The sequence below is a fragment of the Fringilla coelebs genome, assembly GCF_963513975.1.
Source record: "Fringilla coelebs genome assembly, chromosome: 12".
Taxonomy (NCBI): Eukaryota; Metazoa; Chordata; class Aves; order Passeriformes; family Fringillidae; genus Fringilla; species Fringilla coelebs.
The window spans coordinates 12291794-12354835 of record NC_140038.1 but is presented as its reverse complement, the minus strand read 5'-3'; the positions used below and the strand labels follow the sequence as shown (position 1 = coordinate 12354835).

Below are 63042 nucleotides of genomic sequence, written 5' to 3'. Positions count from 1 at the left end.
AGCAAAGGAAGTTGTTCAACATCCCTTTTTTCACTGGAGGTTTTCCAGCACTGGTTCCGCGGTCCGCCCCCTGCACCTTCCCGGGGCCTGCTGAAGAGCCAGCACAGGGAAGAGGAAGGGGTGAAGATAAGAAAGATTGTTGTAGGAAGAAGGGAATGTGTCTGTGACTGAAACGGCGGAGGTGTGAAGGAAAGGGAGACTCAAGAGTGTGAGACTTGAGCTCCACTTCAGCATCAGTAAATCAAAGCCTTAAGTGGGTAGGTCACTTAGTTTGAGTTGCTCACAAACTAAGTGTTTATTAGTTATTACTACTGAGGAAGGAGATTCCCACACGCATGGTTTTCCCCTCTCTGTGCATTTAAGAACAAAGGCATATAGAACATCGCCAGAGAACATTCCCCACTACCTCATGGCAAATTGTCAAGAAGCTGTTCTGTTGCTGTAAAAACTGAGTAATGTTTACATACCTGTACATAAGTAGTGTTACAATCAGTGCTGATATTTTGATGGTAACAGGCTTTTTATTTCACTTTGTGGCAATCTGCAATTCATCATTATATCAGCAACAGAAGAGGCTTGTGCATCTTGTAGAATTGCTGACTTGCAAAAGTGTGTCTAACAATTTCATGTGCTTAAACAGTTAAACAGATAATGGCACACTAGGACACAGCTAATAATTAATATTCTATGCAGAACTGGTATTTAAAAAACAGGCTAGTGCGTTGTCCATCTGTGTGTTTCTATTCTGGTGCTGTTGTCAGAGTAACCGTGACACTGTACGCCAACTACTATCTCTTCTTCTGAGTCTAACAAGATCTGGATGACAAATGAATACTGATTTACTTCAATAAATCTGCCAATTCTGTAATGAGCTATGGGTATGTACATTACACTGTATTTTGGGCATGGAAGAAGTGTTTAATTTGAATTACAAGTGTGTAGCTGCTCCCAGGATCAGATTCCATGGCAGCATGTTCTGTCCTGCCACGTACTAATCCTTCTCCTCGTGTTCCCCAGGAAAACACAGCAGTTTTTATTCTGTCTGCTGATGGAAATAAAAACGGGCCAAGGAGAAAGGAATACAATTTCCTCTGAATAAAAGGAAATGCTTTGTCAAAAGTGTATGCTTCGTTTGATGTCCCCTGCCTTGATGGTTGTTTAAAGATACTGGGAAAACTTTTTTTACACTAAACACGTATTCTGCAGTCCAGTGGGACTATGTGGGTTAGAAATACCTGCACTGAAAAGCTGTGGAGGGGGCAGGGGGTTAAGATATCAGCTTAGGGTATTTTAGAGAGGTTTAGGATATCAGTGAGAACTTCTTAGGTAATCTTTATCTTTACTGGCAACTTCAGTAGTCCCCAGGCTTTAGCATTAGCTGTAATATGTAACCAAAACTAAAAACATTATCTATTTTCAAATTTCAACACTGAGAAAACTAGATTTTGTTCATATATGTGATATCCAATGCCAGGCAGAAGAAATGAAGAATGACTTCCAAGCCTAAAGGATCCTTCTTTCTTTTTCTCCAGTTTTAAACCTCAAGCTCCTTATTTGCAATGAACAACATAAGCCTATGCATAAACAGAGTAAGATACTAAAGATCTGTACCAAGAATTGTATCCTTTCTTTACCACCATAATTCTTCCCATCAGAGAGAAGAGCAACACCACTCTCAGAAAAATCCCTTTCCCAACCAAAACATCAGCACAGAATAAAATCTGTAACTCAATTAAGGCATTCCTGAAAGTGTTAAGAAATGGAGATGATTAATGTAGGCATTGAGGATATTAGCTAGAAAGTAGAAACAAATTTAACAATTAGCACAGTAAATAAACTGCTTGAACAGTACTATGCATATATTGAAATCTTCTTCATGGGAATAATGAAATTATCCTTTCCTTCCCTCTGCAGTTTTCCACCACTTACACACACTTCTAAACACTAATAATTTCATTCACAGGGAAAGAAATCCAAAGAACCATTGTTTCCAGGGCTGTTCTTCTAATTCTAACATTGCATTAAGTGCTAATTTCTGTTTTTTCATAATGATCGGCCTTTTGGCTTTTCAGTAAACTTATCCCAACCAACCTGCTTTTTTCTATTCCTTTCCCTGTATTTCCTTCTGCAATTAAATTTGGTCTTCTAATAACTTTGAATTATTGTCTAATTCTGTTACTTTTGCATAAAATGCCATAAACATAAGATAGTTCCTTCCTAGGCAGGCAGATGTGGAAGTGTGGCTATCAGCATTCACTGTTTTAGAGAAACATTGCATAATTTTTAGAGGATTGAGATTGGAAAAGCAACTGGACTCTGCTTATCAAACAGTTATGTCACACAAGTATCAGGACAGAGGAGATTTGGGGTTCATTGATCAATACACAAGCTTCAAATGGATGAAGGAATTTTTAACATGTATTAATTTCCAAGAACTGAGAAAGAACACTGAGCCAAATGCTGCACATATTTCTAAGAAATTTAGTAGGTAGTAGAATAGTAGGACAGAATAAAGCATGTGATGAGGAAAAGGAAATAGCTTAACCAAAAAATATTTTACTCCATCCTATAAATTATTTCAGTGGCTCATATTTTCACAGCTTTTTGGCTGGAGTCTGGAACAAAACAGCAAAATAACACAGTGAAACCTCTTGATTAAATGGCTTCAGGAAACGTTGTTGCTGTAGCCTGCTGTCTCTGTGAGACAGGCACACATGGCAGCGATAGGGACATGTGAAACAGCCCCGTGGGACCTGTGTCTCCTGGCAAAAGACTGATCCAAAACATACAAAGGACAGCATTTAAGAATTATTTATTAATACAAACATGTTTAGCAACTTTTTCCCATGTACCAACAGCCTTATCTGAACACCAGTAAATATTAATTTCTGCAAGAAAGAGATACCCAAGTTCACTGAATATTATGCAGCAGAGAGAATAACTAATTGAAATGTATTTTCAAGGTAATGTTTCAACTAGATCAAAAAAATGCGAGCCTTACTCATACACCATTATGTAGCAAGGCCCCATTAGCATGCATTAATGAAGCACTGTAAACCTTACTTTTGAATTACATTGTTAAGCTTGAGTTACACCCTCAAAGGCATTGAGTCAGGTTTTAATATTCCCTGGTGGCAGAGACTGCAAGGATAAATGTGGGTAACTGCATTTAAAAGGGTATTTCTTTCACCATTAATCTGCAGCTTCAGCTCATGTTGAGTCCTGACTTTCAAACTTGTATATATTTGATCAAATTTTTAAAAATAGATTTCTGACTAGAATAAATACCATTGTTTTGTCAGATCCATGAATCCTTAATAACACACAGCTCCCTAATTACTGGTTATTAGGGCAGTCTTCATTCACCTTTAGACTCATGTAAGTTATGTAAAATGTACACCTATTTCTTAAGCACCAGCAAGATCAGATGCATGTAAATATGCTATTATATATGAAATAAAAAGAATCCTGTAGCCACTTTTTCTAGCTCTTTGATGAAGAAATATTAAATTAATTAGTCATCCATTTGTACGGGCCAATGTCAGCTTTAAAAGCACATTCAATCCTCTTTCAGTGATTTAAATGTAGATTTTAAGTCCATTTTTTAAATTTTCAGTAAGCCAGAGCAATCATACTAATTTCAGTTTAAAAGAATGGCTTATTTCCTTACACATTACTTAAGATGATCTAAATATATACATATATATTAAAACAAATATATTAAAACAGTAAAAGACATGATTCAACTTTTTTTTTGGCCTCTGAATTAGGATGGGCCCTTATAATAATAACCTTAGTTTTGTTCAGTTTGGATTCATATGCAAATATTAGAGGAAACTTAACATTTGTTAGAATATTTTTCCCATTTATATTGTTTTAATAGCAACAAAAAACTTTAAAGGTTCACTGAATAAAGTAGTTTCAACACAGTTTTATGGCCTTGATTTCATGAATAATTCATTGCAGAGGTCTCAACAGACACCTCAAAGCTGTGGTTCTTGTCCAGCCATTACTACTGTCTTACATTAAAACTAGGTTAGAGAACTTCCATTTAAACTAAGGTTTTGGGTATCACTTTAGGATATTGGTCATGTTAATGGGATGCACATAAGCAGGATGTATGGAACAAGTGCCAGCCACAAGGCGTTCAGTAGCCACAGTGCAATGCTTGATAAGCTGGGTTTAGGCAGTGCAGAGGCCAAAGCAGACTGTGCCATGGGTGCCCTGTACCTCAGCCTCCCTGAAAGGGCACAACTTTTAGTTCTGAGCTTGTCCATCTCTGAGATGCCAGGTGAAGACAGGAGCTGTGGTTCAGTATCAAGCACCTGAAGTTGGGAGATTTTTTGGCACAAGAACACATACCAGTAACATCCCTGCCTACTCAAAGGGCTTTCACTATTTTGTTTCATCTTTCCATTCTCTACACAACAGCAGGAGAAAAAGTATTAATGGAAATCTGGTATAGCCATGGTGACCTTCTGGCATCTCAGTCTGCAGTCCATCAAACTGTCACCCAAACTTCCTCAGGCACAAGGAATTCTTCATGACCTTTCACTCCAACCTGACCGTATCCTCCAATACCTGGAATCTGAATATCAGCTGGATCTAGGTAATTTCCCTGAAGTTTTGGCACTACAGTGGACCAAAGGCAGATACCCTTTTACTACTGCTATTTTGTATTAATGTTATTTTTATTTGGCTATTGTTCCAGTGGGTGCAGCAAGCCTTGGCATTTAGAGCATCTGTAACCTCACATACAGCAGAAAAAAAAGAGAAAAATCCCTCTTGTCTTTCAAACATAAATGTGACATCAGTCTGCAAATGCTGAAACCAGAGCTACCTTTGTGGGTGGCTCTGTACTTTCAGAAAAAAACTTTGTAAGCCACTGCAGGAAGAGGATACTACCATTCATTAAAGTTATATTGGCAATCTGTGTCTCAAAGTCCCAGCTTAGTCATGCATTTAAGTGCCTAATTTCCTCCATATACCAATTATGCACATATTATGGGTATTTTCCAACTGATATCTGTGCATTGCAGATAAGAAACGTCAACATGAGCTTGTTCTGCTCCTTCCTCATTAATGTGCACCACATTGCCTCTCTGTGGCTAAATCTCCCCCACTTCCATACCTCATTTTTTCTGACCAGCCTGTTAGCTCTTCAACACCTTCCCTGCAGTAGGAAGAGTTAAGCAATAACAAGGGGATTTTATGCTTTCACATAGCAAAGAAAAATTGGCTGAGAGTGAAAAAAGAGCTGTGTGTGATGAAAGGTTTAATTCCACAGTTTAATGCTCTGTTGAGGAAACTGTCCAACAGACCAGTTGTTATAGAGGACCTATTCTGTCCAGGATGAGAAACCTTTTACATATACAGTGTAACCACATAAATATTAAGAGGAAAATTACTGGTCTAAGTACCTTGGGCCTTCTGTGTCAGACAAATCTCTGTGTAGGAAAGAAGGATAGTTTATCTGTAGAAGTCCAGGCACCAAGCACTTACAGCATCTCTTTAGGGACTCAGGACTCCACCTTTATAGGTAAGCCGCTAAAATTTTGAATTTCAAGCATTAACCTTACAGAAGCCTTACAGAAACCCACTCACCAGAGAATATCTTAGCCTCACTGTAAAACAGCACTGTTTTCTTCCTATAGTTCCACAGCAATTATGAAAGGCAGACAAGATTGTTCTTATCTTCAATCGTTGGCTTTTCAAGGCAGTGTCACAGTACTGACAGCAAAGGAAATCCAAACATGGTCAGGAGCAGCCATTTAATCATCTTTCACTGACAGATTGGAGTTTCTTTTTCCAGTGATACTATATTTAGTAACATATAATGAATTTCATGAACATGGATTTTAACACTGCTGAATTGTGTTTATTCTTACTGGCATAGTTAGACTAATGGTATTTATTAATCTCTCATCATTTTTTGTCTCTACAGAGTGGAAGCTATAACAGCCCTGGTAGTCCAATATGGCAAGAGCATACAAAGGAATAGTGCCACGTGTGTGGGTTGCAAGTTATCATATCACAGGCAACTTGGAGCATAGCATTGACACCCTGTAATTGTATAAAGCTGCTCTGCAGGAGATAAAAAAGACATACTAGGCTGTGAAAAAGACAAATACCTTTTCTATACTGACCACAGGTGTATGCAATATTATGGAACAGTCAGTAAAGCCTAGCAGGAATATCAAGGGATAAGACAGCAAGAATTGAAAATACCTCCCCCAAATTCTTTTTCCCACGGAAGCAAACAATTCTAAGACTCTGCCAGTTGATAAAAACCAGTTGATCCTGCTCTGCTTGCAAGTTATTTTACTTCTGACTAAAAAAAGAAACCATAAAATGGCATCATGTCAGAGCTGCAGTGTTTCTTGATTGTCTTGATGTAAGGTCTTCACAGCCTACAGTGTAGATTAAAAGTTTGATCAATTGGTATTATTTCTGTATTTTATTTCAGTCAAGCTCAAAAATCCACCAAACTCCACAATGGAGTAAGAGCTTGCACAGAACAGAGAAGATAATGTAAAATTGTGCTCTCTAGTGGAGAAATTTCATTCTGTGCAATAAAAATTCAAGCCATGCTGACCCATCCACTTAACCAACAGGTTTTCAGTGCAGAGAAAGTATCAAGATTTTCCACAATATGAAAAGAGTGCAAGTGCCCAGTTCAACATATTTATTATAACTCGTAAGATAGGTTCATACTGAGTTACATGACAGATTACAGGTACATAAGGTTTCTAAATATAGAACAAAAAATACCTGAGCCCTAAGACATGTGTTATGTTTGTTAGATTTTTAAAAGTAATGACACTTTTAATGTAATTGCAAAACATGATGTTGCACTTTATTATGGTCCTAAATAATACTATATAGTCTGATGAAAATAGGTTACTTTCACACCAGATAGTGCTACTTGGTTTACATGATCAAAACTAGGATTTTTCTCTAAATAAGTGTTTAATAACAAATTTTCTATTAATTTATTTTTAGATAGAAAAACTGAAATATTCACCAATTCCATTATTTCTAGTTATACCACTAAATTTAAATCTACTGAATGGATCTTCAAGAAGCCCTAACTCCTGTTCAATGTGTTTTCTTACAGTGTTAACAAAACACAGCCCATTTTCTTCATGACAAGTGCCCTATCACCACTTTTTCTGGGCAGGTATAGATGACTGAACGCATGAACTCTGTATAATAGTAGATGAATTAGAATCTAATCTTTCAAACAACTTGGCCACTTTCTGCTTCCTCAACACTATACAGGAATTAGATTCTTTAAACTCTGTATCTTAACTAGGCTGTTAGAATATATCTCAAGTTAGAAGACAGAAATGTAAAAGACTTGGAAAAGCTAAATGTACAGTTAACTATGCTAATTTTAAAATATATTAAAATTTGGTATGCATTCTAATTCATGAATAAGGATCTAGCAAGACATGGATATTAGATTTCTCTTATGCGGTTACAGAATGTTATGATCAGCTGTTACAGAAAGCAATACTCCCTCTTCCTTTTTGGACCTAAAAGATAAAATATGGGGGAGGGGAAAAGCTGTTTCTTTAAATATATACAGAAACAAAGAGCTACCGTTCATGTTTTAACTTCCCTAGTATATACTCAGAAAAGGCAGCCTAACAATTCAACAAAGCCAGAAGCCTAGATTTAAGAAGTATCACAGCTACAAACAGAATCATACAAGTTAAAATATTTGCCAGCTATAAATTTTTTTAAATGGAAAAAAGTTTGTAACTGATCTTCTGCCGAGAGCAAGGGCAGAGTTTGCTGACTTCCAGCATAACTTGTGCTGATATGGCAGCAATTTAAACACTTATAATTAGTTAATCCCATGAGAGCAAGCAGATTTCCTGTTTCTACAATGATAGTCATACAGAATTTTGAGCTGGGGAACAATTGTCAGTGATTGGGTAAGAAAAATCCATTTCTGCTTCAGCAGTTTTGTCATGTCACTTAATAGAAAGATGAATAAGAACTAAGTAATAAACTGTAGTTTGAGTATGTCTAAATATTTATGGATATTTATTTAAATATTTATGAAGTGCTGGAACTCTGCAAAATCCTGTTTCCATTTAACACTGTCCTGCAACTTTTCACAATTTTCTTTAAATGTGTGTCCTTCACATGGCCGTATCACTTACACCACATGCAAGAAAAGATTAATTTCATGTAAAACAGACAGTCTTGAAATTAGGAGCCAGAGAGACAAACAAGATATCCCTTGAGTCCTGTGTGGTTACTATTACAGAGGCAACAAAGAGAGGGATCTTAAACGTGTTTAGTTTAAAATTCAATGGCAGTCAAGAACAACTAACACACAGTTGAGAGTATATTGTAGCACCACTGGAAGTTAACTGGGAGGTACAATTAGCTGTGTTGCAGTAATAGCTGCCAGTCACAGCAGTGTGTGTGCATGGATGGGAGGCAGCCCAGTCACTGAGGGACACATCTCTTGCTCTAAGTCTCATTTGAGAGTCTGAATGTTTGCAAAAGCTCCATTTTTAGATACAAAAGTGTTATCTCGGGGAGGCAGAAGTTTCGCTGTGTTTTGCAGACTCAGCTAACTATCCTACATTAGTAGAGTTCATTCACTATCAAAAGGCATTAAGAAATACCAAAGATTTATGCATTAGGTTGTAAAGCATCTAAAAAACAGGTCCAAAGTTATCTGACAGCTACAAGGTCATACTCAGCAACTCAGTTTAGCCCATGTAAGTGAAATCATGCGATACCTTCCAATTAAATATCCTCTGTGTTTCCTGAGAGGAAAAAAAGATGCCAAAATCCCAGACAATTCATACTGACTTCCAATCCCACCTTATATGACAGCTTTGATAAGCTTTTGGGACGAAGCTAGGAAGTCATCCACAAATTACAGTTGTTACTACAACACTACCATTACAGACCATTGTAAGGAAAATTTACAATAACTCCTTCAGATGATATTGTGCAAAGAACACCAAAGCTTGTACTGACCTATTTTTAATTCAGGAACTCTCCCTATTCCATGATAATAAGGTTTTAGAGAATATGAAAGCACAGTCCAGGGTGTTCTCATAAGACAGAGCAGATTTCAGCCTTCTTTCAGTTTCCTATATTTCAACAGTTGCAGAAGTGCCATTCGTGTAGCCACCTTTAGACTTCATGTGGTCCTGAATTGACACAGCCTAGGGAAAAAAAAAGCTTATTAGAAGACACATCTTATAAATTCTGGTTGCCAGAGCAATTATTAAAGGCATCAATTTGAAAGGGCAGGTGGGCCATATGTTTGCAGTGCTGAGTCCCAACAGCAGGGAGAAATAATGACTAAAGCCAGGACTGTTAAAGACTATTTTAAGTCAGTGTTTGAGATGCAATTTGCTATATAAAATCCACTTTTTCTTACATCACTCACCCTCCACAGCTCTGACTTCAAGGTGATTTGGTTCTAGAATCAAGTGCATCCATAGAATCTGCATCCAAAAGGTTCTTATAGTGTGTAAAGATACTGAGGAAATGAGATTTCCTTCTCAGTGTATCTCCCACAATATCTCATATTTACAAACCAAAAGACAGTTCTGTTCTGATGCTACTGTATTGATAAAAAATAAAACCCTCAAGATTTTTCTCTCTTATTTACCTAGTATTTTATTAGCTACCTGCCCTGAAGGTCACTGAGGGGAGATGTGTGCTTCTCCCCTCCCAGAGGTACACACTTACTGAGGAATAGTCACTGCTCATCTCTCTGGCCCCGACGTGCGCGGTGTGCACAAAGTTCATGGGCTCTCCTATCATATTCCGGTCCAGTCTCCGGCGCCTCTTCTATGAGAAAATAAGATATCTTTGGTCTCTATTCAGAAAACATCAGAAGCTTTCAGCCAGGAACAAGTAGCCAAGATAAAAATAGATAGCCAGGGCTGACCCCAAATGACACCTCATGGTAAGGGGGCTGAAGTTTCAGACTGTTCACAGGAGGACACTATGAAAGTCACTTTTATTCATGCTAATTGAATTCTAGCAAAAGCTTTCTTTACTGCTGGAAAGTCAAGGCCTGAGAACTGCAAACAGTTACACTGTCTAAGTTTCTGGCAGAGAACACGCAGTTCAAACATAGCTTAACAGGACTGGTTTTAGCTTTTGCATTACTTTGCCCAAACTAATCAAAACAACAGTAAGGAAAGTGTTTCCCACGTAACTGGAAGACAAAATTTCAAATTCAATAAAGGGTGGCAGTTGTGCATCTACCTACCGGTGGGGGCTGTTCACCATTGCACCAATTAAAACAAACCAGGAACTCAGTCATTATATTTCTTAGTAGGTAAAAAGGTCTTGTTAAGTGTAATTCTCTGGGAGCTCGAGCAGTAAAAGGACAAGTGCAGTTCCTAGAGTGAGCTTAGAAAGGAAATGCTTGTGCAGGTTCACTTGTAGAGATCACAGAATGCATCTGATAAGTATACCTGCAAAGAGATTAATATTTAAATTTATATTAAAATATATCAAAGTTTTGTAACAGTTATGGAGCAATAGGCAATTCCTAAGACTAAACCAAGACTGTTGTATTCTTAAAAATTCCTGTAGAAGAGAGGAACATCAATTTAAAATTACTACGTTCACGTCAGAAATCAGGGTTAAGAACTCTGCATATTTACTCACACAGAGTATTGGAAGTTAGATATGTGATTAAATCAGTGCTAGAATTAAGTCAAGTCTTGTTTAACAGTCTGTGATCTGGTTGTAAACAAAGCTAACCATTACTTACGAATTCTTTTTATAAGTAATTTAAGTTATGAAATTTTATTGTTCTGTAAGAAACCAGCCTTGAACAGATTGACCTGCTAACATTTGCAAACTGAGGCTTTACATATGATATGGTTACTCTACTTAGATAGGTAAAAGCTCAAAGCAAAGAGGCTTCTACAATTCCAAATAGCCCTTAAAAGAGAAAAGAAGAGTCTGGCATACCGGCAAGAAAACTATGCATCAGAGCCCAGAGCTTCTCAGAATGTGTAAAAATATTAACACAGCAATCCTGAACTGGAGACACAACCAGGAAACTCACTGACTCTAAGTACCGTGAGGCCAGGAGACAGCCCAACTTTTAGTAGTTACAGACTTTTTTTTTTTTTAAATGTATCTTTGTTCAAAGCAAGCCTTGGGTTACAGACTAGCCTTTGCTGTCAAATTTTTGAAAAATTTTTTAAAACAATATCACAACATGTTCATTTAAAGAAAGTGTTGTCATTTTTTGAAGCTTACAGCTTAACAGAAGTTAAACAGTATAGTTTCATCAATTCAGTCTTTCTGAACCCCCACTAAAGCTTTCCCAGCAAACCAGCATAAGCTTCATAGGCATTTCCTCCTTCATAGGCATTTCTTATGTAGTCCCACAATTATGTAATTGCCACATCTATTTCTTTCACTTTTGTGGTTTTCTAACATTTCATCACATCTCACTTCAAGCAGATTTTTTAAATTTCTGCAATTTATCTTTCAAAGCATGCTATGTGTGCCCCTTTGTTTTACATAGTCTATATGATACATTTCTGCAGAATGTCTTTTATTATTCCAGTTTGTCCTAGGTGGTTTTAATACAATTCATTATCTCCCTCAATTATCATTTTTCACCTCATATCCTCACGATGGTCTTTATCACCACCGGGAGGGACAGCGGTCCACACAACCATAAAGACAAGCAGAAGTCAAAGCTTTTGCCAGCACTTCACATTAATTGGGGATTTTGGGGGTTTGTTGCATGTTAATGAGACCACATCAAAGCTAAGGTTTTCTTAAGTGTGTCACCGCACAGAGATGACCTCTTGGGAAAGCAGACTGACTGACAGAACCCCATGGCCATCCCAAAGCAGCAGCTAAACGCCTACCGTCCTCCTGCCGTACCCCCGTGTGTCCATCTCCCTCCGTGCGGCTCCGTGCGTACCTCGGTGCTGCCTGCTGCTCCCGGAGTCCTGACAGGATGGTGTGTCCTCATTCAAGCGCTGGCACACACCCAGCTCCCGTCTTGGCAGCTTCAGCACATTTACAGTTCATATTCCTGGGTTATAATTAGTCCTGTTGGCTAAGCAAGAACGCTCCGCTGCGCTCCCATGCCCTGCGGCGGCTCCTCCGCTCCGGGAGGTGCTGCACAAGTCTCTTGTGCACTTCACGCGTCCCTACAGGTGTCAGAAACGCAGAGAGGAGACCAAAAATAGAGCCCTGCTTTGGCGTCAGATTTGTGCAGCCGTGCAGTTTTCTCAGCACTCCCCATGCAGCCTGTGGCTCACTTCCACCCTGCGGCAGCTCTGCAGGTGTCCTGCTGGCACACGGCGTGCTGAACGCCTTCCTGTTGTCTTTTACATCAGAACGCTTCTTTTCCTCTGCATGACTCAGAGAATCATCCCCCAGGACAGGAACGTTTGTGCCAGGGCATGGGACACCACCTTGCTCCCAGAGACTCAAGGTTTCCACACTAACTAGAAGAATTTTAAAAACATCTTAATGTTTTCATTAGGCTCACCCAAGACAAGTAAAAGCCAACAAGAATCCCCGAAGCAAGGAGAAAACAACATTTTGTCACAGTTGGCACACAGACCAGAACGGGACAATATCCTGTTGTTCTTTCTCTCTGTTTTTCACCATGGCAGCAGTATCATCCAGGCGAGGAGACAAAGGGCCTGGGAATGGCTAGCACGCGCAGACACGGCCCTGGATGTGCTGGCAGGATGCACAGCCCTGCTGGAGCCCGGGGCCTTAAAGTGCCCCAGAGCTTTGGGAATGCTGAGATAAAACTCCCTGAGTGTAACAATCTATTTCTCCTACCACCACTGTGTATTAAGAAGTATTCAAAGTCTTCTTGTGTTTTACTTGTAAAATATCAACGGAAAATATTGGCCTGAATCAAACCAAGAGAACCAAAAACCTGGATCTTTGCATAGAACAAGGGAGACACATGGCAGTGTTGATAAATAACATCACTAAACATATTTATTCTTCCCAACTGGCCTTTAGACTCAAGGTCAGATCATGCAAAATCCTTTCCTCGAGCTGTTAGTGCAGGACAGTGAGGGTACAGTTAGTGAATATTGTCACAGTCTGCCATCCCCCTGCCCCAACCCAGTGTTAAACTGGGATTACTGCTGGGCCCACTCACTGTCATCTTCATTCCAGCTCTGTCAGTACTGAGTTCATGCAAAGAGCAATGCATTTCAGCCTAAGTGCCTTTCTGAAAACCACCATGCTTCTAGTTTGTTTGTTATCCCTCCTTTGCTGACTTGACATCAACATCATGTTAAAATCCTCAAACTGTTGTATGTTTACATATTTGACTGTCAAGGTTTGGGAAAAGACAGCAAAACTTGTATTAGTTTTGAGTTTCACACTTGGTGAGTGCATCTTGCTTGGTAAAAAGGTGAAGAGTACAAAACAATTATTAAGACTTCGGAAGAACCTTGGAGCTAAAATAGCTAAAATCTGCTGTAGAGTGAGCTTAGCTGCTTGCAAGCAGCACCCTGACTTTACCAGTATATGTACAGATTACAGGGATGCATTCCTCAAACCATATAATAATAATGCTACTATGTATAATAAGTGTATATATTGGTCTACCATCCTGGGGTTTTGCAGAAAACTGAGAATAAGGTTTTACCTCAGCCCTTCAATAATCTAGGTGTGTAGGACTTTTAACCTAAGAAATTGGGGTGTTCTCTATGCGGACATCCTTCTTTCCAAAGCTAAGTAGACATATATTTAAAAAATAATGATTCAAAACGAAACCAACCAACCAAAAATAAAAAAAAAACACCAAAAAATCTCCTCACACATAAAACCCCCCCAAACCACAAAGGCAGTCCCTCTGTTTAGAAGTGAAAATGGGCAAAATTACCTTAATCTTGAAAATAAAAAACTTATTTGCAACTGTCTGTTCTCCTTAAAATAAGAAGAAAAGCCAAGAGACCAAAGTATGTGTTCTGTTTGGAAGTTAAAACCACTGCAAGAGAAATCAACTAAGGATTGCTTGCAATCTTACCAGAAAAAACAGTAAAAATAAGGAAAAACAAGGAAATAGTTGGCAACACACCCACTGCCAATAATGTAAACATGTTGAACGGATTAAGTGGCTTGTAAATTATGAATTTTACTGTTACTAAATAAAAGCTATGATCATAAATTTCCCTTCTTCACAGAAGGGGAAAAAAGGCTTAACGAGAAAAGGTAGAGTTCCTCAGGCATAGCAGAGGAGCAAACATGATGGCCAAGGAAAAGCAGGAATTGCGCTCATTTAGAGAGGGCTACAGAAGAGAATCCCTTGGCGTCGGTTTCGCGGTCGGTGTTCCCCGTGCCCCCGAGGCCCCGGCCCGGCCCGAGGACACGCCGTGACCTTGACCGCAGCGATGCTCGCGGGGCTGCGGCGCCGCGCCCGGGACACCGCCAGGGGGCGCCTCGCGCGCCTCCCACGCTCGCGGCCTTCCCGTCCCGCCGCTCCCTCAGGAGCCTCGCGCGCCCTCACGGGGAGCCACGGCCGGTCTCGGCCCCAGCGCAGCTCCTCACTGCAGAACGGGGCCGGTGTCCGGAGCGGGGCCCAGCCGAGCCGCCGGCAGGCCCGAGCGCCGGCACTGCCGCAACTCCGCCCTCGCGGGAAGGGAGTGCGCGGCCCTGCTCGGGAGCCAGCAGGGGGCGCCACGCACCCGCCGTTCCCGCCTCCGCCCTTCCCCGGAGCGGAGGCCGTCGAGCGCCCCCTAGCGGTCGCGCTGTAACACGGCCGGACGTGAGTGAGCGCGCCCCAGCCAATCGCCGCGAGCCGTTCGCGTCACGCCGCTTCCTATTGGCTGCGCGGCGGAGGCGGCCGCCCAATGGGCGCGGCGGAGCGCGAGGGGAAGGCGCGCGCGCGCGGGCACCGCCCCCCTTTGCGGAGCGCGCGGCGCGGCGCGGACCGGCCCTGCTGCTGCTCTGAGCGACCATGGCGCTGCCCAGCAGTTGACGTTTGGCTTCTCCCCTCTCCACCTTCTCCTCTTTCTCCGGCCCCTTCCTTCCCTCTGCCCGGGTCCCGGCTCAGGCACCTAGACGGCCGGTACCGGAGACACCGGGTCCCCCCCGCCCCTCAGAAACAGGCAGTAGGAGTCGGGCCGGGCGGCCGCCGGACGCGCCATGAACATCATCATCGGCATCGGCGGGTGAGTGCCGGGACCGGGCGGGGACGGCGGCTCGGGCTGCGGGACGGGCACGGGTCTCTCGTCCCGGCCCCTCCCGGTGCCGCAGTGGGGGTGGGGGGGGGTGGACGCGGCCCCACGTGGCGTTTCCCGACGGCCGCGCTCTCGCCGCAGGGTCACCAACGGCGGCAAGACCACGCTGACCCGCCGGCTGATGCGGGCCCTGCCCAACTGCAGCGTGGTGCACCAGGATGACTTCTTCAAGGTGAGCGGGCCCGCCGGCCCCTGCAGGCCGCGGGAGGGCGCGGGGTGACCCCCGCGGGCTTCCGCCCGCGCTGCTGGCGCGCTGCCCGCCCTGCGCCGCCCTGCCCGCGGCCGCTGCGCTGCCTGGCGGGGCCGTGCGGCGGCCGGATAAGGGTGCGCTATAGCGGGTCCCCACGACTTCCCGTGGAGCGCCGTGCTCGTGTCCGTGGGAAGATAGGGGAGCAGGCGGCTTTATCGTACTGCGCGTTTTATCTGCATGTAAAGGAACCTGGTGGAGGGTTAAGATTCCCCTTTGTAGCTTCAGGGTTTGGATCTTGAATCTTGCTTTGAAACGGGTATTGAGCTTCTCAGTAGTTGTCCTGACCAAGCAGGTTTGTTTTTTTCTTGTTACTGTTTCAGCCCCAAGATGAAATAGAAGTTGAAGATGGGTTTAAACAGTATGATGGTAAGCCTTTGTTAGTGTTTTCAAAGCATAACTGAAAATCTTAGAGTATATTGATTCTTTATGTGCACTGTTTTGTACTGACTGTATCACTAGATGATACTTAATTACTGCTTAATGATAGTTGTCTGTTTTGTCTTAGTGATTAGTGCATTAGATATGGAAGCTATGATGAGTACCATAAATGCTTGGATAAAAAACCCAGTCAAGTTTGAACGTTCTCATGGGATCAACAACACAATGGATGCCCAGATCTTGGAAGATAAGGAGGGAGGAGATGACACAATCCACATTCTTATTGTTGAAGGCTTCCTACTTTACACCTACAGGTAATCAATTGTGCCTTCATACATTTGGATTTTTACATTATTTTATGTAATGGGCAAACCTCCAAGGGAATAAAAATACTTGTTCTAAACCAAGAGTTAGTAGCTGGCATTGACTACTGCCACGTTTAGATGTCACAAGTCTAAAGGTGGTTCTAAGTACAGGAAATGGATGTAGTTTTACTTTTCTGGGTTTTGCTACTAATTGGTCGAGGTGTAACCAAGCAGATGTCTCTTTCAGGCCACTGATTGATGTGTTCCACCATCGGTACTTTCTTTCCATTCCATATGAAGAGTGTAAAAGGAGAAGAAGGTAAGTTTGCCTGAGTTCTTTGCTAGCCCAATAATATCTAACTCATTCAAGTAATTTTTTCAAAGACTTTAAAAGACTTTAGCATTAGCCATTCAAGACTTTGTTTCTCTGAAGCTTTTAGATGAGAAGGGATAAAGGCAGATGTAGCTGCTGAGTTAGAATACTGTAGCTTCCTTCACCAAGCTGTTGTGTCGTGTATGTAATGCTCAGTTTCTGCACACACCTTTCACTAGGCTTTCTCCCATGCTGGTTTTCCACTTACACAGTTCCCAGGTCTCAACTATCTGAGCTTTTACATTTGGCTGTGTTGTTGCACACACAGACTGTTCTTACTGCAAATAAAAACTTGAATTACATTTTGAGAGGAATAAGCAGACAGCTAACTTACCCAAAGTTCTGCTGAAGCTTTTTAAGAGCTTATTCACCAATATTTAGATCAGTATGTCTTGGGAACTCTTTTTGCATTTTAATCACTTTTGACCTGCACATCAAATTTCAGTTTATTTGCATAAGTTGATGCTTGCAGCTCTTGCTAACTACTAACTTCTGATAAGCTTAGAAACCAAACTGGAGTCAATGGGCTTAGGCTAATGTGTAGAGAGAAGCCCAATGAAGGATCTGTCATTTCCCGGAATTGTTATTAGAGTACTTGTGAGTAACAATGCCTTAATTTACAGTTCAAGGAATTACACTGTACCGGATCCACCTGGATTGTTTGATGGCCACGTTTGGCCTATGTACATAAAGCACAGGAAGATAATGGAAGAACTTGGAGTTGATGTGGGTAAGTCTTTAATGACAAAAGCACTTCATGAGATTGCTTTTCAAACCTGTGCAATACATACTGGTTAGATGCATGAGAGGTGAAGCAGGTGGAAGGAGTATATTTCTCGTGATACCAGCTAGGTGCATGCTTTCTAAGTGAGGATCTGGAAAGCTTACAGAGACATTGTTATAGTTCTCTTTTACTTTCTTTAAGTGCATTTGAATGGGACAAAATCCAAGGAGGAGCTCTTTAATGATGTGTATGGACAGATCCAGAACAAGATTGAAGAACTGCTTAACACCCAGGTATATGTCCAGGTTATGTTGCAATTCAAAGGCAAACTTTTTAAAACCTGTCTTGGAAAAGTATGAAGCTGTAACTCAAAATATGTTCACAACTATTTTTCTGTTTAGAAATAAGCTGCTGCTGATTCTTGTGAGTGAAGATAATTCCTGTTTGCTCCACGCTGTCTACCTGACTGCCTCTAAAGTTCCAGCTTCTGTGAAGACTCAACTCCCAAATTCAATTTTGTTCAACCTTTCCCTTGAAAACTGAGTTCTATATGCCATAATTAAAAAGCACTTCCCCCTTGTCTGTGATCCTAAATTGTGCTTCAGTCTAGTCTGCACTCTCAGGTGACTCTTTTCATGATGTTCTTAGTGTCACAGGTTCAAACATTACAGTGGAACTGATGCCAAGTGGCTACATTATCCTATCTATATACACACACTGCTTTGACTTTGCTTTCAAAACTCTGCATGTATTCCTCTAAGAATTAGGCAGCAGGTATGCTTAGAGATTAGAATTGATGTTCTTCAAAAATGAGAGAACTGGAGACTTTCAGGCCATTCTGCTAGCATTGAATAACTGTTAAATCCAGTGCATGCACTGATTTTGGATGCAGACAAATCAGTTTAGGTTCAAGAAGAAAATTTTACATACACAATAGCTTTGAAAGTATTTATTCTAGCAATTCCTGTAGTAATCAGTAGGGTAAGGCAAGGTCAGATTCCTGTGCAAATACAGAAGTAGTTTAAAGCTTCAGTTTGCATAAAAGAGCACGGAAAGAGTGCTAAAAAGGCTTTAATCCATAGTAGGAAGAAAAGTGAATTGATGACCAAAACTTGATTTAAAAAAACATTTAAATGTCTGCCAGGTATTCCAAGAGGGAAGATATGTACTGATCCAGTGTGAAACCAGTCCACTTCTTTGGAAGGTTTTAACCAAAGCTGAGAACCAGCAGTTACTTCAACCTCAGATGCATTAGCTTCCTGACAGGAGCTGGTCCTCCCCAGTATCCCCTGGAAACAGAAAAAGTTCTTTGACTATCAAAACTATCAAAGTAGGGCTTGGGGAAAGGTTTTTTTTTTTTTCTTAAAAGATACTGTACTGTGAGGAGATGAGCATTAGAATGTTGCTCTGATCACAACTAAGGATGTACTTTGCTTCTATTCTAGCAAGGAAGTGAACCAGAACAGGTATCTCTATATGTGACTGTTTTTCTTCAATACTTACTTAAGTAGTGCATTCCAATAGAGCATTGGCATCATATCAGCTTTCATGTGGTACATGGTTCTTCTCTCCTTACTCTGGTCAATGGGAAAGGTCTCCAAAGGCTGAGCATTGTAGTCAAACTCTGCCAGAATCACCTTGTTGTAGCCTGTCACCAGTGGGCAGGATGTGTATCCATCATACTGCAATGAAATATACCCACTTCTCGTTATTCTGACCAAAGCCTAAAGGCTGAGGTTTTACAAGCCATGGTTAACATTCACATTTCAAAATAACTTTATAGGAGGTTTCTGCATTTCCAGTGTAAATATCAGTGAAACTGGAAGGCTGCTAAGCCCGTTCTGGTTTATTAACTGTAATACTAAGCCACTCTTGAAAATGTCAATCTGCTTAACATTGCTTAAATTAGGCCTAACCTAGAACAACAGGGCATAATGTCATTACTGGCTGGTCATTGTAACCAGTGGAACTGGTGACCAGCAGATCTGGATGAGAGCTGGTGTTTGCTTCAACAAGCCAACAGGAACTTTAGTGAGAATTTCCAGAGAACTGCAGGATATTCAGGTTAGGGCCCCCAAGGAAGCCATGTGTAAAATAAAAATAAAGGCTCAAGGACAAATTTAAACATAATTTAGGTTTAACAGCTGTAGTACAGAAGCTTCAGTTTAACTCCTTAAAAGATCATGTTCTACACAGGAGAAGCAAGTTGGCAAGAGTTTTTCTGGAGCAGGTATTACCTTAACAGTGTAAGTAAATCATTTGCACTGATGAAAACCCTGACAAGTCAGCCTCTAACCTTCTCTCAGCTCAGAAGTCAGGGCATCAAAGAGGTAATACTTTCAATGGTGCAGTTCCGTTACTACTCTGACATGCAGCAATTAACCACTTAGTACCAGAACTGCAGAGGCAAAGCCTTTCCTGCCTTCTGGTTCACACGCTCTGCTGCTTGCAAGACTTCCTGCATAAGAAGGGAGAAAACATTCAAGAGAATTTTTCCCTAAGACAAGAAATGTAAGTACCTTTTTCACTGGCAACTTTTTCTTCATTACCAGAGAAATGGTTTTATCAAGGACTCCAGACTGTGCAGCTAAATAAGAAAGAAATAGAAATGTACAGACTGTTTCAGCCAACAATTATTGTCATTACTAAAGCAAACAGTAGTATCCAGGCATTTTGTTGGACAATTCAGCTGCAATTGAACTTACATGTAAAGTTTACTGACTCGGATTAAAAGAAAAAGGACTAATGCTTTGGCTTCGTTGTTTTGAACATGCTAAAGCCTAATGAAGCTTGAGCTGATATTTTTAGCCTATGCCCACTCTCCTGTGATAAATTATACTTGCTCAGTCTTATCAAACACTGACTTCTGGCACACTGAAGTTGTGTTTCATTTTGAGTGCTGTAACTGCAGACTCATTTACTGAAGTTAAGTACCCCACCCTTTCATTACATCAATAACGTACTGTATAGCTATTTTTTTCTACTCTTATTCGCCTTTTATCAGTTGTGAGACCACACTTAAAAGTGTTTTCATTGTGGAACCTGTGGCTACAAAGCCAGAACATGTAATTTTTTTGATAGTGACTTATCAGTTAGGTGACACATGCATGAGAAGCCAAGATAAAGCAGAAAGGTTCATTACTGAATGATGATGTAATACAAGAACACTTCATTGATTACGTGACATTCTATGAACACAAAAAATAGACTTAGTTAATCTGTGAGGCATCTGGAACAACAGAATTTTTGGGTTAATGGCATCAACATGGTCTGTAGCTAGCTAGTTGGCCCAGGAGACTCTGGTCTTTTGGAAAGCTCAAAATTGAAGTCATGACCTCAGGAGTAGCAAACTAAAGAGAAAGCTTACTGTGACTCCACTCTTGTCATTTGCACACACAAACAGACATGCAACTTTACCTACAGCTGCAGCAGTTTTTGATGTCGGAAGGTTGGTGCAGTCTCCAATACCAAAGACATTAGGATACTTTTTATGTTGTAGAGTCTCCTTATCTACATCCACCCAGCCACTTGCGTCTGAGACAGGACTGTTAATGAGTACAGCAGGTGGCCCCATTGGGGGTGTGACATGAAGCATTTCATACTGAACAGAAAGAAAAAGCACTTAATGGTTAGTTAATCAGAACAAACTCTTATCTGTTGGTATAAGGCAATAAGCACAGTGGAGAGAGGGTTTCTTGGGTTTGAGTCTGGTTTGGTTTTTTAAACACAAGTATATAGAATGAAAATCTGCTCTCAAATTTCAAGTGCATCCTTTAATTAACATGAACCTTATTAAACAACTCCATTTGGAAGCAATTTGCCTTCCTCCATACACACCTGAGACATTCCCATGCCATACAGGACTCCAGGCATTATTTATGAGACATGTTTTCTTCTCTTTACCTTGGTTTCAAAATTTTTAATATTCTGCTGAAGTTAGAGATAGTACTCTCAAGGGGAACAGCAATGCACAACGAAGGAGACTGTGTTATAACAATGTAAAAGTTATTTTGCAGTACACAAGGAAAATAAATAGAACCAAATGAGGGGTCTGAAAACTCCTGACCTGATAAACTTTAGTCACTCCAGGTTTGTCCAAGTTTTCAAACACAGCTTCTTGCTTGTCTGCTCGAACTTCTATGAGGTTGTGCTTGTAGTTAACAACGAGGTCTCTGTCCTCTATTATTTCAAGCAATGCATCAGCATATTTCTTAACAGCAAAAATCACACCAAGTGAGGTGTTGAACATGATGTTTGCTTTGGAACGTTTTCCTGTCTGCAGGAGGAGATCCAATTAGCCTTTTCTATTAAGAAACTGTGACAAGAAGAGACAAAAGAATTGTGCTGCACTACTAAAGAGCTGATAGAACTATTCATGCAGTTCAATTATTAATGAATGTTTAATTAATATTTCACAGCATGTTAGAAGGTAGACCCTTTCAGCATGAGGTACTGAAGACACCTCACACAAAGAACTCGTGAGAAGAGGTGGCTGCAAAGCACTGAGGACCTGCTGTATGCAGGTTAAATTCTTGAAGCAGTTTAGTGTTAAAAAGCTTTTGGAAATCTTCACTTCTGGGCATAACTCAAGGTACTCACCCAGCAGGTAGCTCGTGAAACTTAAAACACATATGAAGCCTGATGCTTCCACCTGTAGTTGTCTTTTGCTTCCACTAAGCTTGCTTTAACAGCCTGGCTAAGACTCCTCCTGATGCTGAGACATTGCACCCCAAGGAGCAAGCATAGCCACTTTTCAGACTAGCAGACAAATGGCAACAGGTATTAAGTACTTAAAATAACAAGAATGATGCAGTTCCAGCCAGCGTTATTTTGGTGCACCATGTACAGTAATAAATTAGGCTGAGAACAGTTGTATCTGTAGCTCACCAGAAGCATGACAAGCCATTATTTCAGTAGGAAATTCTGAACTGAATTTCTGAATTCTACAATATATGCAAATATTTACATACAATCCATTTACCTTATACATTAAAATGAAAAAGCAACTCAGTCACTTTAATAATCCTGGGTCACAGCACTCTCCTGTCTTTTTATTTGTTTTAAAGATAATATGAAACCATTAAAACAAGCCTTCCTTCCAGCTGTGAGAAAAAGCACTGGCAGAGAAGGTAAGAGACTTACTTTTCTCAAGTATGCATCCGACAAATACATAATCTTCTGAGGAGCCCCTGCACACTTCACTGGAGTATTTGGAAAAGTGAAGATAGCATTTCCTTCTTTAAAATCTTGTAAAGCTCTCCATGTTTTCTGTACTGTCTGGGCTGAATAATTGGAACCTATTTTAGGGTGATTGAAACCTTCAGGCAAGCCTTTGATCTAGGAAAAGAGAAATTAAGGTTTCAAGTACTCATGGCAAAAGTTTTGTCATCACTGACAAGTATTAAATATAGACTGAGAAATAACTACATAAGAAGTTTCTATCAATAAGATAGCCCATACTTACTTGCTACTTGGTATTTTTAAAAATAGGCCTAGCAATAAAACAGTTATTTCCTTTAGAATTTAGTGTATGATTTCGTAGATGTAAATTTGTAAATTTCACATTTAGTGAAATTACTTAGGTGTGCAACATCTGAGCATGTCTTCAGTGCAGACACAGTCCCAAGTTTTTGTAGACTGAAATTCAGAGTAAGACTATATAAACATGATCACAAGTAAAAATCATATTAAAAAAAAAGCATTATGAAAATTTATAAGGTGAATGAAACTTTTCTGTAGTCAGTTGCAGATACCTGTATTTGACTTAGCTCATTTTGTTTTAACTAATCTTAATCCAGTAATTATTTCCCTATTACTCCCCCTATGTCCTGAGCATCTGCTTGTGAGAAAGGAAGTGGTACCCATTTCAAAATAATGGATTGTAGAAATTCTGTGACAATATGGAGTCATGTTACATGCACTGCCATGTGTTTGGGACGTTCCAGTCTGCACCAGAATACACTGTTGGTGAAGAGAAACCATCTCCCTTTTTCAAGTGTCCACTTTTGTTTCAAAGTTACTAAGAGTTTTCATTACAGAGTGTGACTGACTGTGTTGCATGGCTTCTACTAGTGAACACTGAATTTACTTTTATCAGCTTGTACTGAAGCAATAGATAAGAAGACTGAGAGGAGGGTCAATTAACAGGCTGCAACTCCTCATTCCACTGACCTACACACCAGAGCTTATTTGTGATTGTAGCTAACTGAGACCAGCTCTTGCTTGACATATATCTTGAAAGCTTTTCAAACAGATACTTAAATATATTGTCAGGTACTACATCATATTCAGGTCAGGGTAAAACCACAAGAGTCAAATTGCTCAGACATCTTGCTTTTTTGTTTTCCTCCTCCTACATATCACTGTGGTCATTCTTGCACCAACATTTTCCTCAGAGTGCTGCCGTATGAAGTGTACAGGAAACGTTTGTTTCACAAGGGAAGGGCCCCAGGGCCTATTTAAACACAAGCCTGGTAATTCAGCTGGCTCCTTTAGAAGTGCATCCTTTAAGAAAGCTGATGGTAGCTCAAATTAATTCTGCAGGTCAGATTTTACTGACTGCTCTGTGTTCCTCATTCCATTAACTAACGTTAGAGATGCCTCCGACTCCAGTCAGCACATCTTACTATCTCATTATTACAGCTGCCTTTAAGTTCTGGATTTAACTTGCTGCCCCATCTACTGATATTGCCACAGAAATACAACAAAGTTGTCATAAAAGGCTTTCCCAAGGGTAATTTGGGTTGTTATACAGAGATCTCTGGAAGAAGTAAAGTCATTAGTCTGTCTTCTGCTCTCTAATTCATAGTGTTCGATACCTTGCAGTATAAACAGTTCTGAAAAGCCATTTACTTTTATGAATGTACATCATGCTATTAAAATTAGTAAATATATAATTACTGTAAAACAAATACCTTTTCATACTGCAGACTAATTCCAAGAGCAATTATCAGATACTTGTAAAATACCTGTTGTGTAAGAAACAAAAAGTATTTTAGACAAAGAAACCAAAGCATTACCTCAAAGTAAATTTCAGTTACCTGCCAGCAACAGTCACAACGAAATAGATATAGGGAGCATCAGTAACATAAGTTAAGCTCTAAGAATTCTAGTTAAAATGCTAACTGCATTATGAGTTACACACCCAGCCTCTGTTATACACAGACCCAGGTAACTGGAGCAAAATAGTCTCTCTTTTCTGTTCAGTTCACCATAAACAGGGCCAAGGCTTATAATAACAGTATTTAAAGTTGACGTTATTCTAACCTAGTTATCTACCACAATTTTTATTAGAAAAAAAATTTAAGATCAAGTACATAAGACTAATTAGAATTTCCCAGCCTCCTAGATGCTGGAGGCCTTGCTCAATAGGCAGTTCTAAGGGAATCTGCAGGAAGAGGACAAACTCAGGACATAAAATAAAAAACTTTTTTTTCTTTTTTTTTTTTCATTATTACCCTGGTATCATTCTCCAGCCAGACAAGGTTCTTATCTGGATCGAATGCTGTAACTTGAGATTTGATCCACTCAACACCTGAAGGGATTACACTTCCCGTTGGACGTGCAGAAGCTGCCAGCCGCTTTGCACCAGCACCAACCAGGGTCCACAGGGGCTGATAGTAATGAGTCTGAAATAAAAGTTCAAATGGACATTTCAAAACTGTTTAAAGGCACTTATAGGCACATCACTCCAAATGGGAGCAATGTACTCTAAACATTGTATTATTCTTAACAAAAGAAGCTGTATAAACAACCAAGATTTTTCCATGACAAAGCTGCAGGGATGCACAAATCTCACGGAGATGAAAGTGTCATACAAAACCTTCTGAAAGATGGTTAGTTGGCTTACTTTCCACAGTTAAAAACATGTGAGGCTGGAGAAGGATGAGAATCAGACCCATCTGGTCACATGTAAAATGCTTATTCTTTAGAGTGCTTTACAGCAGAGGGACACTCACCTTACTTGGCTCAACAACAGCCACGTTTTCTGCCCCCACTCTCCTCTTCATCCGAGCACTCATGGCGATTCCGCCAGCGCCTCCACCCAACACAAGCACTTCATAATAATCCCTGACAGCACACCTGGCTGCTGTGTGTAAGGAGCTCATCTTCTGCATTCCTGGTTTCAGCAACCACACACCAGAATGGAGACTGGAGCAGGGAAACACTGCTCCAACTGCTGACATCTTTCATTAAGTGGGAAGCTAGGAGATAAGGAAAGGCACCAGTAACAATTACAGGAGGCAGAATTTATATTTATTTAAATTTATATTTATATTTATTTAAATGCCTGGGTTAGTTTTCAAGGCAAAAATTGTAATATTAAATTCCTCAAATCATCGGGCAAGAATTACAGCTTTTTCATTTATTTACTCGTTTATGCTACTTACAGACCAGAATTTCAAAATTACACCTGAAACCTCAGATATTTTCAAGAAAATCTCCCAATGTCAGCTTCAAAAATTCTCCACTACACCAGATGTAGCTGAGCAACTCATTCTGCACCTTTATGTGCAATCTTGACATCCCTCATGTCTGCGTACCATGAATTCTTTATAATATATGCCCCGTTATTAATCCTTACAGTTAAAATTTAGGACAGAGAGGGAAAAAATCTCAGAAGCATCCACTGTAAAACAAGTGTTAATAATTCTGTTTTGCAGATGCAAAACATGATGCAAACATTTATCATCTGTGCAGGCAATTATTTAAAAATGTGCACTTCTTCCATTTATAGATCTCTTTTCACTTTCACTCTAAGGCTATTTGTTTGCATGTTTTTAGAATAAGTCTGTTTAATACCGAAGAAAACGCACTTTAAAGAAATCATAGTTAAGACTGAGCAGGAGAGCTCACTACCTCAGTATCTCAGCTAGAGCCCAGAACAAACACGTCACCAAAGCCCGATAGTTCTTGCAGAGTTCTTGTTCCGGACAACTGCAATTTCTTCCTCTTCAAGGCACCTACCATATGCTAAGCTCCTCAGACTGCCTACTTTATCAGACCAGTTTATTGAAGGAAGCTGGAACAAATAAGTTAGACAAGTCCGACTGGCAAGAAGTACAGATCATTGCAACTATTCCTTAAACAGCTAGCCCAGATCAGCAGTTTAAGCACTCCACCCATGCACGTGTGCGAGCCCGGCGGGCAGCTCTCCCCAGCGGGCTCCAGAGCCTGCGAGCCCCTCAGGGGCGGTCACGGCGGCCGCTGCTGCACCGCCGCTCCGCGCCCCCGAGGCCGAGGCACCCGGCCCGGCGAGGGGAGCAGGGCCCTGACCCCGGGGCCGGGGCACGACCCGGTCCGCACTCGGCGAGGCCGCTGCGGCCCGCAGGCTCCCCGCAGGCTGCCCCGCCGGCACGGCCCCCGCGGCCCCCCTGCTCGGCCCGAGCCGACACCCGCGCTCCCTCACGGCAGCCCGGACCCCCCGGCCCGCTCCACGCTCCGCACTCACCGCTCCTTGCGCCGAGCAAGGCGGGCAACAACCGCGCCGCCGGCTCGTCTGCGATCGGCGCCGGTGCCGGGAGCGGCGGGGCGGAGCTCGGGGCTCCGGGTGCTGCCCGGCCACGGGCAAAGGCCGCGGTCCGGCGGGGCAGGGAGGGCCGGCCCGGGCCAGGTGGCGCAACCGGCGGTGGTCGCGGAGCCGTCGCGAGGGGCTGAGCCGGGCGGTGCGCGCCGGGCAGGTACCGATGGCAGCCACAGCCCCAGTCCCGTGCTTCCCAAAGTTTTGAAACTCCAGTCCTAAACCTGGCCCCCTGCCAATCCCCGGTCGAAAGCCAGCCGTGCATTCGGCATTGGCCTCCGTCCCAGGCAACCGCCCAGTCCCACCTGGACACACACCACGGGGCACCCGGATCGCCGTTACCGACAGCAGAATCACAATCACTACAGTACCTGCCACGGAGGGAGCACTGACACTTCAATATCTGAACTTCCTCCGGTTACCTGTGAGCACCAGCCCTTAACTATAATCTAGGAGCCCTTTTCCATAAACAGAAAACCAGCAAAATTATTAAGCTTAATAAAGTAATACCAAAACACTTACTAGATCAATAATTAATAATAAATGAGCTCTGATGGAGTGCATCCCCCAGTAACAGGCAAAGGCTCTCTTTCCAAAGCTGCTGAACACCCACAGTTCCTTGGTTTTACTGACAGAAAATGTAGTGAAAGAAGACACAAATCTCTATTTTTTAAAGTGTGTCAAAGAGATCAGACTTTTTTGTTAATACAGAGACTTCTCTAAAGAGAAAAAGCCTCAGGGATTATAGTTATATCCTTTAAAACACCCAAACTACCCATTTTTATAATTTTTATGAGTTTACCTCCTGTTTCCAGCTGCCTTTGTATAATCAGAGTGCAGCCTTTTTTCCACATTTTTTGTTCCAAGAGGCTGATCCTCATCTTTGTTCATGAGAAAGTGTTGGGCTGGTTTTTTAAACATGTATTTTTAGGACTGCCTTTAAACATTGCAGTATTTTCTTTAAGCTCCAATGCATATTTCCCCACAGACTGGTTACAGAGATAGCCTGCAGTTTTAATTTAAAAAATCACTCATGAATTCCATAATTCAGAAACTCACAAACCAAACATGAAGAAACTCCTCACCTGCAGCACAGAGGCCTCCAGCAGCTGTGGGGAGCAGTGCCTTAACCTTTCCAAAGTTCAGGCAGGATGAGAGGGTGGGAGCTGCTGTGTGAGGGCTGGGCACACACTGCCTAACCCTAACCCTGTACTACCACATTTATCTATTCCATAAGTAACTTTTTATAAAATCAAGCACAACTAAGTGTACACAGCAACAGAACTGCTCACCCAAGCTGTGCATGATGATGCAAGCACATATTTTTAGATGTCAGTATTGGTAATTTCATCCAATGCAGCATTTACTTTTATGCATTAAGACTTACAGGAGTATTTGGTAGAACATTCTATGGAGATATTGAATTATAGTTTTCACTGAAGTAATTTAAGAACACATGAATAGAAGTTATGTAAATGGAACAAACTTCATCCTATATATTTTTTTAATTTTCCCCCTTTATTACAGAAAGGTCATTTAATAAAACTAGGTCCTTATTCATAGAAAACCCAGATCTTACCATGCTTTTACAGGAAAAATTAATCAATCTCATTTTTATGTACATGCATGTGAATACTCAAGTAAGCACTGTCAGCTTTTACTCTTTGACTGGAAATTATCCCAAATGCTAAAATGTACCAAATTTCAAAAGTATCAATTTCTATGAATTTCTTAGACTTCTCTAGTTTTAATTAAAGTAACCATGATTTTTTGGAGACACAACGAAACCAAATCCCACAAAACCACAGTTCTTTGGAAAAAAACACACAGTTCCTGACAGAGAGAGAAAGAATATGACTTGATACAGTAAACTGGATTCTATGAGGGCATAAAAATCAAGAAACATCAAAGGAATTAAATCCTGATTTGGATACTGAGGCATCCAGTTTCATGTTATAGTTTAATGAGAACGATTTTAATTCCCAGAATCTGATTGTGAAATTACATTACAAAATAAAATATTTAGACAACATTTAGTTATGTACATTCTGCTCCAAAAATTGGACTGTGGAAATTCTTTACATTTCTCTTAGAAATACATACAAACCACAGCAGAGGCCAACAATCCACTGGCAATTAACAGCCATGAGTCAACTTCAGGGCAAAGTTTTAATCTAATACTGCTTCACTAAAAGCATTTCAGTGTCCCTTCAGACTGCTTGAAGTTGTTTGTTCTCCTTGCCCCAAAACATTATCCCAGTTTACCTTGCATGATACCTGGGTACTTGTTAGAGCACGTCTTTCACAGAAGAAGATAACTAATATTAAGAACAGGAAATTGGGGGTTCAGAAAATGACAGTACAGAAAGTCCAGGCAGGTGCACACTGTGTGAGTCATCTAAAACAGAAGGAAAAGTAAAATTGACTATGCCCCTGTGATACATTCCTATACGTATTTTATGGAAAACTTTACATAGCTTACCCTTGATCTTACTTCAAAACACATCATTTACATTATTACTTAAAAAGAAACACAGATATACTTGAAAAGAAACACAGTTATAAAATAACTGATTTGTTAACTGTAGGAACAAATAATTTAAAGCTCTTTCACTAGTCTAGACAATTTGTACATTCATTTGAATGGGAGCTCACACCAAGTGCTGCAAGATAGGAATTACATTCAGAGAAATGGGCATCAACCTCCATTCCAAACTTCTCATCAATACACACTAATAATCATCAATCTGGGCAAGGACTCTCTAATAAAAAATCTCTTCGATAGCCCTGAAGTGCAAATGATTCATTTGTTACGGAAAAAACACTAAATGCAGTAGTTTTCCCACAAGTGGCTGAATTTCACATGAAGTGGAAAATTTTAGTTTTGGTTATGTTTTATTTTGTCACATAAGATAAAGAAATTACAATTTCTAATCCCACAAAAATATGCTTAGACCATACAAGTCTTCCTAATAAACCATTACAGAAGCAACAGTTTCCTGGTTTGACTTCAATATTTGTGGAAGCACAAATTCATTAATCTTTGCATTGGGCACACATCAATTTTGACAATCTTTAGTGTTCTGCTTCTCCCCTGCCAATCATTTCAGCTGGGAACTTATTCAGAAATTACTTTAAAGCTGTTCTTAAGTTACTTGATGACAAAAAAAAAAGATTGCTGCAATGACTTTTAAGAAAATACACTGCTATTTTCTTCAGTTCTTTAGAGATGGATCAAACTAAGGCTGCACAAGAAATCAGTATTTATGATCAAAGACAGATCCCAACTGCATGAAACAAAGCAGTTTCAGTGAAAACGCAGGCACTGAAGTCTGGTGATGAGGACTGAACTTTAAGAAGTTCTCTGCATTTTGTCTGAAAAACATGTGCCAGTCATCAAATCTCTCAGATTTCTAAACACCAAAAGAACAGAAGACAACAAAAATGGATAGGTACTTAAAACTATGATGCCTAGTTCTCCTATATACATATATATATAAAAATTAACTTACATTATAATATCAAACTGCATAGCATTACAAAAGAAGGCAACTTGAATGGCTGAAAATAAAAAATGTGAATGTTTCCAACTCTATTATTACCATTCTGGAATTTATAATACTATGGAGTAAACTGTTGCTAGCAACAGCTATAGCCCAGTTTAAGTAAAGTCTGCCTTAATTCCAGTGAATGTAGAAATCATTAATTCAGACAAGTTGTTGCATGCTCTGTTCTCAGGTCCTCTTTGCAGGTTTTGCTGTTAACTGTTTCTCTCTTTCAAGTTCCTTCTCACGTTGCTGCTCTCGTTCCAATTCTTCCTTCTGCCTCTTTTGTTGCAGCTTAAGTGCTCTTTTCTAAACAGAAAAGACAAGAAAATAACTGCAAGTTTTATAGATATATTTAAGTTGAAGCAACAAGCAAAATCCCTCCCATTCTGCCTCTCTCCAATATACCCTCCTTATGACTCAATGTAGCAAAAACTGTTCTTTTTGCTTCATCCCTCCCACTTTCAGCTTACTGTTCAGAAATGGGAAGTTTGTGATCTACACTGGGAAAAGACAAACTGGAGCCCCTTCAGTCTCACTATAAAAGTCATCCTTTGGGTATACCTTTGGTTCTTACCATGCAATTTACTGCCTCCAAGAAAAAACTCTCTTGTTGAACACACTGACTAATCTTGCCAGAATGTAACCAGGCCGTCTATATAGCATGAAACCAGTGAACTTGTGCCACTGTTCATGGTACATTAAACAGAAGGAGAAATTCTTACATTTGTGACAATCTAGTTTCCATTGAAATGAAACTGAAACAACAAAGAGAACTGCTTGGAATGAAGTGGACTAAGCAACAGAATAAGGCATGATTCTTACACCACCTAAACATGAAGATTACACTGAAAGAGTAGTTCAGATGTGTAAGATGCTTGAGCACCATTAGGAGTAAGTGAAAGGTTAAAAACAAACATGGCTTGGAGCTACTGAAAATATGATTTTAAGATAAAATTCTATTTTAATCAGAATTTTCAGCATGCATCCAAAATAAAAGCTGGAAATCAATAATACGTAAGTAAACATCTGTATTGGAAAGTAAAAATATTTATCCCACTTACTTTTAACTTTGATGTCTTTTCATGCAGCATCATCATTTCATTTCTAATATTCACTAACTTGTTGTGATAGTGTTTAGCTTCTGAAAACTTAAAAACCATAACTGTTAAAGCATTGACTGTCAAGTTAGAATAGTTGTTTTATAAAGCTACACTCTAAAACAGCAATCAAAAACAGTGATTACCAGAACAGTTCGATAATGGAACAAACACATTCAAGTTTATATAGAAAATTTACATTTCACATATATTAATATAGAAAATGACTACATCTCAACAGTTACACACAGTAATCTACTGAGTTAAGATTCACGAAACAGAACAAAAATATTCCAATTTTATGCACCATACAGGAGTGTTTCATGCACCATTCCTGCTAGTCTGGGGAGGTGCACAGAGCCCATGCTGGAGTCTCAATCCTACTGAAAAAACGTATACATTTGCTTTGAACAGCCAGCCCCACCAATGCTGCCTGCCTGAGCCTGCACTCTCTTCCCACTGCCCTTCCTATTGAAGGGAAACCTGCTGGTTCCCACCCTCTCCAGCAGTTTGTCCCGAATATCTGAACTGGTTTTCTTTCTGTACGTCATCAAGAGAAAGGAAAAAACACAAGCTGCTAGGAATGCTTCAGCACGAAAATCTATGCTAATCTAGAATTTAAAAGGCATTACTGATACTTACCAAAGCATTGATATCAACAATGGAGTTACACTCTTTGAATTTTGAAATTTCTTGTTCTAATGTTTCTAGCAGTACCACTTGGTTCTGTCTAAAACAAAAAAAAGATGCATAAACCCAAAGTAAAGCACCACATATGCTTTTCAACCAGCCCTTTAAATATACTTTTAATCAGAACAGTATCAATACACACTTCTCAATACCAGATTCCTCTTATGCATTGCTAGGCGATTTCAATAAAAACGCGAGTAAATGACTTTAGGAAAATCCAAGCTGCTATTTTTTGCACAAATTCAGCTGGTATCATAAAGCACATGGATATCCAGGATGAATATTCCAAAAACCCTAAAGAGGCACTCTCCAGGTTGCAGGAGTTGACTGAAAGGAAGAACAATTAGCTCTTGACTTTCCACTTGGGTGCCTCTGCATCATGAGGCAGGACTAAGTTATTTCTGCACAGAACTCGTGTGGATTCCTGGTGATTATTAAGGATCTCCATCCCACAAAAATGAGCTCAAGTCTTTCTACACAAAGCTGTCCTTGGCAGAAGCATTACCACATCATGCATCATGAAACCCAAACTAAGGTACCCTGCAAAACCTGAGATGGATCTGTGTAAACTCTTTCCAGTAACTCTGTATCCATGGCAGATCTGATCTGCATTTGAAATCTACTACTATTGGTTATCAGTGAGGTATCAGTGTACAAAGAATTCTTTATCTGTTTAGTTCCTTACTTGTATTTTTTAAGTGTTTGGTTTAGAGACTGAACAATAAATAATATGCCTCACTACAAGCTGCCCTCAATACAAACTGCATGTTTCCAAGCAAAATAAATCCAGCTTTTAGCACACTTTTTCACAACAGAAGTGAATAAGCATTTAAGAAATCTAGGTCTGCCTGGCTTAGGGGATTTTACTCTTCTAGTGTTACACATTCTTTAGCTATAGTGCTCACAGGCTGCACTGCAGCTTATACACCCTGTGGTATTCCCACAGATCACTGAATTATTCAGGCTGCTCGAGTCAGGATACACAAATGCTGATAAACTATATTCCAGTTAAAGGGAGCCAGCACATTATACTGAAAAGAGCAGCAAACCAAGTATGCACATGTATGAAGTTGGTTCCAAAAATCTGCTTACGTAAGTTCCTGCAGTGCTGATTTTGATCGCTGAAGATCAGGCAGATAGTGGGAAATCAATCCTTCAGTCAGCTGCTCCACAGCTTTCTCATCTATTAAAGGCAGATCTTCTACAACTCCTTCATCTGGAGACGCATCACTGGGACCTACACCAAAGAACAGCAAGGCTGTTCAAGTCAGCACACACTTCCAGTTTCACCTAGAGGAACTATATTTTCCTTTTCAAAAAATTAAATGCATTAAAACACATTAAAATTCTCTGCACTTTTTCAATTAAACTGGACTTTTGTCTTCCTCTTCTTTTTTATTCCTCCCTTATTCTCAGTTCTGTATCACAAGCTTCCTGGTAAACCCTTTTATGTGAACAGCAGCAGAATACAAAGAGGGAAATATAACTGTTCCATATATTAAAAAAAAAGAAAAATTGAGTATTCCAGTCTACTGAAGAAAAAAAATGGACAACATCAGTGTTCTGACTATGTATCAAGAGTATCTAAACATTAACAGCCCCCAACCTTTGCTTTCAAAGTCTGAGAACAAGCCAGGCTATGAAAGGTTCGCCTGTCACTCAAAGCACCAAGAGTCCACGCTGAACTCCAAGAACTGAACTTCACAGCCTGTAAGTTTCGTACGGGCACGCTATGATTATTTTTTGTCTGCTCTTGGAAGATAAAACCCTTCACAGGCCCACGCACGGGGGAGAACGATGCGGGCGGCAGCCCCCGGCCTCCGAGGGAACCGGCCCGCACCACCGGCTGCCGCGGAGCCTCCCGGCGGGCGCCCCTCTCTGACCGGGCCCGGCGGCGGCTCCAGCCTCTCCTCAGCTCTCCCCGCACCCGCGTGCCCCCCGGCCCGAGCTCCCCTCACGTACCCAGCGAGCGCCCGGGGCCACCCGCGGCCGCCGCCTCCTTCCCCTCCGGCCGCTCCGCGCCGCTCATCGCTGCCGCTCCCGGCGCCCTCCGGCAGGGCAGGGCAGGGCAGAGCAGGGCACGGCAGGGCAGAGCAGGGCAGGGCCGCCCGAGCCCGCGGCAGGCGGGTCCGGCTGCCCTCACCGAGCGGGCCGGCCCGGCGCCCCCCAGCCCGCGCCCCGCCGCCGCCGCACCATAGAGCCGCCGCCGCCGCCGCGCTCCGGGCCTGGGCCGCGCGCCGGGCACGGAAGTGACGCGCGAGTCACGATGGCGAGGTTAAATGACGAGCCTGGCAGCGGGGCCGCGCCTGGCAGCGGGGCCGCGCCTGGCAGCGGGGCCGCGCCTGGCAGCGGGGCCGCGCCTGGCAGCGGGGCCGCGCCTGGCAGCGGGGCCGCGCCTGGCAGCGGGGCCGCGCCTGGCGCTCCCTTCTGCTGCCCGGGAGTGCCTGACTCGCCCGGAGCGGTCGGGAGCCGCTTGGCCGCGGGAGCAGCCGCTGGGGCCGGGCCGAGCCTCGACGTGCGCCGGTTGCAGCCCCCCGGAGCCCCCGCCGTGGTGCAGGGCCTGAGCGAGCGGGGTGCGATGGCTGCGGCCCGGCCTGGCCGGGGACAGCGGCTGCCCGGCGGGAGCAGCGCAGCGCAGCCCAGGGAGCTCTGCTGCCGCGCAGAAAACAACTACAGTCACCGCAGGTGCCCTTTCGTAGGGACATCCTTGCTCTTGTATTTTACAGATTTGGATTCTCCAGAAACAGTGCAGACTTTACCCTACTTGTAGCTTTTGTGTATGTGTCTGTCTCTGCATCTCCCCCAACAGTGTGCAAGAGCAGTAATAACTTCACACAGAATCTTAGAATATTCTGAGTTGAAAGGAGCCCAGAGGGATCATTAGGTTCAGCTCTTAAGTGAGTGGCCCATATGGGGATGAAACTGCCACCCTGGTGTTACCAGCACCCTGCCCTAACCAACTTGCAAGTATATATATTCTTAAATGAAAATCAGCTTTGTATGGTAGGACTTATAGTTTTTTCCTCTTTTACCTCTTTTCAGGAAATGCAGGTGAAACTATAGAAAAACTAACGAAGGACCACTCAGAAAGTTTATTTTAATGCGGTATTTTAATGTATCCCCACACCTTAAAGATTAAATTCAATTCAGGCAGTCCCCCTAATGCTTTTCAGAAACAGATTGAGGCAAAAAAAGGGGGATTTTGAGGTGATCTGTCAACCTTAAAATGAACATTTCTAACAGCAAGGTTGTTGCAAATTCATTTGCATTTTTGTTCTTACCCATATTCTAAATAACTTCTGCTCACAATTATGTCACTATTCCATCATCAGATTAAAGACCTATTTTTCTGCTTTTTTAAAGCAACAAGAGGAAGTTGTTAATTAAGTCGAACAGACTCAAATTCTTAATTCCAATTGGTTAGCAATTTTACTTAAAAGTTTCTTTTGGTAGGGGGGAAAACCCACAACTTTTGTTGAAAGTTTCACTGGGAAAGACTTTGCAGTTTCCAGATGGATTTTCTAGTAAGAACAAGTGAGATAATGACTCTGAAATAGTCTCACTTGAGATGTGGGAGTTTCAGATTTGTGCTCTTGCTTTGCCTGTTCCAGGCCTTCCCACGTCTTGCAGAAATAGACTAAGGATTGGAATAGAAAACTGCTATCTGGTTTTCTAGACAAATTAAAATTTAACTGTTTGTCAACCCAAATGTTCCAAAAAAGAGAATGGCAGAAAACTTTTCTTTTTCCTTTTTTTCTGCAAAATGTCCTCTGTTTCACAGTAACTATTTCCCAAGTGCCTATGTTTGTAATACTGTTAACACCACATAATTGTGTTTCATTTTATGTTGTAGCAACTGTGTTCAGAAACCTTTAATGGACACTGTCACACTGGCATTTTGGATTTTATTTGCAACTGATTTAAGCAGTTACATCTATTTTAACTATGCCCCACCCTAGAAATGTGAGTGAAAATGGAGTTAAGTTAGCTTGAATTGTATAGAAAATAGGATGTTTTAAACCATCAGCCCTGGAAGTGCCACATGACTTCAGGGATGACAACATGAAAAGGAAATACTTCACATTAATAGGTAACCTCTTAGAAACTCTCTGTCCTCGTTAAGTAAACTTATAGAAAGAGCAGAGCCTTGGCTGTTCCAATGAAGAAATTGCGTGTAGCTGGTACAAACAGTTCTGCTCAGAGAACAGAGGTTCATCTTTCCAATGCATGAGCTGGTTCTTGACTTGATAACATGTCTGGTCTTAGTTATTCAGTACAAGATGAGCTGGCAAACCTTGGTGCCCTGGTTTAGTGTGTTAGTCCCTCCGGCTAAGTACCCTTCCTCAGTGCTGGAACTTTCTGTTCCTGTAGGAGTGGCAAAGCTCCAGCGTAGAGCCCAACATTTTAACACAGTTTTAAATGCAGCTCTTTTGGTGCCTCCTGGCACCTGGCTGCTCATGCCTGTGTGTCCTTCACTCACTTTGTGCTGGTACAAGTGGTGAAACTCTTGAAACACAGAGTGAGTTAAATCACGCAGAGAGAACAAAAACATCAAAAATGGGTGAACTGGAACACAGCTGGGAGCACTTTCCTGGGCAGCAAGGCTGGCTTAACTGGTTCCCATCCTTGGCTGCTCATTCTGACTCCCACACTGTTCGCTGCCCCCTCGTTGTCATATGGATGTCTGTACAAGTTGAGATCATGCAAGCAGTCTCAGTTACACATACAAATATATCCCAAACCCTCCCAATATGCATTGTTTAATTCTGACCCATTTCAGGGACTCAGTTCATGTCTGGCCCCTGAACAATTGTGCTGGTAACAATGCTGGGGGAATCATGAGGCGGGTAAAAGGGCAGGAGGGGGCACCACTTTAGCAACTTGAAGAAAAATAACCTGAGATTCGCACTCAGGAACAAAGCCACATTGTAAAGTGGCAAGGGAGCTCAGATAAAGGGTCATACTGTCTATTTTTGGACATCATTAAGAGAACAACAATAAGCAACCTCCACCCAAGGCCAGTTTACCGCAGAGGACTCCCTTCCCGCGGGGCCAGTTCCAAGGAGGGGCTCACTCCCTGTCCTGCAGCACTACCCTGATGCCTACCAGAATCTGCTATCGGCCTTTGACCAGAAAAGGAGTGCCCTTCTCCAAAATCCTGCACTTCTATACAACTCTAAAATCTTCCCTTGGTAACTTCCTTCAACCCAGTAACTAAGCAAGATATGTACCTTCTCTCTGACAGGCATGATTTCCCAGAAATGTTTATGGTTTAGCAAATTGACTGAATACAGTAACAGAATTTGGCAGAACACGTGCAGGCTGAAACTCAGAAGAAAATTTCAAGTACTCAGACCATGAGGAGCAGGAATAACCTCTCAGAAAAATTAATAAAGGCAAGAATCTAATTAGTCTTGTGTAAGAGCACAGCTATGAAAGGAATTATACAACAGCGGGGTCCTTGAGGTTTGTTTCTCGTTACATCCTTTAAGGAATGTTCAGAAAGACGTATGAAACTTCCTACAACTCTACCTTAACAGAGTTACTGAAACAATGTAAAGAGCTGTGCCATAACAGAAGAGAAAAGCAATACAATGCAAACTTCTGCCGTTCAAAATCTGAAGCCAGAGCACGGAACTATGCAGTTCAGGCTTCCAGCGTTCTGAACACAGCTTCCTGCCTATCACAGACCACCATACCTTCATTGTATGGCTTTGGCAGTTCTTAGCCTCTACCTCGCATGGTATTTACCCACTGAACACAAAGGCACGGAGGGACGGGCCACCCCGGCGGACAGGCGGATGCCGCCGCACCGGCGGGCCCCTGCGCCCCCCGAGCCCGCAGCGCGGTCCCCCCGTTCCGCGGACAGCGCGGGCGCGGCGAGGCGGCGGCAGCGGGACTCGAACCCGCGGTCGTCCCACGCGGGCGGCGCAGGCGCGGTGCTGGCGGGGTCCGCGGGCGCGCAGGGGACGCGACTCCCACCAACTGCTGCCGCCGCCGCACGCAGGGCGGCCCCGGGGGCGCTCAGGGATTGCGAGGGCGGCGCGCTGCCCGCCCGCGGCGGTGCGCGGAGCGGAGGGATGTGACGCGCATGGCGGCGGCGGCGGCGCTCCCCCTGCGCCGGCAGGGAGGCGGCCCCGCGCCGGGCGCCGCCTGCCCGGCCGCGGCGTGACCGGGGCTGCGCCGGCTGAACGCTGCGCGGGGTGACCGGGGCGCGGGCGGTGACAGCGCCTCGCGGCGCGGTGCCCGGCGCGGAGGCGGCGCCGTGGGCCGGCGGTGCCGGGGCGCTCCGCGGCGGAGCCCCGCGCCTCTTTCCGTCCGACCTGCGCGGGGCCCGGCGGGGCGATGTAGGGGACATGCCCTGACGGGACGACGAGCGGTCGGGGCGCCGCCTGCGAGGGCACAGCTGCGCCAGCGGAGCCGCCCGCGGCGGCTCGGCCGCGCCCGGCGAGGCCCCCGAGCGCCGCCGCTATGGCTGGGGCCGGGCTCTGGGCGAGCATCAAGTCCCTTCTAGGGAAGAGCGAGGACCCTCTGTTCCTGAACGACTCCAGTGCCTTTGACTTCTCGGACGAGGTGGGGGATGAGGACTTCCCCAGGTTTAACAAGCTGCGCGTGGTGGTGGCGGACGACGGCTCGGAGGCGGCCCCGGAGACGCCGGTGAACGGGGCGTCCCCGGGGCTACCGTCCGACGACGAGTCCCTGCTGGACCGGGACATCGCCCTGCGCAGCGCCCGGGCCGGCCGGCCGGACCCCTGCAGCGGCTGCAGCAGCCGGCGGGAGCGCTCCAAGCAGAGGAAGGTGAAGAAGCGGCTGACGCTCGCTGCTCTCCTCTACCTCCTCTTCATGACGGGGGAGCTCATAGGTGAGTCGGGGGCCTTCTGTGCCGTCCCTCCGGCACGGTGCCTCACAGCTTGTTAGGCTGCTGTGGCCTTGGCTTTGAACCATCAGTCCTTTAGAGAGACCAGAGAGATGAGCTGCACATGCAGAGAGTGAGAGGAAATAAAGTCCACCTGTATTTTCCTTGAAAGAATTTGCAACTTTCCCTACCTGAATCTCTCATCAGTTCCCCGAAATGGCATAAAATATACAAATTTTTCTTTGTCTAATGGATTTTTATTTCTTCTTGCAAGTTTTAAAGTTGTTTTTAACAAAGGAGAAGTGGCATGAACAATTTCAATCGCAGTATTTTTTAATCAAGGGCCATAAAATCTTGCTGTGCTTGCAGCAAGAGACAAGAGGAAAATGTGACATTTACCATAATAATGAACGTAATACTCGGAGGTATTTGTCTTTATTTACCAGGTACAGCAATACACACTGCTACTTAGAACTAAAATGACAAGTCCTGAGCTATCAACGGCAATCCAGTGGAGACATCACTCCCTTGGGAAGTTCTTGATGTCCTTCTGTGCTCTGGACTAGCATGTGCTCCATCCAGACATAAATCATATGAGCACAGTCATTTAAAGTGACAGTTAATTTAACACTTCCTGCTACAACATATAAGAATCCCAAGTAGTTGCATTAAATTATTTGTGGTTTTTGTTAGTACTTGCAGAAGTACAGTGGGGTTTTACCTGAAAATGAGTTCCCATATAAGCACCTGATTGTTGGTCAGAAGAACGAACCTATTGCTCAAGTTTAGTTTTTATTGCTTCCTCCCAACAGCTGTGCTGTGCAGGATGAGGACAACCTGTGCATTATACACCAACATTATACAACTGTGCTTTATCAAATAGGCTGTAGCAGCATAGACTTGAAATAAAATGTGAGTGTCCTTGAGATGCATAGATTAGCTGTTAAATGTTATGCCTTTGTCTTATCATTTTTACAAAGTTCAGTATTTATCTGTTAATCTCTGTTCACTTACTGTGTCCTCTTGCTATCTGTATTTTGGATACAGCCATGCCATGCCGTGCAAGTGTCTCTTGGGTGTGACTCAGCCTCCTGAAAAATGCTTTAATGTTCTCTCCCACTGTCCCCTGATTTGGAGTTGTGGGGAGCACTGCACAGTGCCAGTACCTTGGTATCTATGTTGAGCCAGGTCTCTCCATAGCAATTAATTGCTTTTAAATGTCTTAAATTTCAACATTCAAGTCTGAATCAGAGCTAATCAGATTAATTACTTGCCATAATTCAAATACACACAAAAATTCAAATCATTAAAACTTTCTGGAAGTGAAGAACAGCAGCATGGGATCTACATCCTCCTCCTGACTTCTGCAAATTGAGTCAGTTGAGTACTTGTGTGAAGTGAGATCATGCTCTTGGATGCTTTTGCTAGGACAACTGTGAATTATGTTCTTAAGACAAACTTGTGCAAGATGGATAGGGAACAAAATAATTGATAGAGGATAACTATTGCAGTTTGTCCCACAGATGTAGGGGGAAAAAACCCTACAAGAAACGTTCAATTTTTTCTAAGAGAGATCAGAATATTGACTATGTCTGCACCAGTTTTATTTGGGGCCTTATTTCAGGAATGTGGGTTAATGGAAAAAAGTGGTTTTGCCTTTCAGCATGTCTCAGTGTGTGGCTGGTCATTAATAACAGGCCACAATACATCAGATTATGGCTAAGGCACTATGTGTCAAACCTCTGGGGATTTGGCTGAATGCCTCCTTATGCCCCCTGGCTCCATGTTTTTTCTCTGGCTGAGATTTTGGTTCAGCATAAACTCAGGTAAATTTGATAAGCAATAGTGTTGTATTTTAAGCTTAGACATCCTTTAACGTGAGAGTGATGTTAGTTGATTGTATCAACTGAGTTCTGATGTACTCTGAATTTATTTCATCTGAAGGGCCTCTTACTGAATAATGTCTGACTGTTGGCAGGTTGATGCTCAAGTCACTGGGGGCATTTCTGTTTGGGGCTGTGGATCTGATTCATGCTGTTGGAGACCTCTCCATAGCTAGTGCAGGGAGAGCTCTAGAAATAATAGATGTTGAGAGTAAAAATACTCTGATCACTGTCACATCATCTTTGTTCTTCCTGCACAGTCAGGGCTTGAGCAGGCTGGATTTGTCTGTACAGAGTGTTAGTGCTGTACTGTGGACTTGTCCTCCTCAGCTCTGGGTGTGCTGGTTCCAGCCATATTTCGTTCTTTGAACACAGAATCAGACCCATCAAATATTCAGGCATCCATCTTCCACAGAGAATAAATAGAGGGTTTGGATATCTCTGTAATTCTATGGATCTTGACCTGAATGACTTGTCACAGGGCAAGTAATAATCAGCAGAAGAGTAATTAGAGATACAGCCCCCAAATCCTGGGTCAGTGTCCCACCTGTTTAATTTATTTCATTCCAGCCAGGTACTGTGTTGTCTTTGGTTGGTTTCAAATTTCCAGACTTTATGAATTGATCTGAAGCTCAGGTATATGGGAAATTCTGATAGTGTAGGATATTTTAACTGACTTCCTTCTATGATCTTTGACAGATTTGATTTTCTAAAAGAAAGGCAGAAGATTCTATCAGACAACTAATTTTTTTCAGTAAAAATGTCAAGATTAAGGAAATCTTGTTTCAGCAGCTTTTTTTGTAAGATCTTGATTGGCATATTTTTTCCAAACTCATTACTTCAGCCTATCTCAGTGTTTGTTGCTTCATTTGATGACCAGTTGGATAACAATTTACACTTTGGGGAAACCATTGTGCATCAAGAAATGAAAAACATATTAGCTTTTCTCACAGGGTTTTGATGTTTCCAGTTATGTTTAGAGATTTCTAATTGATCATCCATGAGGAGAACTGCGTCCTTCATGGGTCACTGAAAACAGTGGTGAGCCATCAAGCTGTTTGTAAAGGTTATAGATGTCTTTTTTTCCACGTTGCCAGTTGTATCTAAACAGTCCCTAGGCAGTACCTATAACCACGTGATGAACCAATACCTTTAGAAACAGAGAACCTTTGATTTCAGGATCTCCTAAATGGCAATTATGTTTTCTTAATCCACACGCTGCATTATATTTAGCTTCAGTATCTGAATTCCTTCCTTACACTTTTATTTTGAAAATCTTTAAAAGTGAGAGGCTAGTTGAAATGGAAATGACTCTTCTTGGATGAAGTGATTCTCAAAATAATACATATGAATCAACATATATACTGCAAATAATGATATATGTAAAGTGCTGAACTAAATGACCTTACATATAAATTATTGTTTCTTTTCTGTTGACTATAAAAGAGGTTGAGTTGCACTTTCTAAATAATTTTTTTAAATTATGGGAGAATACAAATTATTATTCAGAAAGGAAAGGCATAACTAATTTTATTAAAAAAGCTGCTGAATTGCTAAATCTTAAAAAGTCATTGTTTTTGAGCTGCGATGGCCTTTTGGAGAATTTCAGCCTCAGAAGAATTTGACATAGAAAGTTCTGAACAATTGAAGAAAGGGGCTGGAGGAAAGGAGCTGTTTGAAATGTAGTGCATTTGGTAGGTGGCCACAGCACAAACAGTACTGCAGTACAGCTGTGCTCCGTGTTTGGCTGGGGAGGAGAGAGTAACTCTGTCTGCAGGTGTGTACATAAGGACACCCACAGCCACACACACACACACACAAAGGTTTTCTGACCAGTCTTTAAAGCTATCAGCCAGTTGTGAATTCCCCTTTGCTATTTCCTCTGGTCAGCCTATTCACTAAGACAATTTTAATTGTATATGAAGATTTCTTTATTTGAAATGTTAGCTGGAGCCTGAAGCCTGCCAAATGGCACACCAGCTGCACACTTTGCTCAGTACAATTTACAGGCTGCATGACAATCTCCAGGTAAAAAGAGAAACCAAATATTAGCTGAGCTGACACTGAAAATTTGATCTTAGATTCTGAGATAATGGGCTTACCTTCAAGCATATGGGAGACAACACAGCCTGTCCTTGATTCCCCTCTGTATAAGGGATACTTAAGCAAGAGGTGCATTGTTTAAATCTCTCACTCATCCAGGAGCAGTGCTAGCAATTGAATTGGAACAAAGATGTTAACCTTTGATCTCAGGTTATTTGTCTCAATGTAGCTCATTATTACAAGAAAAAATTATGGTAATCAATAACAAAGGGAAATGCTGTACAAGTGAAAGTCATTGTCTGCAATAGATGTTGCAAGAACTTACACACTTCTGCCAGGATGGGGAATAATTAATGTTAAATGATAAGGTAATAAAAATAAAAAGAGGACAGGGTAAATTTCATGGTCATTGAATCTAAGGAGTTCTGTTTATGGTCTTTTATGTCAGAGTGTTTAACAGATGTAGTTTAACAAAAGAATCAGTTGATTAAACACATGTGCAGTAATATGTAGAGAAAAGATACAAAACTGGTTTGGACCTGATCTTGCAAACGTTCTGATGCAAGTAGTCTCTGTTAGAATAACAGGAGTGAATCCTTTCTATGTTGCTCTTAACAGAAAGCACACTTGACTGCACTTTTAACTATGGTAGCTTTAAATTATAGCATGGCATTTTGCTTGTAATGGCAAACACCCCTCCATGTTTAGTGGGTATAAGAAGGGCTCTCATATGCTATTCTGAAAAAAAATAACTGTAAGCTGTGCTAGAGGATATTATGTAAAATAATTAAAAATGTCATATGTCCTGACTTTTCCTATTATGTTTTCAGGTGGCTATGTTGCTAACAGTTTAGCAATTATGACAGATGCACTTCACATGCTAACTGACCTTAGTGGTATTATTTTGACCCTCCTCGCTCTCTGGCTGTCTGCAAAATCTCCAACAAAGAGGTTCACTTTTGGATTTCATCGCTTAGGTATGTAGCTATCAGATTTTGCTATTAAAGAGTATTTTAAGCAAAAACTGTAATGAGCACCTAATTCTAGAAGAACAGGTAGCTAGAAAGAAAGTAGCAACAAACCTGAGAGTTGCTTTAACTGACACTCAATGTCCTTTCAGTGGCATTGGGGATACACTGTTTTGGTTGTATTGCCACAAGTGAATAGATTAAAAAAACCAAAAATTCAAACTTGGCCCAAAGTTTGACGGCAGAATTTCATTCACTGGGAGCAGGACAAGTCCTTCCATTTCTGTGGAACTGGCACTTAGCAGGTTCAGAGTTAAATTCTGAATGCTTGATTCATCTTCCTTCTAGAAGAGGAAGGCTGGGGAATCAAATTCTTGATGACATTGTTGGTGCAGGAGCTGTGCATGTCAGCCCCTGGTTGTTCACAACAGATTATTGCCAATGCCCTGGAGTTAAAATATCTTGTTGACTTCAGCAGAATTGTGATACTGGAAAAAGGTCCTATTCAATGTGAAAAATTACATTTTAATCCACAACTAAGAAGTTATGTAGAACATATTATTAGAGAGCTCTGCTCTGCCAGAACTTGTATAAATCAGTATCCCTCTTGCATTCCTCAAACCACAGAAAGCTGAGGTCAAAATGCCCCATGGTTTGCAAAATACAGCAAGTTACTTAACCTCTGTCCAGTTTAGGTGTCTCTAAAAAGAAGTATAAAAAGAATTATGGACTAGCCCTTGGAAGAATATTTTCAGGATTTATTACTTCATGTTTGGAAATGTAATGATGATAAAGGGTGTTTTCATGTGGTTACTAACTGGATATAATATACAGCTGCAGGTCTGTAGACATTTTAGCAAAAACTTCAAAGTATCTTTTTCATGAAATATATAATTTCTAGTGCCCCAGTTTTCTACCTGTTATCTATAACACTCTATAGCATACATTTTTCAAGGAATTTCATTCTTGTGTAGTCACTATTTGCAATTCTTATTTTGGCTGCTAGAACAGCAGTAGAATTCAACAACTCCATCACTCCTTGTCATTTGTCATCAGTTAGTCACTAGTGCATGAATGCATAACTCTGTACACTAGCTAAGCTCTTTGGGGCTCTAGCAAGAAAGCATTAGCAATGCCAGCATTTCCCATTACAAACTTTTCTTTCATGAAGTTTTAATTTTGTGATAGGAGCTCCTCTGATACTGAAACCTGACCTTGCAGGTATGCCCCTGGCATTTGCTCATACTCTCCAGAAGGATGTTAGCATTTATACCTACTTTAACCCTATTTCAAAATAATTTGGGTAGTTTGCATGCCTTTGTAATTTTTCTAAAATCAAATAGCACATACCTTAAACATGCCTAGCTTAAAACAGAGGTTTATCTTAAAAAAAAAATAAAAGGATCTTACTTAACCATTAAAATATTACTCAGTTCTGTAAATTTTTGCTGACTTTTCTATTAATCTGAAAGAAGAAATCCCTGAGGATTCCTGCCACCTCATTTTCTGTATATTTTTTTCTTTCCAGTTTACTGCCAGGAAAAATACTAGTCATATACTAGCCTGACTGAACCAGTGGTGGTCCATGGGCCAGATGTGGCCCATAAAATTAATCTGTACTGCCCTTCTCTCTAGGAGCAGCTACAGGGAGCAGCTTCTCACTTCTGCAACAATTGCTCCTCCTTTTCTGCTCCCCGTGCCAGCAGGTGGTCAAAGACTAGAACAGGTTGTGGAGTGGAAATACATGAAACCCACCTGGAAGCAGCCCTGAGCAGCCCACTGTGGCTCACCCTCCTTTGAGCAAGACTGCACAGTTTCCAGGGGTTCCTTTTAATTCTACCATCCTGCATGAGTAGCAGCAGTGCAGCTCTCTGGATGAGCAGGAGGAGAGCCTGGGGCTGGGAAGAAGTTTCTGTGCTGCAGGAAGGAAGAGGAAGTGAGTCAAAGCTTTGCCAGGGACCCCCAAAGTACAGAAGATGGGATGGTTCAAAATGACTAGAGACAGTATTTTTAAAAATCACATTTGTGAAATTTATTTGCCTGATTTTAGGCACCCAGTCTGAATGCTGTGGCCTGAGGGTCCAGTTTCACACATCAGCGAGTGCTGGCAATGGAACAAAGCAGTTCCTAGGGTATATCCTTGTTGTAACACATTTTTTCAAGTAACCTATATGTAAGAAGCTTGTCAGCAAATAATATCAGTTCAACAATAGTTTAAACTTCACAAGAGAGATGTTACAACGTGTCAGGATGTTAAAAGTAGGGTACAGATTGGGCATCTGTCACAGAAGAATATGTGGATTATTTGTTTAAAGCTGGGAATATGTGCAAGAACTGTCTCATGACTGACCTGCTTTGCATTAAGTTTTGAAATAATCCATACATTCAGTAGGCATGAAAATGTCCTAATGAACGTTTCTGGTACTTGTTATCATTTTTGTTTGCAGAATGATGAATTTTCAATTATTCCCATAAACATCACTTTGTAAAAGCAACAGACCTGTTAGTTGTCTAGTCAAATTCCAGAAGGAACTTAGCACTAATTTTAATTTATTTGAATTCTCTTTGAATACATAATATATAAGTTCCATCTTCAGTTTTATTCCCTTTTCAGTTGTGAAAAGGAAGCTGACAGATACAGGAATAAGTTAGAAAAGTGAAGACAAAATAATGGAAACTGCAGTCATGTTAAAGAAGAATTAAATTCTTGAAGCCAAAAATAGTTCAGTTTCCCCACCGAGTGCAGATACCTCCTTTTCAGCAAGGCACTGAACAGATTTAAGCATAGATATGGAACCTGGCACTCATCCATTGCTGCAGAGACAATGTTAGTAATGACAGAATCAGCCAGTCCACTGAGACCATGCACAGTTCATTTCACAAGAAGTGAAAGATCTCAGCACAAATCCACAATGCTGACATGACAGGGACTCTGGAAGAAACTGCAAGGAAAACACTGGTTCCAGTGCAGAAAACATGGGTTTAGATTCTAAAAGCACACTATATTATTTCTCTGGTAAATGCTAATGTGCTATGGCTTCACAAGTTTTTAAAAAAGCATTCTGGAAAAACTTCTAAACAATGTATTGTGTATTTTTAGGACTATTGCCCTGAATAATCTGCCAGCTTTGTAAAGATAATTTCCATTTTTGTGGATATTTCCAGGATTTTGAAGTTGCTCTAAAATCATCTCAGATTATGACAGTTGACTTTCAGAGCCTTGTTACTGCCTGGTAATGCTGTTCCTCATCCAGGCATTGACACACTACCCAGCAGCTAAATGTGTTGGTGTGAGTTTCTTCTCCCATAATGATGTTAATAATTCAGTGCATGGATCAACTGATTTTGGTGACATTAAAATGCTGATATAGCTGTAATACTCAATAAATAAAATTAAAACACTTCAGTGTTAGAGAAGACATCTGCAGTAACCTAAGCTGTACTTCATGGTGACAGATTGAAAGCAGAGGAAGAAGAGAGGGAATTCTCAGATGAGTATTCTTAGAACTATGGTACAGCCAAGGGCAGAATTTTGCCCTTACTGGGGAATAAATCAGGGCAACATGTGTGGAACTAGGGGGAAGAACAACCATTACAATTCCAAGTTAATTAATTCCACCTCTGATCTTTGAGTTCACAGAGGAAGGCTGAGATCCCAGTGATCCATCTGGCAAGTGACAGTAATGAGCATTATGCATAATGATTACAGATTACTCAGGCATGGCTGCAGATTTATATGCAATACAATGAAGCAAGCATTAAGGTTTTCCCAGGGCTTTTTGTAAAGCCCTGTATTAAGTTGATTATAACTGAGACAGTCTTTAACTGGGCTAATGTTTTCTCTGCCAGCTGTGTTGCCTTTTAAGTTTTAGCTGCTGCAGGCGATAGTTTTCAGAATATGAAGGTAGAGGGTAAAAGTACATTTATGATAAAAGCAATCTAGTGGCCCATTTGGAAATACCTATTTTCTTTACACTAGGACCTTAAAATTGTAGTGTGGACTCATCCTTCTCAGGTTTGTGTGCTATTACCAGCACAATTTCATGACTTGGGTACTGAGGCAGCACAAAAGTCCTGACCTATAAAATATTTAGCCCTGTTTACCTCCCGTCTGAACAGCAGGAACCTCACAGAGAACTGTAAGCATTTTCCACAGATGTAAATGGCAGCAGAAAGCAGAGGACAGTGAAATACTCATTTTCATTAGTTTTCTAATTTTTATCTTTATTTAGATTTATGTTTCCTTTTGAAAGTCCCTGCTGATCAGATAAAATTTCTATGCTAAAATAATAGTCATAATGCTTTTGCTTTTTGTGAAATAATAATATTTGGTAAATATTAGATAATGTTTGAATGGCATATCACAGCAATACAGAAACTTACATTAAGCAAGCCTTTGTAGCTGAAATCTGCCTCAGATAACATTTATGAACACATATGTCAAGGAGCTTAAGAGTATAATGTGTGACAAGTTTGTACTGTTTGATTTCTTTAACTTTTTGTAATTTCTTCTCCATCCTAAAAAAAAAAAGGATATAAAAATAATTTCTAAACCCAACTTAATACTCTGGACACTTAAAATCAAGGTTTCCCTTATTTGTGGGTAGGCTGGTAATGTTTGAGATCACCTGTCCTCCTCATTCCTGGACAGGGCCTTTGCCTGTGAATTCTCAGGCAGGTGTTCTGGTTATCTGAAGAAGGCAGGATCATCACCTGTGCAGACGTTTTCAGAGAAAACATACTTTGAGGTATTTACTGGTGACAGGGACATGTAAAGGAGTTTGTTAGAACAAATTCTGTTGGTTAATCCTATTTTACAACTTTTATTTATTGCACAACTTGTTTGTTTATATTAGGTATGATGTGGATAAAGTAGTTAAAACAAGGCCCTGTCCACATTCTAATTTGGAAATAGAAATGGATCTGAGACACATTTTTATAATGTTTTTTCCTTTCTGTTTGCAGAAGTACTGTCAGCCATCATTAGCGTACTGCTGGTCTATATCCTTATGGCATTCCTGTTGTACGAGGCTGTTCAGAGAACTATCCATATGGACTATGAAATTAACGGTGATATCATGCTCATCACAGCAGCCGTTGGTGTTGCAGTTAACTTAATGTAAGACCTCTCTCTCCATTAATACTCATAAATGTATTTCTCAATAAGCTGCTAATTCATTCATGGCCTGTAACTTTGTCACGGGATCACTTTGTTGCTGGACATCTTAATTTTCCCAAATAAGACAAGAAATTACACCACGTATTACTTTTTCAATTATTTGGTTTAAAATGAAAAAACCCTAACAAATCCTCCCCACCCAACAAGCCCTAAAGCCCGTTTCTTGAAGCATTTCTCTTCTTTCACTTTCAGAATGGGGTTTTTGCTGAATCAATCCGGCCACCTTCACTCCCACTCCCATTCCCACCCTCACTCTCACGTACCTCAGCCGAGCTCTCCGAGCGCAGCGCAGGGCAGCAGCCACGGGCACGGCAGCCACGGGCACGGCAGCCACGGGCACGGCAGCCACGGGCACAGCAGCCTGGCCGTGAGAGCAGCGTTTGTGCACGCCCTGGGCGACCTGGTACAGAGCATCGGGGTGCTCGTAGCTGCCTACATCATCCGCTTTAAGGTAAGGAGGCACAGGGGATCTTGGCAGTTCAGCTCTGGTGATTAAAGTCAAAAGGGGCCTGTTTTTATAAGTTATTAAAAATAGCTTTTTAATGATATTTTATGATAAGCTTCATACATCGCGCAAAATAAGCAAAACTGTCTCTACTATATATATTCAAACATGGAAACTTGGAACTAGAAATAAGTGTGTCTTCTGAGTCACATTTTTGTAAGTGATCTTGTTTTCATACATCCTTTGACATTGTGGAATTTCCCTTTGCAGCCAGAATACAAGATTGCTGATCCTATATGTACATATGTATTTTCCATACTGGTGGTTTTTACAACAATTCGAATTCTGTGTGACACGGGAGTTATTATTCTGGAAGGTAAGATCTGTGCCTAATCTGCACTACTTTACATGGAAAATACCAGTTTTCTTAATATCATGATCCCCATCTCTATGTGGATTGTACCTGGAGACCTGTCTGTCTTGGTGTTGCTTTAGTGTGGTGGTTCTTTATGGCTCCTCTAAATTGTAGCAGTTTTTAGGTGTATTTGACTGGGGCCAGAACAACACAAGTCCTATATCTGCACACTCTTTACCATCAGGAGATGTAGATGTGAAATGTACAGAACTTTCTTGTGTGTCTGCAGTGACTGTCAGCTGAATCAAGTGAACATTTGCCCAGACTCAGTTCTACACTCTCACTTTTATCACTTGTACAGTTAAAGTGAGTGTGAATGCAGGTAAAAGGAGGCACCAAGCATGGGCAAATGGTTGGACACGTGGTTCATGCCAGTCCTGTCCTCCCCTTTCCCACAAGTGCCTTTGTATTACTTGTGTGTATCTACTGTTCCCATAAGGGAAGCTGCAAATTAAGAGTGGTGTAAAATGCAAAAAAAAAAAGGGAAGAAAAGGCTGAACGTGGGCTGAAGGATCTTATCTTGTGTGACATAGAGGGAAACATGGCAGCATCATCCTTTGCTTTATCACAGCTTACATGGCAACTATTACTGCTTGATCTAGTACTGTTACTTTATAAAGTGGAGATGTTAAGGCTGGGAGAAAAATCCTAGGTTTTAGCTGCACATTCCTAGCTCATGTGAATTACCATCGACTTCACTTTTGTTATGTTACAAGGTTAAATCAGTAACCTCAGAATCTTCAGTCAAGTGCTTTTGCTGTCACAGAAGATTAAAAAAAAAATCCAACAAAGTAGAAGTTCACTGAAAAGGCAAAAATGATGAAATTTGCAGAACCCTCAATTAGCTTCAAGGCAACAGATTCAGCTGAAGCAAACAGAAAAGACAAACTAATGAAGTATCAGATTCCAGATTCTGGACAGGACAGATTCCATTGAGGCAGCTCTGAATTCCTGTACAACTTCTGTATCCATACTGGACTTTACAGGCCCATTTCCATATTATTTTCTGTTGATAACATGGAAGTTTTTAATCACATCCAACAGCACAAATTCTAATTTTTTTTGACATTGAGATCTGTCATGGCATTTTAAAGGCTACTGAGACTTAAGAAGACAGCATTAATTTTATCTCATGTTTGGTATCACAGGAGTTCCAAGGCACTTAAATGTGGATCGCATCAAGGAAGACTTGATGAAAATTGAGGATGTTTATTCTATAGAAGATTTAAATGTTTGGTCTCTCACTGCAGGAAAAACAACTGCCATAGTCCACTTGCAACTAGGTAAGCTCCTGGATAGCATAATTCTAAATTAAATCCAAGTTTAGGAAAAACCCCACCACTTCCTCTTCATATTGTTATGTAAATTGAACCAAGAAATATCATTCTGGGGAAGGAAAATCTACTAACTCTGGTTTTGTACAGCAAGTAATAGAACACCTTGGCCAAGAAAGACATGGTATAAAAGAAAACTGCAAATAAAATATGTTCATACCAAAATGTCCAATGCAGATTCTTTGGGTAGGGAAAAAAACCAACACAAAATTTCTCCTCAGAAATTTTCTTACATGTTTAGGGAAAGAAAGGGTGAAGTTCTAATGTGGAACAATCTAACATATGAAAAATAAATGTTTTGCCAAAACATGTGCTGATTCAGATATCTAACTATACTATGAGTATCAGTTCTTAGTAAGAAAGCTCAGGGTTTTGGGGGGAGAGTATCAGACACACAGAGAGTTCTATCAAGAGAGGTATAAAATGATGAAGAGAGAGTACACAGTGACCACAAGAACAATATTAAATTAATAAAGTGTGAACAAAAATTATTCTCATTGGTGACACTGTGATAAGTTTGAGAACATTTGCATTGCTCAGGTTTCTTAAGGAGTGAATTTATTAACTCTTTTCTTAACTTTGCAGTTCCTGGTAGTTCATCTAAATGGGAGGACGTTCAGTCCAAGGCCCGGCATCTGCTGCTGAACACGTTTGGAATGTACAAGTGCTCTGTCCAGCTTCAGAGTTACAAACAGGAAATGAGCAAAACCTGCGCGAGTTGTCAGAGTTCCAGTGCCTAATTTCATATGTTTTGGGAACTGCTGCCTTATTCTTTACCTTGTGTAGTCAAAGACTGAGAGCAATAAATGCAAAATGAAAATTATCCAATAGTAACCATTAATATGTGGATTTGTACCGTGGGACATGCAGCAGGGAGAACTGGTGCTGCAAAAAGTGCAGTGGTTGCCCTACAGAACATGTATTTCACTCTCTCCGTTGTACTGGTTTATTCAATTTATTATGGTTTTTAGACAAAGCTGGTTTTGGATTATTGTTTACAAACTGGAACATGGCTCTGCAGATACCTCACAAATTACAGTCCAATATTGTCCTTTAAACATTACGTACCACAAAGTACCTGCACTCCAAAAGGAGCATCAGGTATTCAGTATTTCAGTCAAAAGTCTCTAAAGCTGATCATACCAGGGTTGCACAATATATCATGATCCCCAAATTCATTATTCAGTATTTTTGCAATAGTAATTTTCAGACAGTATCTCAACTATTAACACATACATTAAGTTGAATTCTCATGGAAACTGTCTCTTTGGAGACAGTGCAAAATACAGAATTTACTGTACCCAGACCAGAAAGTTAGCTTTAATCTGGGCATTCAGAGATCCAGACAGGAAGATCCTTGCCCAGACTTCTGGTATTTATCTAGAGACCCAACACTGGACCCAAAGTGTTTTAAGTGATCAGTTATCTTTAATGTGTTTTAGAATAGGATTTATACATTAGAAACAGGTTATTTATTTTATAAAGTTTTGACTTGTAAGAGGAATTTATTATTAATAATCTTGAATGTCTAAACCATCATTTGATTCACGTTAAAAGGCCAGTTGATTAGCATGCATTCTAGTTGTAATTAATAAATGTCCTGTAATTGATAATTTTTTCCATGATTGTTTTGTTTTAAAAGAAAAGTCAAATGAGAGAAGTGCTATTTGACTTGGAAATACTCTCAAATGCAATCTACAGATATGTGCATCTAACAGGAAAGTGGGGAGCAGAAGTTTTAGACATGCACAATTCCATCCATCACAATCTCTGACCTTTCATCTTTGCTTTAAGCACAGCGTGGCAGCATCCTGACAGGAATGCCAGTGTGACAGCAGTTCCCACTACCTAGCTTATGGACAAAGCAAAATCCAAGCAAGCTCTGTAACCTAAAGATGTTGGACAACAATGTCATAACAACCTGCAGTGGCAGAAAGGCCCTTTTGTATTTACAGAGAGGAGGCAACCTGGAAAGACTCCGTATTCATCTGGACAGCTCAGAGTCCACAAAGTGGAACTGTTTGGCCTCATTGTGGAACCCCTGTATTCGGAATGTACCCAAGATAATAAATCTTTACACTAAGCTACCATACACCTACAAGCCCAGATTTAACCTGCTTCTGACATCAGTGGCATTCAAGAAGCTAAGAGCAGCAAGAACATGATCTACGAAGTTCAGAAGATGGCAAGAACTTGCCTTCAAATATTTTTTGTTTATTCTGTACTTTCACTTTATGCAGAACTTCCACTGACATGAAAAGTAGTTCTCTGTGTGGATCAGAAAGGAAAGCTTTGGCCCAGTTATGGTTATTGTGATATTCAGCTGTGAACACTTCAGCTATTTTCTGTTTTGAAACTCGCTAGGGTTTCACATTTTCATAAGGCTGATTTGGTGGTAACAATTTTGGCTTCTTTTCTTCCCTTTTTGGAGGAAGGGATCACATGATGCATTTTTATTGATGAAAGCTGACAGCAGATTGAGACTCTGGACAGAATGCACATAACACCGGATTGTGTTTGTATCTGGGCAAGAAACAGGAACAGTGGTGTACAGCATGGGAGCAGCTGAAGAGCAGCACTGTGCTTGGCAAGGTAATGCTGCAATACAAACACTATCATTAATTAAGCCATATCACAGTTCATGAAAAATGTGCATCCCATCCTTTCAAATTTACTGTCAAAACCCACAAACAACAGGTATTTTGCACATACTAATGCTCAAATGGGTTTTAATTAAATTGGGGTTTACAGTTGATGTAATTAGATGTTGAAGTACAGTAGATATGTATTGTATTTGCAGTTTTTTAATAATTTACTATACATTTGTTTAATTGAAGAAAAAAAAGGTGTGTTGTTTTATTGTGGGTTTTATTAAATCGATTATTAAACTTCACATTGTCTTATAAAATATTTATTTGTATTTCTCTCATCATCTTCGAATTCTTACAGCAGTGATTCTTAGGGCAGCTGTGTTTTGAAATGTCTGAACGAACACTCAGCTTTAACTCAGTTTGCAGATGCTATACATGGAATTAATTAAGACTGTCTTTAGTCAGAACAATTTAAGACTTGTGATCTCACATGCAATAATTGCACTTCAGAAACTATAAGCTGACAAAGTATGGTGAAGAATCATCATAAAGCAACTGGCAAAACATTCCTGAAACCCTGCATTCACCCTTGAGGGGCCCTTGCTACCAAGGTCTGTAGACTAGAAGTTCAGAGAAAAGGCAACAGTAGATGGAATGAGAATAAAGAATAAAAGAATCAGTAAGTTTTTATAGATACTTCAAGATTGTTTTCAGTATCACCTTAGAGAAAAGGGGCATTATTATAAATAAGATCTCATGTTTTTCTAAGCCAGATTATTTAATGTGGCTTAGATAGTTTACACACTCTTACACTATTCTTTTTCTTCTAACAAATCCTCTGCCTGAAATGAAAATGCATATACTTGACAGAACTTCTTTCTAAACAAAAAACTTCCAAGATCCAAGCAGGTTTCCACAACCACTATCCCTGGTTTCCAGAGCTGTGCTGGAACTCTTGCTGACTGAACAGATGAAACCCCGAGAAAATTCTGCCACTTCTGAAAGTCCACATTGGGAGAAGGTATTTCCTTTTTAAATTGGTGATTGTCACCCATCCTTTTCTGAAGCACAGATACAGTTTTGATGACAACCTACTCATATGAGTCAATAAAACATTTTCATATGAGAAGACTGCAAACCCTCACATCCTACACTTCCCTTCTGAAGTGTTCTTATCCTAAGAAGAAAATTATCAGAAACATATTTTGTTTCTGAATGTTTTCCTTGCTTAATTATGTGGTTTGGTTTTTGTTTTTAATTGTGTTGACATTTTGTCTTTTCAATATCAGCAGCATTTCTTTCTTCACCAGCAGAATTACCATTTAAAATGTCATACTTGAATCTGGTCTTCAATTATCTCACTACTGTACATATCTGCTATTTCTTGCAGAATCACTCCCAAGTGGCAGAGTGACTCAGAAAAGCAGAAAGCTGGCATTTAAAAGTAATTTTCTGACATAGAAGCAAAAGCCCCAGAAGACACCCATCGAATAATGACTGGCAAGGATTCTGTTCAGGTATTTTGGTGGGTTCTCATGAGGATACTGCACTGGTGCTGCACAGGGCAGGGCTGTTAAAGCATTATTTCTCTCTACAAATAACTGTAAGTGTAATAAACAAAGATGAGTAGTTGGGTAAAAGACATAGTACATTCTGCAGCAGCTTCCTAGTCCAATAAACGAATCCATTGCCCGAGAAGACGTTCCCTTGGGATCTCAAGAGAAGGGGACAATCCCCTGGAAGTATCCAGCTCATTTCCCTCTATCCAAAAGGGCATTGCCAAGGTCTTTTTTCTTGCTGGTTGCTCCAAACACATTCAGTTTTTCCAGGAGTGAGCACACATATCTCAAATGTCATGTTTCACCAGCTCTTTGCATTGTGCCACTGCTCTCAGCTTCCCTCTCTGTTTTCTTGCCATAATCTTTCCTCTCCACAGTTTCATTAATAATGCCTGGCTCACACTCTGGGCACCTGCTGCTTACAGGGTCACCAGGAGCTTCTCTCACTGCACCAGGGGTGGAACACACCCTGAGAACTGTGTTGTTCAAATACAGGCCTGCCTTTGCCCGAAGATCATTTCTTCTTTCATCAATAAATAAAAAAAAAAGCCTTCTAACCAAGCTGCTAATTCACAGGAAAGACCTAATCTGAAAGCCTCTAGATTTCCTTTCTACCATAAAAATAATACAAATGTCCTCCAGATTCCCCCACTAATTTCCTTTCCAGTTTCACCCTCTCCTCCTCTCTATAACAAAGCGTGCTGGGCACTGACAGTGTCTGTGCTCTGGAGCTGGAAAATCCCCTACTGGTCCACTCTTCTTATTCTATTTTCCACAGCTGAATGCTCTAGGAAGGACCCTACATGGTCTTTCATTCACTGAAATACCTAACACAACTTTGGAAGCTACTAGAATAAATATGGATCCTTTCCATTTTCTGTTTTGCAGCCACCACAGCAATCTGCTCCTAAAATACATGTGTAGCTGCCTTCTGTGTGTAAAGCTGTAAAATGATGATATCCTCATCATTATATTTGCTCTTTTGAGTATTTTTGCTCTTTTATTTCTGTTTTCTCTCAGTATTGCACAGTTTGAAAGCAACTGGTGCTAAATATGCAGGACAAAATAACTGCTTTTATTACAGCAATGAAGCATTTACCCCTTTTATGGCATCAATTTATATAGGGGGAAAAAAAGCCATTTCATAAGCAAAAGTATAATTTTATCCTTAAGACCACTGTTTCATGATTGCCTTATTATTATACATGGTAAAGAGAGAAGTTGTTTCTCCAGGACCATTATCAGCCAGTACATGAGGGCACATAAATCATCAGTGTTGTCTGTATAGAGTGTGTTCTGCATTGTTTTGCATAGTAAACTAAGTACTGATACACACAGGGATTTTTAGTTCAGCTGATGAATAAACAAAAGGACCCAGATGGCATGCAGACTAAAAATTTGCATTTATCCCAGGTGCATTAAGAGCACCCAAGTCCCTGCAATCTTTCTATTTCTTTTTCCAAAGCACACACAAAGAAATTATTTGAAAAATCCCTAAATAAACTGATGAACCATGAACTTATAAAAGCAGTTACCTAAGTTTAGCATCTGGCCTTTTAAATGTAAAACAGAATTTTTGAGAAAAACACTGTAAACAAACACTTTCACAGTGAAGATGGTGCTCTATAGTTCAACGTAGCATACAAGTATTCTGCATTTTTTTACAGATTTCTCTGTTTCCCCTGTGAGAAGAAGGGTGTCACACCTGTACGGACACAGGTTCTCCTCCCCGGAGCCCGCAGCCATTCCCGGCTGTTCCAGGCGATGGCGCAGCGCTCCCGGCGCTCGCCCAGAGCCACGGGAACACATTCTATCTGTCACCCGTCCTGGAAATGTCTTCAGCAAAGAAACGACAACACAGCTCCACAACACTCCCCCTCCCCCTAAAATAAGCCCCACCAAACCCTCTGATTTTTTCCTAAAAAACCCACGTGGGATTTAACTTTTTAATGGATGCAATAAGGAAAAGCACAAACCTGGCACAGACTGCCTAATCAATTACTGGGAAGGGCTTTAGACACTTCTTGAAGGCATATATAGGTAAATACATGGAATGCAAGCTCCAGTGCTTTCCTCCAGTTACAAACATCTAAGAAAAAAAATCATATGAATAGAAATTAGTTGAGGCTACAGATATCTGAAATGTAATTAATTATATTAATTAATATTAATACTTAACAAGGCAAGTTATCATGCAAGCCGTTTGTTTCTATGAAAATAAGTATTCCTTCTTTGGGGTGCTGAATTCATGTTTCCAGGACAACAGATGCTTCCACCTGAAACATTCCTGTGGTTTTTTTCTGAAGAATCAGAGGACACTTTCAATCAAAAACATAAACCGAGGGCAACAATTTTGTTTCAAACTAGGCAGGTACAATTGCAAATTACAAATATTGTTGTGTTTACATTCTGTAATTGCTAGTACAGTGGTGGCTTTGGATTTAGTGGAACAGACTTCAGAGGAAGAAAATACAGATAAGGGAGGCTGATGGACTTAGACCACACCATCCTTCCAGTAAAGTCTTCTTTCATTTCTTGAAGCTATTAAGCAATTATGTATTTTCTAAGCTATTGCAGAAGAGACACACCTTAAACTGGAAACAGAAATTGCCCAACCAGTTACACACTGGTTTCTATCAATTTCCTCGAAACAGAACCTAGCTGGAATAAATGGTTTTCAACCTAGTTTCCTCAACTTGCCACAGAGCAAAGTTCAAGTCATGTAATAGAAAAACCAAAGGACAGTAACTCTCTGCTTATCAAATGTTAAAGGTTCATGGGCAGTTAGCTGTAAATGAAGATATGTTTTAGATGTGAGTAGCTATGCAGGATATCTCGTTACACTAACTCTATTACCTGTCTTTGTAAAGCAGCAATGAAAGCAGAGTATTTTTCTTCCACAGACTTACTACATCTGAGACTGCTCTGAGGGGAGGATCAAGAAAAGAGCTAGTTCAGAATTTTAGCTGTCAGAGCTAGAAGGAAGCTGCTCACGGAGTTGGAGTAATAACAAAATTAAACCCTACTAATCAGCCCACCCCCTGCTATGGCTAAGTAGGGGTGTTAATACTGCAGGGTTGTTTGCATGGCTTTTTAAAATTTCTTTTTATTTTTTGAGAGTTCATATTTTGTTTATGATACAAAGTGTGTTTGTGTACAAAAAAAAGGAAGGAGGGAAGAAAATATAAAGCCAGGTCATGTGCGTAGTGCAGATAGCAACTGGGAAACATTACCATGCAACCAAGTATGGAACATACTACTGTACCTGGAACAAACTGTGGTGGTCAGAAATTAAATCAATACCAATTTCCTTTACAGACTGCAGCATAAATTGATCTGTTGTGCAGTTCTACTAAGACATCTGATTGTTTTACAGTCACTTTTCTCCTAAACAAGGTACATTTTACCTGTCTAGCCCACACCAAAAACTTTCATTATTCTATGAAAAAAAGAATATTGGAGTGTTGCCCCCATCTCCCTTCTTTGTTGGGTTGCCATACTTTCTTTTATATGATTAGTGAAGAAGAAAAAAGCCCAGTAGATAAAGAACTTCACTTAGCTTTTGCTTTTTGTAACTGATTACACTTCGTTTCAACAAATGTGCTGTAGCTACAGCAATACCCTGTGCTGTACTGTTCCTTAAGGAATGCAGGTTATACCTGTGGCACTGCCAGCCAGACACCTGTGGGGATTTCTAAAAGCAGACAGGAAGGTCAAACACTTTGATTCTTTATTGAAGGAATCCATCTCTGACTTTGGTGGTAATTCTGTTTACTGCAGAGGGTGTAAACCTGTGCCCTTTACACCTACTGAGAAGTGACGCTCTCAACAGTAAATCCTCAGACACCAACTTCCCTGTAACACCCTGTTTGTGTAGTGGAAACGCCTCCTCTGTGAACTAATAAAAATACAGGAACTTGAGCACAGACATGCCCAATTCTTAAACGTTTTAATTTTTCTTGAGAGAGAATTTTCAAAAAACACATACTAGTACAAATACACAACCACTGCAAACTTTACTGTGCTAATTCCCTGACTCCTTGAAATCAGTATAAAACATTCACCTAACTTCAAACTGATGTTTTTTCATCTACTTTGTAAAAGATGCTGTTGTAACATGGAAATTATGGGCAGGAGTTTTGGCAATGAGGCAATGACTAGAACTGCAAGTCATTGTGACTGGGATTGTGCTGTGGATTTCTGCTTTAGGGAGTAAGGTGGATACTGCAGTCTTGAAGATGAATTAATTTTTTCTGACCATAGCATGTTTCATTCAAAGCATTTTCCAAGAGGAAAACTAAACACAGTAACGGCAGCATAATGCTAACATATTTAATAATGCTAACAGCACGGGCAGCATAGTGCTAACCATCTTCAAAAAACATTTAGGCTTTATTGAATTATAAAAATCACAGCAGAAGGGAAAGATGCATCATTAAATGAAACAGTTTTAACAGTTTGAATAAAAACCCCATGCTTCCCTTTCTTTTAATGTAGTGAATTGGTGATTTATTAGCAGTAGATGACTGCTTTTCTTTGGCAAACTGATAAGGTTTTTCTGTTACTACCAGGGATCAGGACTTTCTGCATTGACTTCCTTGTCCGTGCAGCAGCAGCATCAGATAAAGGATGGTGTTTATTAGTTACCTGCCTATTGGAAACACATTTAATTCAATTAAAGAAGTGACAACCAACAGGAGATGAAGAATGTGGTAGTTTTGCTGGAGTTGAAAGCGTGAACACATTTATTTACGTGCAAGAAGTTTTTCAGAGTTGTGTGGCTTTCTGACCTCTCAGATAATACAGAACTTTGCAATGAAAAATTCACAGTGTCCAATACTGAAACAGGAAGGGAAAGAACTCCACCTTTTCATTAACATTATGCTGTTGACAATCTGTGTTATGATCTAGTGAGGAGGTGAGTGTTCCTCATTTACACCTCACACAGCATCAGTGCTTTCTGAAGATAAAATACAGTTCTGTGCAGAAGGCTGATGCAGTCCTTGAGCCCAGAGTCTACCTCCGAAGTACCAGACCAGACTGGTCTCATGCCAAAGTCTGTAAAAATAAGTAAAATGACAGAAAACCAAAGAGTTCTACAGAACTGGAACCACAAAGTAGGATGCAGGTGGCTCTGCCTTGGGACTGCATGATTTAATGATTTAGGATTTTGACAGGATTGCTACAGAGTTCTGGTCCCCATAGTCTATTTTTGGTGCTGTATCCTAATGACTTATCCTCTAGAGTCTCTAGATTCTCAGTTTACCATCATCTGGTAACAGCAATGTCTGTGCAGAATTCCCAAGCCCTTCAGCAGGGAAATCTGATTATAAAATCAATGTCTGTAATAGAAGTCCCAAGTTCAAGAGCTATCATCTCCTCTCCCTGCTTCAGCAACACTTGGGGTCAGTGAAGTCAGCAAATCTGGCTGAGGGAGAGCTAAGGGAGTTTGAACTACCAGAAATTTACAGTCTATGTGTCCTTACTGTTAGTAAGGCTCTGCCTTTTTTCCACCCATGATGCATTTATTACAATGCATTAGCATAAATAAAGCAAAGCAGAAGATGAGGGAGAAAGAAGGCAAACTTTAAAAAACAAGGCCTCTTCTGCTTAATTTCTTAGTTTAAACCACCAGCCTAACTATATTCTGATCTATTCTAGAACACAGTGCAGGTCTACCAATAAACAGTAGTAATAGAGAAATAAATTAGGGTAAGAAAAACTTATGTTTTTCTGATGTGTTTGTTTTGATAGGTGAGACAGAGATTTGGCAAGAAGAAAATGTGCCAACAAGGGAAAAAAGAAATAAGTCTCAGTAGACAATAGGGAGAAGGATGTGAAAGGCAGCAAGCAAGTAAAACCAGAGTCTAGAAATTCTCTATATTGAATATTTCAAGTTGAAGTGAGTTATTTTTCTACTGCTTGACAGCCAGTAAAACTGGAAGCACATCTATCTGAATTTTAACAGATGCTCACAAGTACTTTTTAAACCTTATGGAGAGATGGTCACAAAAGTGACTTGCTTTGTCTTAAGAACGTGGCATGATGAAGTCTAAGTTATTTACATGGACCTTGTAGAGAATGTTACACACATTCAAATCTTGGCCATGAGCAGCAGAAATGGTTTTGCAGCCAGGACAGGAGCACACCTGCCAGCCCAGCACCCCAGCCCTGGCTGTCACTGCTGCTGCTGCACTGCCAGGCCAGTTCATGGGTCTCCACACACAGAGCCACCAGCCCAGACACCCCCGGGGACTCCGGACAGAGCCGTGCAGTGTCACACCCCCTGAACAGAGGCCACAGAGCTGCTGTGGCGCACCAGGCCAAACCTTGCAAGTCTTAAATGTGAAAACCAACAGCAAACCAAAGCCTTCGTCATGCCCCTGTTGCTAAGAGAGGAGGGTTTATTTAAACTAATTTGGTAACCTGGCAGTGAAGACCAGCACTGGTCTATATCCTGATACCCAGACAAACTGTCTCAAGGGCTCCCAACCAGTGCTCTGCCCCCCCCACTCTTACACCTCGCTCACATGGCCCTCAGTCCCCACACAGGCACCGTGGTGATGCTGCAGGACAGCTCTCACTTGTCAGGGTGAAATTTGTCCCAGGCCCCGGCTCCCCATGCTGCGAGGGGCTCTCCCACGCCCTGGGTGAGCCCTGAAGAACAACACCTCCCCAGTAATGGCTCTGGCCAGAACGTATGCACAACAAAATTATCTAAAGGCAAATGCTAATTAAATGAAACCCCTTGTTCACCTGGGCAAGGTCCAGCACAAACAGGGCTGGCACAGCCTGGGTGAGGGTGTGTGATCCTTGGCCAGGGCGAGGCGCGCAGGTGACGTGCTTTGGCAATGGCTGCTTTCCGATGGAGAGAGCTTCGGGCAGACAAACTGCCTGCCCTCTGTTCACATCAGCACCTGAGGGGCAGCACTCACCAACCCCAGGGCCCCAGGCCAAGCCAGCAGTAGGGCTTTTATTTCTATTTCAGTCACACTTTTTACGGGATTTCATTGTCTGTGTGCTCCCATCGGGCATGTGGATGTGCCAGACAGCAACGGCTTCAGACAGCAAAGGCTTCAGACAGCAAAGGAAAACTGTGCCATGTTTGTTTAACCTGGAAGCTTTTTCAGAAGTGTCCAACACCAAATGTTGGCTGGATTCAATGAATCATTCCCGTTACTCTTGTTTTCCACAGCTAGTCCTAGGGACAGCCACCCTCTGCACTAAGGCAGACAACAACTGCAGGATGAACTGTTTCCTTCAATAGTTGCATCAGCCCCCTCTGTAAGTTACCATTTTCTGCAGAAAGCCACCACTGAAGTAACCAGACAGTGCAGAACTACACTACTAGCACCTTGTGGCAGAGAAATGCAGGGGGTCAGAAGGTAAAATGCTGATGCTGGGGCTATCACATGCTAAGAAACAAAAAAACCCCACTGATAGCCACACCACCACAAGATCTGCAGATTTAAGGCCGTGAAGTACTACTGTAATAACAAAAATTATCAATTCTTGTATATACACTGCAAAAGGCAGCCTTCCATTCTCCTGTTCTTCCAGAAAGCTATTTACATATAGACTACATAGAAAAATGTAAAGCATGACCATGGATTCTAATGATGGATTTCTAATAGTGATT

The 63042-nt window shown here is 41.3% G+C and overlaps 5 protein-coding genes across 8 annotated transcripts; 2 read left to right on the top strand and 3 right to left on the bottom strand.

Annotated features, from left to right (window-relative positions):
* Window positions 1–6676: 6676 nt before the first annotated feature.
* LOC311158290 (CDC42 small effector protein 2-B-like) lies at window positions 6677–12279 on the bottom strand. Of its 2 annotated transcripts, none has more exons than XM_084213613.1 (4): window positions 11892–12279; window positions 10262–10469; window positions 9733–9834; window positions 6677–9200 (listed from the first exon to the last, which is right to left on the bottom strand). In XM_084213613.1, exons 2-4 carry the CDS (start codon window positions 10313–10315, stop codon window positions 9126–9128), a joined length of 231 nt encoding a protein of 76 aa, XP_084069739.1. In that variant the 5' UTR covers window positions 10316–10469; window positions 11892–12279; the 3' UTR covers window positions 6677–9125. The 2 variants fall into 2 exon arrangements, with proteins under 2 accessions (XP_084069739.1, XP_084069740.1); XM_084213614.1 differs by having other exon boundaries at window positions 11948–12279.
* Window positions 12280–14900: 2621 nt separating this feature from the next.
* LOC311158463 (nicotinamide riboside kinase 2-like) lies at window positions 14901–17855 on the top strand. The gene is made up of 8 exons (XM_084213869.1): window positions 14901–15176; window positions 15327–15417; window positions 15816–15861; window positions 16001–16187; window positions 16426–16497; window positions 17175–17281; window positions 17477–17568; window positions 17677–17855. Exons 1-8 carry the CDS (start codon window positions 15151–15153, stop codon window positions 17680–17682), a joined length of 627 nt encoding a protein of 208 aa, XP_084069995.1. The 5' UTR covers window positions 14901–15150; the 3' UTR covers window positions 17683–17855.
* Window positions 17856–17984: 129 nt separating this feature from the next.
* Window positions 17985–26877, bottom strand: SQOR (sulfide quinone oxidoreductase). Of its 3 annotated transcripts, none has more exons than XM_084213866.1 (11): window positions 26727–26877; window positions 26135–26297; window positions 25234–25479; window positions 24733–24903; window positions 24190–24243; window positions 22418–22612; window positions 21342–21551; window positions 20693–20876; window positions 19795–19862; window positions 18779–18957; window positions 17985–18564 (listed from the first exon to the last, which is right to left on the bottom strand). In XM_084213866.1, the coding sequence occupies exons 3-11, from the start codon at window positions 25459–25461 to the stop codon at window positions 18507–18509; spliced, it is 1347 nt and encodes a 448-aa protein (XP_084069992.1). In that variant the 5' UTR covers window positions 25462–25479; window positions 26135–26297; window positions 26727–26877; the 3' UTR covers window positions 17985–18506. The 3 variants fall into 3 exon arrangements, with proteins under 3 accessions (XP_084069992.1, XP_084069994.1, XP_084069993.1); XM_084213868.1 differs by having other exon boundaries at window positions 26243–26297; XM_084213867.1 differs by lacking the exon at window positions 26135–26297.
* Window positions 26878–28736: 1859 nt separating this feature from the next.
* On the bottom strand, window positions 28737–34364 carry BLOC1S6 (biogenesis of lysosomal organelles complex 1 subunit 6). The gene is made up of 5 exons (XM_084213521.1): window positions 34093–34364; window positions 33223–33367; window positions 32083–32170; window positions 31405–31491; window positions 28737–30649 (listed from the first exon to the last, which is right to left on the bottom strand). The coding sequence occupies exons 1-5, from the start codon at window positions 34157–34159 to the stop codon at window positions 30530–30532; spliced, it is 507 nt and encodes a 168-aa protein (XP_084069647.1). The 5' UTR covers window positions 34160–34364; the 3' UTR covers window positions 28737–30529.
* Window positions 34365–38300: 3936 nt separating this feature from the next.
* On the top strand, window positions 38301–54140 carry SLC30A4 (solute carrier family 30 member 4). Its single transcript, XM_084213874.1, has 7 exons — window positions 38301–38992; window positions 43743–43889; window positions 48846–48999; window positions 49252–49510; window positions 49775–49880; window positions 51068–51202; window positions 51839–54140. Exons 1-7 carry the CDS (start codon window positions 38602–38604, stop codon window positions 51991–51993), a joined length of 1347 nt encoding a protein of 448 aa, XP_084070000.1. The 5' UTR covers window positions 38301–38601; the 3' UTR covers window positions 51994–54140.
* The last annotated feature ends 8902 nt before the right edge of the window (window positions 54141–63042 follow it).

What these genes read in the sequence shown, in the direction of transcription:
- SLC30A4 (XM_084213874.1), top strand. Translation starts at nt 38,602, where the DNA reads ATGGCTGGGGCCGGGCTCTGGGCGAGCATCAAGTCCCTTCTAGGGAAG. An exon ending in TTTTGGATTTCATCGCTTAG is followed by an intron (nt 43,890 to 48,845) that starts GTATGTAGCTAT and finishes TTCTGTTTGCAG; the next exon opens with AAGTACTGTCAGCCATCATT. An exon ending in CCTACATCATCCGCTTTAAG is followed by an intron (nt 49,511 to 49,774) that starts GTAAGGAGGCAC and finishes TTCCCTTTGCAG; the next exon opens with CCAGAATACAAGATTGCTGA.
- LOC311158463 (XM_084213869.1), top strand. Translation starts at nt 15,151, where the DNA reads ATGAACATCATCATCGGCATCGGCGG. An exon ending in ACCAGGATGACTTCTTCAAG is followed by an intron (nt 15,418 to 15,815) that starts GTGAGCGGGCCC and finishes TTACTGTTTCAG; the next exon opens with CCCCAAGATGAAATAGAAGT. An exon ending in AGAACTTGGAGTTGATGTGG is followed by an intron (nt 17,282 to 17,476) that starts GTAAGTCTTTAA and finishes ACTTTCTTTAAG; the next exon opens with TGCATTTGAATGGGACAAAA.
- SQOR (XM_084213866.1), bottom strand. Translation starts at nt 25,461, where the DNA reads ATGTCAGCAGTTGGAGCAGTGTTTCCCTGCTCCAGTCTCCATTCTGGT. An exon ending in CTGTTGTTGAGCCAAGTAAG is followed by an intron (nt 24,904 to 25,233) that starts GTGAGTGTCCCT and finishes CTTTTATTTCAG; the next exon opens with ACTCATTACTATCAGCCCCT. An exon ending in AAAAACTGCTGCAGCTGTAG is followed by an intron (nt 19,863 to 20,692) that starts GTAAAGTTGCAT and finishes TTTCTTATTTAG; the next exon opens with CTGCACAGTCTGGAGTCCTT.
- BLOC1S6 (XM_084213521.1), bottom strand. Translation starts at nt 34,159, where the DNA reads ATGAGCGGCGCGGAGCGGCCGGAGGGGAAGGAGGCGGCGGCCGCGGGT. An exon ending in TGGCCCCGGGCGCTCGCTGG is followed by an intron (nt 33,368 to 34,092) that starts GTACGTGAGGGG and finishes TCTTTGGTGTAG; the next exon opens with GTCCCAGTGATGCGTCTCCA. An exon ending in TCAGCACTGCAGGAACTTAC is followed by an intron (nt 32,171 to 33,222) that starts GTAAGCAGATTT and finishes TTTTTGTTTTAG; the next exon opens with ACAGAACCAAGTGGTACTGC.
- LOC311158290 (XM_084213613.1), bottom strand. Translation starts at nt 10,315, where the DNA reads ATGACTGAGTTCCTGGTTTGTTTTAATTGGTGCAATGGTGAACAGCCC. An exon ending in ATGGTGAACAGCCCCCACCG is followed by an intron (nt 9,835 to 10,261) that starts GTAGGTAGATGC and finishes ATTTTCTCATAG; the next exon opens with AAGAGGCGCCGGAGACTGGA. An exon ending in TGAGCAGTGACTATTCCTCA is followed by an intron (nt 9,201 to 9,732) that starts GTAAGTGTGTAC and finishes TTTTTTCCCTAG; the next exon opens with GCTGTGTCAATTCAGGACCA.